We start from the raw sequence: 72,089 nt of genomic DNA on the forward strand, positions 1-72,089 counted from the left end.
GAACTGTGCCAAACTGTGTATTTATAAAAATACAAGTCATTCCTTAGTTTATAAATAGTCAAAGGACATAGACAGACAATTTTCAGATGATAAAATTAAAGCTACCTTTAATCATAAGAAAAACATGCTCTAAATCACTATTGATTAAAGAAATCCAAATTAAAACAATTCTGAGATACCATATTGCACCTCTCAGATTGGCTAAGATGACAGGAAAAGATAGTAACTGTTGGATGGGGATGTGAGGACACTCATGCATTGTTGGGGGAGTTGTGAAATGATACAACCATTCTGGAGAGCAATTTAGAACTATGCCCAAAAGGCCATAAAATTGCACATACCCTTTGATACTACAGTGCCACTACTGGATCTGTATCCCAAGGAAATCAGAAAGGAGAGAAAAGGACCTACATGTGCAAAAATATTTATAGCAGCTCTTTTTGTGTAGCAAAGAATTGGAAAATGAGTGGATGCCCATCAACTGGGAATGGCTAAATAAGTTGTGATATATGAAAGTAATGAAATACTACTGTTGTTTTGAAAATGATGACCAAGTTTTAAAAGGCCTGAAAAGATGAAGAAATATTGAACAAAACAAGCAGAATCGGGAATACATTGTATACAATAACAACAAGAATATGCAATGATCAACTATGAATGAGTTGGTTCTTCTCAGCAATTCAGTGATCCAAGACAATCTCAATAAACTTTGGATAGAAAACACCATCTGCATCCAGAGAGAAAACTAGGGAGACTGAATATAAATCAACACATACTATGTTTACTTTTTTCCTTTTAATTCTTTTTTTTCTCTTGTGATTTTTCCCTTTTGTCCTGATTTTTCTCTTCCAACATGGTTCATAAGAAAATATGTTTTAAAAAATGAATGTACATATGTAACCAAAAATAAAATAAAATAAAATGTGACAACCAGGACTGAAGAAAAGACTTGGGAACACTTGGACAGAGGGAAGCTAGGTGCTGCACTGAATATATTTCTGGGCTTTGAGTTAGAAAAATCTGAGTTGAAAATCTAGCATCAGTCATTTAGTAGTCATGTAAGACTGAGAAATTCACGTAAGTTCCATTTGCTTTAGCTCCTTATCTGTAAAATGTGAACATATTAGAAAGGAAAACGGAAAATTACTTCAGTATCTTTGCCAAGAAAACTTCATGAACAATGTCCATGGGTGTCACATACACTTGGACATAATTGACTGACTGAACAACAACAACTCTGAAAAAGGGGCAGGAGATAGCAGTATCATCACTTGCTTCATTTGCAACAAATGGTTTCTCAATGTGATTGTATAGGGTTAGGATTTTTACGTTCACATATACTATTGACAACACATACATATTATTCATTCTAATTAATATCTTATAAGATAAAAGATTGAAGTAAACTCTAAACCTTAGGAAACTTATATTAGGACTTGCCTAGGGCTATATAACATGAAAATATCTAAGACAATAAATTCAGGTCCCCCTGTCAATCCAAATCTATGATACTTTCTATTATTTAATGTATTCTTTGAAAAAGTTGGGATGACATATCTCTATGCATAAGTAGCTTAATTTTGAGGGCTGGATCCCAGAGACTGGTACTCACTGGGTTTTCTAAGACAAAAGCTGATCTAATTGAAGTTGTTGACCCTTCACAGCTTTCCTAAAAGAGTTCTTGATATCTTTGTTCCTCAGACTATAGACGAGAGGATTTAACATGGGGATAACCATGGTGTAGAACACTGACACCATTTTGTCTGAATCCATTGAGTGATTTGTGCTAGGTTGGAGGTACATGAAAATAATTGTCCCATAAAATATAGACACTGTTGTGAGATGGGAAGCGCAGGTGGAGAAGGCTTTCTGGCGGCCTTCAGCAGAATGTATCTGCAGGATGGCAATGAAAATTAGCAAATAAGAAGTAAAGATGGCAAGAATTGGGAAAAAAGCATTGAATGATGCTAAGATAAAGATTACTGACTCAATTATGTGAATATCAGAGCAAGAGAGAACTAGGAGAGGGGGAAGATCACAGAAAAAGTGATGGATTATGTTGGACCGACAAAATGATAGCTTAATTGTGTTTCCCATGACTATAGAGGAGGTCAGAAAACCATAAATATAAGCACCAGTGGCTAGATATGTACATATTGTTGAAGTCATTGTAGTGGTGTAATGTAGGGGCTTACATACAGCAACATGACGATCATAGGCCATGGAGGCTAACAGGTAACTTTCAATAGTAGCAAAAGCTCCAAAAAAGAATAACTGTGCTACACATCCATTATAGGAGATAACCTTGTTCCCTGTGAGGAGACCAGCCATCACCTTGGGGGTAACAGTCGAGGAGAATCCAAAATCTACCAGAGAAAGGTTACAGAGGAAAAAGTACATGGGGGTGTGGAGGTGAGAATCCCAGGAGACCAGAGTTACTATGCCAAGGTTCCCAACCAGGGTGATGAGATAGATAAAAGTGAATATGATGAAGAGAAGGACCTGAAGCTCTGGAACATCTGCTAATCCCATAAGGATGAACTCATTCACTTCAGTTCTGTTTTCCATAGATGTCATTTGAGCATGATGTCATTTATCTGCAACAAAAAAGTAATCCAGAAAAATCCACTTTACATGCTGGCTGATTCCAAGACATACAACATTGTCAGAGATCTATCATGTGAGTGCTAGAAATAAGCAATTAAGAGACCATGAACATTTAGGTAGTTGTCATAGCACAAACCCAGGTCCCCCAAATACACATTCATTTTCCTCATAAAAATAGAAAGTCCCACATGTATTACAACTCACTTTTAAAAATCTGTTACAGATTTAACAATCCCCAGAGTAGTATTTCATAATTCCTTGGCAAAATTTTGTATAAGACCGGGGATTGTTGTTGATTTTAAACTTTTCTAATGAATAGGTTTCACTCTGATAGAAAAAAGAGAAAAAAGGAATAAAGGGAATTTAACCAAATAAGGGGAAAGTTAAAAAACCAAGTGAAGGAAGGAGAGGATCAAAGAAGATTGGTCAAGAGTTCAATAGAATCCTCCTTAGTTTTGGATAAGTGTAGCTTTAAGATATATGCAATGGACATCAGTTGCATAGTTGTGGGAATATCTGTCAAAAAGGCCATTGGGAGATCACTTAACAATAAAGGAATGATTTCTAAATTTGTTTCCTTCACACAAAATGTCCCTTTGGAAACAGAAGGTGGCCTCAGACAAGAGTATTTTGTCCTTTCATTCATTATATGATTTTTTAGGTCTCAGAGAAATCATCAATTTGGGTGTTGGCCTCCTTAAAATCTGAACTAAAATCTCATTTATAGAAAGCTTTTCTGTAGTCAGTGATCTCAGTTTCAGTGCTTTCTCTGTTTTGATTATTTTAAAATTATCTTGAATATAGCTTGTTTGTAAACTGATATTTGCATGCTATTTGAATAGAAGTTATGGGCTCCGTGAGAGCAAGGACTACATTTTATCTATGTATTCTCAGTGCTTAGCACTTAATACTTAATAAATGTTTAGTTGCTCATTCATTAGCCACTGGTATGTTTCAATGTTTGAACTATGTTAAGATGGCCTTGGGGGATCAGACAAATATTTAGTCCATTAGCAGTCACCACTTTAAGCCTTTATAGCTTGAATGGACCAATCCTAATTGTGTGTTACTCCCTTAGTTTTAGAATACATATTTTTACCCCTAACATCATGGGATTAGAAATTTTCATAAAAATTATATTTCATAGAAATTATAAGGAATCTTTCACATGTTATCATTTCTAATGATAATTTTTCTGCTGACAAGATAGAATCTTGTCAGCATGGTTCTATATCTATCTATCTATCTATCTATCTATCTATCTATCGTTGTTTCTATCAAGGTGAATTAAAAACTTAAATGTATGATAACCAATTTAGTTATCAAGATACTATTTAGAGATGGAACTCATACTTTGAATGAACTATGGGAAGGTTTTTTTTTCCTTTATTTAAATGAAATAGGATATACCACAGCGTTTTATTATAATGTGTTTTAAACTTAGAATATATAACATAAAAGAATCCAGGAAGCATAATAGGCTAACAGGATAGAAAGTTTTTATAGTTCTGAAGAAAGACTTGATTTTTATGGGCTTCTGTCAGAATTTTCTTTCTTATTTTGTCTCTTATTCTGTTTCTCAATGCCTATCTCTGTCTCTGTGTTTCTATCTCTTTTCATTTTCACATATTTGTCTCCATCTCTCCCCTTCTGTTTTCCCTTTTTTTTCCTTTTTCCCTTTTGTGCCTGCTTCTTCTTGCGTGTCTGCTTTCTGCTTATCTATCTATCTTTCTATCTATCATTATTTCTCTACTCAAAAACAGCTAATAATGTATAAATGAAAATCATAGTTCCATCATAAAAATTAAAAGGTAGATGAACAAATATGAGAAATTTTAATTTCCATTTGATTCTCATAAAGCATGAAAGATTATTAAATATGATCAAAATAAATGGGAATTGTATAAATGTCAGGGAGAAATAACTAAATCACCCTAAAATTTGAGATAATTAAGGATAGAAAAACTAGAAATTATCAGTAATGCATGTTATGATTGGAGACAATCAATTACAGTCATTTTAGAGTAAGGACAAAGTAGGATCTTATGGATTGATTTTTAAGGTATTAAAATTGAACGACTAGAAGATTTAAAAATGATATTTTGAAGATACAGTAAGGAGCACTGAAAATTAGGCAGACAAATATGGGGAAAAATGCATAAAAGAAAAAAGAAAAAGATAATGAAGGATGAATGCAAAGGAAAATCCTATCTTAAAATAAGTTTGAGAAGTGTCAAGGCTCAGGAAGAACTGAAGGCAGCCCAGAAAATAAAGACTAAAAAATTGATATTTTTATTGAAAAATTGCCCATTTTGCAAAACAACCAAATAAAGAATTAGACTGATTCTCAAGGATAGTGAGGTAAAAAGAAATAATGAAAAGCAAAGGCAGAGCTGCTCAGTTTTCATTTTGTTTCTATTTTTTCTGACAAAGAGAATGGATTTAGAAGAATAGAACAAGAATTGATTCCAAAGGCAATATTAACAGAGAAAAAGGAAAAAGCATTTATATAGCTTTTATTATGTGCCAAACATTGTGCTGCAGTTCATAAATATTATCTTATTTGATTCTTACAACAAGCCTATGATGTTGGTACCCATTTTAAATTTGAGGACATTGAGATAATCAGTAGAGTGACTTATTTGGAGTTTAAATATCTGTGATTGGATTTGAATTGAGGGCTTTCTGATACCAGTCCCAACATTTTATCCACTTTAACAGAGCTGCTTCTTTAAAATTTGCAAAGCACTTTGCAAGTGCATTGGATCATTTGATTCCCACAACTTTATGACATACGTGGCAAACAAGAAAACCAATTTAACCTCACACTGCAGAAGGAGACAGAGCATCCAGGCACATAGAGGTGATCCTTTCTATTTACATTTGGAGCAACATGTTCAGTTGCAGATTCCACATTTTAGGAAGGACATTGATAAGCTAGAGATTTCTCAGAGAAGTTCAGCCAGGGTGGCGAAGGGCTTTGAAATCTTGCCAAACTGGAATTGGTAGAAGGAATTGAAAGCGTTTGGTATAGAGGAAATAAAAGATGGAAGTCAGAGGAGAGGTTGGGATTAAAGTTATCTTCAAATATTTGCAGGACTGCCCTATGGAGGAAGGATTTGATGTTTTATTTGTATTGAAAGGAAAGAAAGAGAAAGAAAAGTTAGAAGTTGAATAGAAATAAAAAATAACTAAGAAATAAAAAAGTTAAGCAGAAACAAACAGGTTTAATGTAAGAAAAATATTTTTAAATGTTGTTATTAAGAAGTGAAAGGGGCTATCATTTAAAATCTTGAAGGAAGAGCTTTTCAGCCTATCACACACATGTGTGTGTGTATATATATATATATATATATATATATATATATATATATATACACACAAATATAGATAGATGATAGATTGATATGGGTATACACATACACACACACACACATAGATGGATGTATTAGAGGAGTAGACACAGAAATAGAAAAGGTTTGTTTCTCATTTTATGAGAAAAGTTGACTATGGATAAGTCACTTCACCTCAGAGCCTCAGTTCAATCAAAAATCAAAAAAGGATAAAAAATAATGTTACCTGTATCATAGAGCTATTTGGAGTATAGAAAATTCTGCAAAATGCTTTGAAAACTTTAAAGCTCTATAAAAGAATTTTCTACTGTTATTTTAATCAACACTGCTGCTACTCTGTTATCGTTCACAAATTTCTCAGAGTATTTTACTCCTAAAATACTATGAATCTCACTTTGTTCATTATAAAGAAAAGATATTAGATGAGATGATGTTTGAGATTCTTTACAACTGAATGGATTATCCTATGACATTTTGAACCTGTATTATTAATTTTTGAAATATCCATTAGTCTTCATAATACTACAGTGAAAGAAGTTGGTTTTGTTTCCCTAATGTGGTCAATGTGAGACTGACAGATAAGGATGTGATAAATAAATAATCCTTTTTTCATAAACTATTAAAGGAAAAAAGTATGTTTATAACTAATGACAATAAAAGATTTTTTTTAACATAATAGGAACTACCAACTTGGGCTCAAGATTTATAATAATGTTTCTCTCTTACTTGGAGGTATGCCCCTTTTGTAATGATATTATTGAATCAGATATGTACAGATATGATCTACAACAGTCCTTTTCACTTATGTACTCAAGGTTGACTCTTCTTGAGTTCCTATGTCTAGAGAGAGCCCTTCTTATCTTTCTGGACTGATGAAGAGGTTTATTTTCTGCTCAGAAATACCTAGATGAATGGCCCTCTCTTAGAAAGATTATTGAATAGGATTCTGAAAACTTGGGTATTAATCTTGCTTTGATATTTACTAATTTAATCTGATTTTATGGAAGTCAATGAATCCTGTGCATCTCTGCTTATTTGAAAAATGGGAATAATATTTCTTGGGGTATGGAGGTCACACAGTGATTGTAAGGAAAGTATTTGTCAAGAATTAAATGCTATCGATATAAATAAGACCATAATTAACACAGGTTATTGGACTTTTACATGACAGTTGATAAACAGGTGTTCTCAGAAACACAATGACATAGAGAAAAGAGGCTAGAGGTGCTATTATACTGTTAAGTGCTAGTATGGCAATAAGATGAAGGGGAGAGAGCTTTGATCTTTAAGGCAAGAAGATGTGGGTTTAAATGCCATCTCAGATTCTTTTAATTATATATGTTTACACAAATCCCTTAAGCCAATCAGACTCAGGGTATTTACCTGTAAAAGTGGGAAGGACATGATAATAAATAATTTTGGGGAGATTCAAATGAGAATATGGAAACTCTTCCCAAATATTACAAAAAAGTGAGCTATTATCAATCAGAGTAAGATCTCTATCACCTAAATATTCTCATCAAATCCCTTCCTAAAGTTTTTAATGTAGTGCTTTGCACACATGATTAAATTAAATATTCATTTGGACTATGTGATCACCCATCCCTCAAATAACTCTTATTTACCAAGAAATAATAAGCTTGGAAAACTGCACAGAGGGGAAAATGACATTTTTGTAAAGACTTTGTATGTTTGTACACAATTGCCACATATGCTCTCATTTGAACCCTAAAATAGCCTACGAAATAAATACCACAAGTGTTATTATGATAAGTGTTATCAGTATATTGAAGGACAAGGAAATGAAAGTCAAAATACTTACCCAAAATGAAAGTTAGTCACTGTCTGACAGACAACAAGTTTTTATGCAGGTTTTTCTATCTCCATATCCATTGATGCTTCCATGTGCATGAGCTACATGAGCACTACAGTCTTGGGTTGGACATGCTGGAACCTAGCTGGCTTGATTATGCAGAAAGATGATCAGAACCTCAAAGAGGAGAAATGGCTAAGAATTTTATACTGAAGAATTAATCTAGAAGTCCCAAGTCTAGCAATTATGTGATCCTATTGGAGAAACTCTTCCCTAGTTAAAGGGGCAAAGAGTTCGAATGTTTCTAGTATTAGATTGGTCACTGTTGCTATTGTTTTGGTATAGGCAATAAGAGTTAGATTTATTGAATTCATCTAGAACAAACCAAGAAGGAACTAGATGAATAAATGAATGACTCATGGAATTTAGCTCTTAAGTTGATACCACAGCATTTAAACATATAATGGAATGTTTCAAAGTCAGTTCGTAGAATTCAACAATTATTAGGGGTGGACTTATGCAGATGTGGAAATTCCATAGCTCATGGGAGGTGGTAGTCCCTTGGGGAGAGCTGGCAGCTCTGCTGCCAACTCATGAACAAAACAAATCATTAAAATCTCTGACCATGGGGAAAAACCAATTTTTTTCTGGGTACTTTATCATTTTTAACTTATTGGTAGCAAAATGAGGTAAAAGGGGACCTGACCAAAGCCATACACAAAAGCTGGGTAATAATTCTGCTTATACCACCTCCTAGCTAGGTGACATTGGCCAAGTCACTGAATATCTCCAAGTTTCAATTTAATCTTTTATATCAGATAATTTGGGCCATTTCACCTATCTTTTTCTTCCTCTTTCAGAGGAATTCTTTTTCTCTTCCCTTAATATAAATTATCCCACCATATGTGTTCTCTGTCTTTATATATCCTGAGTTACACTAAGCATGAAACATATTTTAGGAATATCATTTTAAGAATATCATTTTTCAATGTAGAGATGGAAATAGTTTATCTTTATCAAAACCCTTATGATTTCTCTTTCCTACTAACTGTTTTATGTCTTTCTAAGTCTTGAATTTAAAATTTTAATTTTCTGTTTATCTCTGGTATTTTCATCAATAATGCTTGAAAGTCCTTAATTTCATGAAATATCCATTTCTTCTTCTGAAGCCTTTTACTCAGTTTTGCTAAGTGATTCTTGTCTTGCTTTTTTGCTGTCCAGAATATCAAATTCTAAGCTCTCTGACTTTTAAATGGAGAATGAAAAAAAAAAAAAAACTTGTGTTATCCTATGGCGATACAAAATTTGAATTGTTTATTTTCGACTGCTTGCAATGTTTTCTCTTTGATGTAATAGCTTTATGATTTGGTTATAATATTTCTGGGCATTTTAATTTGGGAATTTCTTTAAGGAGGTGATTAGTGAATTCTTTCATTTTCTATTTTGCCCTCTTATTTTTCAATATCAGGTCAGTGTTTCTGAAAGATGATGTCTAGACTTTTTTTTATTAAAACTTTCAGGTAGTACAATAATTTATAAATTATCTCTCTTGGATCTATTTTACTGATCAATTGCTTTGCTTTTCTTTTTAAAATTTATTTTATTTTTAATTATTAAGGTTTTTTTAATTTTCAAAACATATGCACAGATAATTTTTCAACATTGATCCTTGCATAGCCTTGTGTTCCAAATTTTTCCCTCATTCCCCCAACCCCCTCCCCTAGATGGCAAGTAATCCAATATATGTTATACATGTTAAAATACGTTATGTATATATGTAAACATTTCTACAATTATCTTGTTGCACAAGAAAGATCAGATCAAAAAGGAAAAACAATGAATAAGAAAACAAAATGCAAATGAACAACAACAAAAAGACTAAGAATGCTATGTTGTGATCCACACTTAGTTCCCACACTCCTGGCTGTAGATGGCTCTCTTCATCATGAGATCACTGGAACTGGCCTCAATCATCTCATTGTTGGGAAGAACCACTTCCATCAGAATTGATCATCATATAATATTGTTGATGTCATGTACAATGATCTCCTGGTTCTGCTCATTTCACTTAGCATCCATACTGATCATTTCTCATACAACAATAATATTCCATGACATTCATATACCTAATTTATTCAGCCATTCTCCATCTGAAGTTCGCTCAATTTTCAGTTTCTTGCCACTACAAAAAAGAGCTGCCACTAATTTTTTTTTGCACATCCTTTAAGATCTCTTTAGGATATAGGACCAGTAGAAACACTGCTGGATCAAAGAGTATGCACAGTTTGATAATTTTTTGAGCATAGTTCCAAATTGCTCTTTAAAATGGCTCAATCCATTCACAATTCCACCAACAATGTTCAATTGCTTTTCTAATAAGATTCTTTTTTAAATTCTTTTGATTTTGGTTGATTGTTTCTTGATGTCTCATAAAGTCATTAGCAGAATCCGCCTACTCAATTATAATTTTGAAGAAATCATTTACTTTAGCGGGCTTTTGTTCCTCTTATCCCATTTGGCCTATTTTATTTTATTTTATTATAGCTTTTTATTTACAAGATATATGCATGGGTAATTTTTCAGCATTGACAATTGCAAAACTTTTTGTTCCAACTTTTCCCCTCTTTCTCCCCACCCCTTCCTCCAGATGGCAGGTTGATCAATACATGTTAAGTATGTTAAATTATAAATTAAATACAATATATGTATACATGTCCACACAGCTATTTTGCTGTACAGAAAGAATTGGACTTTGAAATAGGGTACAATTAGCCTGTGAAGGAAATCAAAAATGCAGGTGGACAAAAATAGAGGGATTGGGAATTATATGTAGTGGTTCACAGTCATCTCCCAGAGTTCTTTTGCTGGGTGTACCTGGTTCAGATTATTATTGCTCTATTGGAACTGATTGGGTTCATCTCATTGTTGAAGAGGGCCACGTCCATCAGAATTGATCATCATATAGGATTATTGTTGAAGTATACAATGATCTTCTGGTCCTGCTCATTTCACTCAGCATCAGTTCATGTAAGTCTCTGCAGGCCTTTCTGAAATCATCCTGCTGGTCATTTATTACAGAACAATAAATTCCATAATATTCATATACCACAGTTTATTCAGCCATTTTCCAATTGATGGGCATCTACTCAGTTTTCAGTTTCTGGCCACTATAAAGAGGGCTGACACAAACATTCTGGAACATACAGGTCCCTTTCCTTTCTTTAGTATCTCTTTGGGGTATAATCCCAGTAGAAACACTGCTGGATCAAAGGGTATGCACATTTGATAGCTTTTTGAGCATAGTTCCAAATTGCTCTCCAGAATAACTGAATATAGTCACAATTCTACCAACAATGTATCAGTGTCCCAGTTGCCCCACATCCCCTCCAACATTTCGCATTATCTTTCCCTGTCATTCTAGCCAATCTGACAGGTGTGTAGTGGTATCTCAAAATTGTCTTAATTTGTATTTCTCTGATTAATAATGACTTGGAGCATCTTTTCATATGGCTAGAAATAGTTTCAATTTCTTCATCTGAGAATTATCTGTTCTTCCTTTGACCATTTATCAATTGGAGAATGGCTTGATTTCTTATTAGAGTCAATTCTCTACATATTTTGGAAATGAGGCCTTTATCAGAACCTTTGATTGTAAAAATGTTTTCCCAGTTTATTGCTTCCCTTCTAATCTTGTCTGCATTAGTTTTGTTTGTACAAAAACTTTTCAATTTGATATAATCAAAATTTTTTATTTTGTGATCAATAATGATCTCTAGTTCTTCTTTGGTCACAAATTCCTTCCTCTTCCACAAGTCTGAAAGGTAAACTGTTGTATGTTCTTCTAATGTAGTTATAATCTCATTCTTTATGCCTAAATCATGAACCCATTTTAACCTTATCTTGGTGTACAGTGTTAAATGTGGGTCAATGCCTAGTTTCTGCCATACTAATTTCCAATTTTCCCAGCAATTTTTGTCAAACAGTGAGTTCTTATCCCAAAAGCTGGGGTCTTTGGGTTTATCAAACACTAGATTATTAAAGTTATTGGCTGTTTTGTCCTTTGAACCGGAGGAAGTTCTATGGCCCCAGGCCAAGCTCCTACTGTGCAGATTAGAGGCTGGGCCCCCTGCTATGCAGATTTGTGACTGCCCCGGCCTGTGCTACAGAATGCACCTGCACAGCTCTGCTGTGGTCTGTGCTGAGTCACATTCAGTTTTGGGTGGGTATAGCCAGATCTTGTTAGGTTCTGGCATTTTTAAGAGTATCTTCTACCTTTGGCTTTAATTTCTCTGATGGTCTACTTCTTTGTAATCAAGGCAGAGCAGTCAGCCTATGGCAGAGTTGTCTCGGTAACTTTTCTAACCACAGAGGCCACCCCTGCCCATGGTCCACTCTGGACCTTAGCCTCTGGTTCTATCCCTGCTTGCACTGATCTGCTCCGGCCCCTCAGGACAAACATTTTCTGGTGATCTTCCAGATTATCTTCAGTTAGTAAGTTGTTGTATTTCTAATATTTGTGAATTTTATCAGACAAGCGCTATTTTTGAGGTTGAATTTAATAACTGGTCATGAGGGTATGAGAAAAGCTTAGAAAGTCATGTGTGCCTTCTCAGCCATCTTGGCTCCACCTTCTGGCCAATTTTATTTTTCAAGGAAGTTTTTTCTTCAGTTAAATTTTATATGTCTTTTTCAATAAGGAGTTATTTTCTTCTGTACATTTTTTTTTGAAATGTTGAATGGTTGTTCATGGTAGGCTACCAATTTTGAATGGGTCCTTTTGTTAGAAAAACTTTTTCTTGCTTCAAGTCCAAAAGTGCCTCTGACTATTCCTGCTAGTACTCCTTGTTCTGCTTTCTGGATCCCAGCAAAATGTGTTTAAAACTCTTCCACAAGACCCACCTTCAAATACTTCATCTATTTACACTAAAATTTTCATTCAACAAGATAATTGTTCTTTATATGATATTGTCTGTATTAAATGTTATTTTGGCATGCTCTAGGTATCAATATCCTTCCTAAAATGTGACAAGTAGTACTGAAAAAAAAAGTCAGATATACTTGGAAAGGGGGAAGTTACATGTTGCAGTTGATAAAATACTGGGCCTGGAGTCAGGAAAATCTGAGTTCAAATTCAGTCTCAGATATTTACCACTCAAGTAACAGTGGGCACTTCCCTTAACCTCCATTTGCCTTAGCTCTTCATCTGTTAAATGAAGGCACCCAGGAGAAAGAAATGGTAAATCACTTCATTATCTTTACCAAGAAAACCTCATGAATAATGTCCATATTCATGAATATTGTCTATGAATAATGTCTAAGCCTTACTGTCCATGGATTCATTAAGACCTGGAAACAATTGAATTACTGAACAACAAAAACTCTGAAAAGGTGAGGGTATGACCATCACCTCCTTCATTTGCAACAAATGGTTTTTCATTGCAGTCATATATGGCATTAGATTTTTCCTTCAAAATATACTATTGACTGATATTATACTAGTAGTCCACTAATACTCACTGTACTTTTATGACGTAGATGAACTATGAATTCCTTGTAGTGATCTAGGGCCAGTTGATTTGTGCCTTCTCCCCCTATCATTCCATTTACAAAAGGAGAGTATGTAGTATCAAAGTAAGGGAAGAAACACCAAAGATCTACTATATAATATGGTCTCAGTTACTTTCTTTATGAAATATACAATTGTTTTCAACCTAACATCTCACTGTAATCTTTTTAAAATCCCTCATAGCCCACCAAGTCTTCTAGGCTCACATGGACCATGTTTAATTCTGGAAAATAATCTACAAAAATGATTACTGTCTATCTTACTCTTATTAGTTTATTAATCCTGAAAAAATTCGTTCCTAAAAATTTAACTTACATGCTGATGGTACCTAAGTTTCTCCCAATGCAACTAAGATATGTCTCCAAGTCTTGCAAAATAATTTGAGTTACCAAATCTTGGCCAGCTTTATTTTAACACACAGAAAAATCAAATAATGTTTAAAAATCTCACAGGAATTCCTATTATGACACACAAACATATATAAAGCAACAAAATAATTTGTTAGCTAAAATTGAATTGATATTTATGGTAGCAAGAGAATATTACAACATTGCAATGGAATGCATCTCTCCCACAGGATCAAAGTCCTGCAAAGATTCTTGCAGGACTTTCAGGCCATCCTTTGGTTTATATTCTTTTCTATAGATAGCTATACTTCAGTGATATTCTGGATTTAACTCCAAGTGACACAAAAGAGATAATTATATTTTGAGTATGAGTATCTGAATAATAGAAATTAATGAATGCTATAAATCAGAACTTAATTTATTGTTGTTTTTTTCTTTAATGATCTAAATTTCAGAAATTGATGAATAAAATAAGTTAAATTTCAAAATGTGTCTTGTATACAATTTTTCTTGGAAAGTCGGTTTGTAATGAGCTGAAGCTTGAGTTGACTCCAGCTGATTTTAAAATATGTGGTCATCATACTGATTCTTATGCATGAATCAAGTCACCTCTGCTTTAGGGGCTGCTGAATAATCAGTACTATTTTCATCAGCTCTGTCTTCTAAATAACTTAGTGGCTTTACTCTTGAAATAATAGACTATTCAAAATTTCCCCTTTCTAGGAAAATGGCTACAATTGCTGACTTGCACTTAGGGATGTGTGTGTGTGTGTGTGTGTGTTTCACATGTGCATGTGCCTGTGCTCATCTAGATAAAGCAGTGGACAGAGCACTGGTTTTGGAATCAAGAGAATTTATCTTCATGAATTCAAATAAAGCCTCAGTCATGTCCTAGCTGTGTGATCTTGTGCAGAGCTCTTAGTCCTGTTTGCCTGGCTATGAATTGAGATGGAGAAGAAAATGGGAAATGTTCCCAGCATCTTTGCCAAGAAAAACTCAAAATGCAGTGATGAAGAGTCAGATATAATTGAATAATACACACAATAAGACACACAACACAAGAAAAAGACAACACATATTATTCACTCCATATTACAATCTTATAAGATTAGGGATACAATTAAGATCTTTAAGCATGAGGAAATTAAGATTAGAACTTGTCTGGGGAAATACAACATGAAAGTGTTCAAGACAATGTAAATTCAAGTCTCTCCTAACTCCAAAACTATGACACTTTCTATCACATAAAGTTGCCTTGGAAAAGTTTGGATTTCATTCCAGTGTACACAAGAAAAATAGCCTGATTTGAGGATCAAATCAAAGTATGTAAATTACAGAATGGATATTAAAAAAAAAAGGTGATCCTATTGATATTGTTTCCCCTTCATAGCTTTTCTGAAAGCATTCTTGATTTCTTTGTTCCTAAGACTATAGACCAAAGGGTTCAACATAGGAATGATCATGGTGTAGAACACTGATGCAACTTTGTCTGAGTCCATTGAATGGTTTGAGCTGGGCTGAAAGTACATGAAGATGATTGTTCCATAAAATATAGACACTGCTGTGAGATGGGAAGCACAGGTGGAGAAGGCTTTCTGGCGGCCTTCAGCAGAACGGATCTTCAGGATGGTGCTGAAGATTAATGAGTAAGAAGTAAAAATTACAAGAATTGGGAAACAAGAATTGAATAATCCTAAAATAAATATCAATGACTCAAAGATGTGAATATCAGAGCAAGAGATAACTAAGAGTGGGGGGATATCACAGAAAAAGTGATGGACTACATGGGATCTACAGAAGGAAAGGCTGAATGTGTTTCCTGTGAGAATAGAGGCTGTTGCAATGCCACATATGTAGACACACCTAGCCAGATGTGCACATAAATTTGATGTCATGATGGTGGTGTAATGTAGGGGTTTACATATAGCTGCATAGCGATCATAGGCCATGGAAGCTAAGAGAAAACATTCACTACTAGCAAAGACCGCAAAGAAGAATAATTGTACTGCACATCCATTATAGGAAATAATCTTGTTCCCTGTGAGGAGCCCAGCCATCACCTTGGGAGTAACAGCTGAGGAATAGCCAAAATCCACCAGAGAGAGGTTACTGAGGAAGAAGTACATGGGGGTGTGGAGATGAGAATCCCAGGAAGTTAGTGCTACTATACCCAGGTTTCCTACCAGGGTGATGAGATAGATGAAAGTGAACATGATGAAGAGAGGTATCTGAAGTTCTGGAACATCTGTTAATCCTGTAAGGATGAACTCATTCCCTCCAGATCTATTCTCCATCAAGATGATTTGGAAATAATGTCATTCACCTGTAACAAAAGAGTAACACAAATCCATTCTGCATAATGAAGGATTCCATAACACAAAATTTGGTCAGAGACCTATATCGTGTGATGACTTGAGATAAGCGATCAGTGGGATAAGAGTATTTAAGTAGTTATCATAGCAGTTATTCTAGGTCCCCCAAATTCACTCATTTCTTTTCTCACGGAGAATCCCACATGAATTATTTTCCATTCTGTAAAATCTATTAAAATTTAATAAACCCCAAAGTGACATTTCCCAGTTTTAGGAAAAGGAAGAGTTTTGTTCCTTGGCAAAACATCTGTTAGTCTGATTTAGAGAACTAGATATTTCTGATAATGAATATGCTTCACTCTGATGAAGAAGAGAGAAAAGAGAAATAATGCAAAAGAGGGATTAACCAAAAAAGAGGAAAGCTAAATAACTGAGAAGGGAGGTGAAGATTAAAAATGTTGACCAAGAATTCAATGAGATCCTGCTTAGATCTGGAATCATTGTAGATTTAAGGTTTATACAATGGATTTACTTGATAATTCCCCAGGTAGAAACAATTCTCAATGGACACCAGTTACAAAATTGTGGGAATCATCTGTCAAAAAGACCACCATTGGATCACTTCATAGCAAATGGATGGTTTTCAATTTTGTTAATTTCAGAAAACCTGTTCCTTATTCATTTCTCCACTACTGCCTCCATGAAAATAGAAGTCATACACAAACAGGGATATTTTCTCCTTTCATTCATGTTTTTTTGGGTCCCAAAGAAATGACCAATTTGGGGATTAGCCTCCTTTAAGTTTGAACTACAATTTCACTTACAGGAAGTCTTTCTTAATCCATTCAGATCAATTTCAATGTCTTTCCTTTTTTGATTTTCTCTAATTTATTCTGGATTTAACTTCTTTGTAAGCATATTTACATGTTGTTTGCATAGAGTTTATGGATACCTTGGCAGAGGGACTGCATTTTACCTTTCTTTGTATTCTCAATGCTTAATATATTAGACATATTCTAGGCCCTTAATAAATGTTTACTGGCTTATTGATTAATCAGTGGTACCTTCAATCTCTGAACTAAACTAAGTTGATCTTTATGCAGCAGAAAACTACCTTATCCATCCCCAGGCACCAATTTAAACATTTTCAGTTGTACATCTCTCTAGTATTAGAGTACTTGATTTCATCTCTATCACTACAAATTATTCAAAATCTTCATAGCAGTTATAAGTAGGCTGACACCTGATATATACAAGTGTGTGTGTGTGTGTGTGTGTGTGTGTGTGTGTGTGTGTATAGTAATCAGAAACAGGAAATCTTAGGTCAGAACTATTTCTCAGAGGTCATCTACTTCACACCTCTATCACCTCTATCAAACCTGTTCAAAAGGCATGAAAGATTTGAAAAGGAGAAAACCTGTTTGATGACAAAGAATGAAAGAGAAGAAATATTTAGCTCTATTATTACACTAATGATTCCAAGGAATTATGCTTCATATGCCAGATGAATTAGAAGCTCTAACACATTAAAACAAAACTGCCTGCCAAGATACCAAGGAAAGCATCAATATTGTTATCATTTTATTACTGATTTACTGAGTTTGCAATTAGCATGGCATCTGCCAGAATGTTCTTTCTTGTTCTGTTTGCTATCTCTCAATGTCTTTCTCTATCTCTATATCTCTCCATCTGTGAATATTTATTTCTGTCTCTCCATTTTTGTTTTTTCCCTTTTTTCTTTGTCTTTCTACTTTTTCCTCTGTTTACTGTCTGCATATATATATGTATATATACATATATATACATATTCATATATATATATATATATATATGTATATATATATATATAATCACATATATATGTCCATCTCTGTGTGCCTCTCTGTCTCTGTCTCTCTCTTATCTACCTACATCCTATCTATTTCTATATACCTATCCATATATCTATCTCTATCTCTTTTCCTGACAGAGCAACCAATAGATTATTTGATGAAAATTATATTTTTATATATGTCAAAAGTTCAAAATTAAGGAACAAATATGAGAAAAATGCAATCTTTCATTTGATTCTCATAAAGCATGATGGATTATTGAGATCAAAATAAGTGGTGAAATTAATAAGAGCAAGAGAAAAGTAAATAAATCATCCCAAAGGTTGAGATAGGTTAAAAAAAAGAAAACTAGCAATTGTCAGGAATATACTTGGAGAGAGTGAATTCTAAGCATTTCAGCAAAAGGATAAAATAGGATCCTATGGATTAATTTTATTTAGAAAGTTCACATTTAAAAGGATAGAAGATCTCAAGAACAAAATTTTGAAGATATAGGGATATTGACAATTAAGCAGACTTAGATGTGAAAAAAATTTGCAGAAAAATTAGGAATGGTAATCAAGGATAAATGCAAAAGCAAGTCCTATTTGATACTAATAGAGGCAGAGGAGTGTCTATTTGAACTGAGAAGAGCATAGAAAGCTAAGTAATACAAAGAGATAGGTGTTTTTCATGGAAAATTGACTATTTGGGGAAATAAAGATTAATTAAGGAACTAGACTGATTCTAAAGCTGATGAGACAACTACAATAAGTCGTAAGTAAAGTCAGAGCTTCTCAATTTGGATTTTGTTTCCATTTTCTCTGAGAAAGAGAATTTGTCTTTGGCAATAGAACAACTAATTGTTGGTACCCAAGACAATAGGAACTAGAACAAAATTAGTGGAAAGGAAAAATCACTCATATATCTTCTCTTATTGCCAACTAATCATAAATATAACCTTATTTGGTTCTTACAGCAACCCTGTGATGTAGGTACTTTCAGTATCCCCATTTTAAAACTGAAGAAACTTAGGTAAATAGGGGTTGAGTGACTTTTTCTGACTCCAGTTCTAGTGCTCTAATCATTCCACCAGAGTGGTTTCTGTAAAATCTGCAAATACTTTAAATACATTGGATCATTTGATGTCTACAACAACTTTCTGACAAGCATGACAAACAAGAAAGTCAATTTTACTTAGACTGAATATATAGGCACAATATCCAGGCCCACAGATATGAGCATCTTTACTCTACATTTGTACCAACACGTTCAGTTGTCAGTTCCACACCTTAAGAAGGACATTGGTAGACTAGAGCTTTTCAAAGAGTTCATCCAAATTAGAGAAGGACTTTGAAATCTTGTCATATTAGGATTTGTGGAAGTTACTGAAGGTGTCTGATATGAAGGAGATAAAATTTAAGAGTCAGGGCAGGAGTTGGGATTAGAGTTATCTTCATGTATCTGAAGAACTGATATATGGAGAAAGGATTTGCTTTGTTTTATTGGGACATAAATGGTAGAAGCAAAAAGAATGTGCAAAAGTTAAGAAGAAACAAGTTTAGATTTGATTTAGGAAAAGATTCCAAAAATGTAGCTATTTAGAAGTAGAAGAGATAGCCTTGATATGTAGTGGATTTTCCCTTTCTAAAAGTCTTAGTAAAGGGCTATTTGACCTCTTCTTTATTTTTTTTTAATATTTTTAAAATTTTCTTATTGACTTGACCTCTTCTTTAACAGGTCACACACACATATCCTCATTTCCATGTATGTATGCACCTATGAGTTTATATGCATATATATGTATGAGAGAATACAAACACACACACACGCATATATATATGTATATATATATATATATATATATATATAATGTAAATATACACATTATGTGTGTGTATTAGAGAGGTAGAGATAGAGGGGGAAAGGCTTATTTCTCATTTTGTGGAGAAATTTCACTCCTACCTCTTTTTATTATCACAATAACCATATCATATCACTTTCATATCACTGCAGAGTCTCAGCTCACTTAAAAAGCAAAAAAAGAATAGAAATAATGGCACCTGGATCATAGAGCTCTTCTGAATACAGAAAATGATTCTGTAAATGCTTAAATCTATAAAAGAATTTATCTACTGTTATCTTAATTAACACTACTACTTGTGTTATCTTTTACAAATCCCTTAGAGTCTTTTATTCCTGGGATATCATGGACTTCAGGTTGTTGATTGATTAGAAAAAGATATTAGATATTGGATTACTTGCTGTCTAGGGAAGGGAGATATGAGGAAGGTGGGGAGAAAAAATTTTGGAACAAAAGGTTTTGCAAGAGTGAATATTGAAAACTATGCATATATTTTGAAAATCAAAAGCTTTAAAAATAATAAATATACAAACAACAAATAAATAAATAAATAAATAAAAAGGAAAATATATTAGACTAGACCAAAGATTCTTAAATATTTTCCTCTTGTGACCCATTTTTCCCAAGAAATTTTTATGAGATCATGGGTACATAGACATTTATTAATAAAAAAAATCATACTTTCATAGCTCTCACATTTAGTTATGAAACCCCATATGAGGATGCAAACCTGGTTTAAGCATCTGGGTACTAGATGAACTATGATGTTCCTTCCCTTTCTCAATAATATTATGATACTTTTTGCCTGTATTCATTTTTAACAATTTCCTTCATCTTCATAATAGTTAATTTTTTTTCCTAATGTAGTTAATGTGAGATTGATAGGTAATGACAAAGTAATTAAACAAAACACTCTCATAAACTATTAGAGTAGTGGGAAAAGAAATCTACTTTTACAAGTAACAACAATGAATATAATAGTGAATATATTTAGTAGAAAACAATCTGCTAAGTCAAGATTTATAATAATACATAACTGATACTATTGAATCAAATATATACAGAGAGAGAGAGAAAGAAAAAGAGAGAGAGACAGAGACAGAAACAGAGACAGAAATAATATATGGCAATCTTTTTCACTGATGTATTTTTAAGCTGGGTCCTCTTGAGTTCCAATGGCTTCTTGTCTGCCAGGGTTTAAAAAGGTATTTTTTTTCTTTTGAGAAATGCCTAAGTATTTGTGAATAGTACTCTGTTGGAAAGATTATTGTTTAAGAATCTAAATTCTTACATTCTAATATTACTTGGATAATCGCATATTTCTTCTATGATTTCATGAAAGCTAATCAATCCTTCTGCACCTCTCTCTATTCATTTGGAAATGGGAATAATATTTCTTTGAGTATGGAGGTCACACAGTCATCGAAAGGAAAGTGTTGTCAAGCATTTAATGCTATAAATATGAGTCATCATGATTAGCACAGGTAATAGAGATTTTATATGATGATGGATAATCCGGTGTTCTGAGAAACACAAAGACCAGAGAAAAGGAAAGACTTACCCCCATGGAAAATGAATCAGTGCTTGAGATAGAGGAGATTTTTATACATGTCTTCTAGCCTTTGTGTCTAGCAACATTTCCATGATACTAATTTGGTGTTTACATTAAAATTGCAGTCTTGAGAGTGGATATTCTAGAATTTAGCTGGCTTCATAAAGAGAAAAATGTCCAAAGCTTCAAAAAAGAGAACTTAGCCAAGAACTTTATACTCAAGGTTTGATCTCGAAATTCCAATTCTAGGAAATATAATCATACTGGAAATTTTTTCACTAGTACCTTTGGAGTTCAATTCAGAGTTGCCTAGTGGCAGAGAGGTCACTCATTACCACTGTTGTGACATGGTTGGCAGTAGGTTTAGTAATACCTATTCTGACCCTGCTTTCAGTTTAGCCTCAGGAAGCACAAAAGAAACTATGTGATTTCATTAATGACTCAAGGAATTGGACTCTCTGACTGGTTCCCCAACACCGAGCCCTATAATGTAATATTTCAGTGTCAGTGGCTGAGGTTATGGAAGAGACATGAACTTTATGCAGATCAGGGAGCCCTGGATTATTGGAAAATAGTACTCCCTTAGAGAAACCTAGCAGCTTAGCTGCCAACTAGAACAAAACAAGTCATTAAAGTCTGCTCTGACCATGGGGAAAACCTATTTTCTCATGGGTACTTTGTCGATATTAGCTTGTTAACAAAGCCTTAATAAGGCCATTGTCCAAAGCTGAATGCTAGTCCTGCTTTTACCATTTACCTACTAAGTAACATTGACCAATTCACTGAATATCACCAAGTGTCAATTTGTTCTTCTTGAAAATGGGTGTAATAATCTTGGACCTGAAAACAATCAAAAGGTTTTTGATGAAGATCAAATGTGAAACTGAACATGAAAAAAAAGTAGAGTTTTGAAAAGATCTCTTCAAAATGAGGCAGTGAAAAAATAATAAGTGAATTTTAGTGTTAAAAGATGTGGGATGTATTAGGAGGTCACTGAAATTTTAGGCAAGTCATTTGTTCTGAATGAACCTTATTTCCTCTTTTGTAATATGCAAATTAAGCATATTTGCATTCTCTTATGCTCTTGACCGTTATCAGAAGAGTAATTTATAAATTATATTCTTATTATCCTGAATATTATTGTTATTCTTTTTTAAAATTTACTCATGCTACCTAACATACCTGTTTTCCCAAACTCCATCTCCTCCTGTCTCAATATGCTTCTTATCTCTGAGGACAGAAGTCCTTAAGATTCTATTTCACTGGTAAATAAAAGGAATGCTGCAATAATCATTTGTTAAGATCTGGATAGAGCCTTTGATAACCCCCTTCCTTCTATTCTTGAGTGCAAGATACAGAAAAGACAGTAAAGAACACATTGTGGCAGATGCAGAAATTTTGAATTTCTTAGATTCAAGAAAAATGCAATACTGACACATCATCAACTTGGAAGGTGGTCTATTTTTCTAAGTTGTTGCCTGCTAGTTTCTTCTCCACACAAACTTATTGGCTTTCTATATATAATTTCTCCTCCACACAAAATCAGCTTTTATTTGCTGTCTCTATATTTTATTTACATGTGTATATTCATTTTCACTCAATAAAATTTGTTTCCTTAAAAATGGATATATTCACAGTACCTTTACTAAGTCTTAAATAAATTAGTGGACTAACAAATTGTTATGGAATTCAGTTGTTCTGTCACTTACTTGATTAAAATAATATTGGCATTAAATTCCCAGATAACAAAAATCTAGAAGAGCTAACTATAAAAGTGAGAGACAGTTAAGATTCTAAAATATCTTGGCAAGTCAAAATTTTCAGTTAAATCTAATAAGATTAAATCTTGAAAGTTAACTCGCAAAATTTATACTTATATTACTTTCAATCCGATTGAGCATGTGTGTGTACTCATGTATTCTTCTAATAACTGTAATGATAACTTTTGTTCAGAAATATAAGAAAATGCATGTATTCAATTAAAATTTTAAAATACATAATTTTATCCTATCTATGCTTTTAAATACAATGTTTAAATTTTAAATACAAGTTTATACAATGCCATATACTTTTTGCAAATATTTTATGTGGCACATTATGGAAGCATTAAAAAAGTAATCCAGGAAGAATTAAAATACTTTTATCTGTCACATTTCCTGATAAATTTATTTGTTCTATTCATTATGTTAAATGGAAGTAGTATTTTCTTAAGTTAATTGACAGAATATTTTATCATGATATATGTGTATATTTATATATGCTGGGATTTTTTAATGTGAACAAAACATTACAATATTAGACTTAAAAGCAGCCATAGTCATAAACCTGGTTCCATATAATGTGTATATCTGCATTTTGATTTAAAACAAGAAAAAGAACAAAACAAAACAAAAAAAAAAGAAAAGAAAAGAAAAACAAGAACAAAAGAACCATAAAAATAATCTGGAGAAGTTAAATTTTTTTTCTGGAGGGATTTTTTTTTGTTTTAAATTTGTCATTCTAACATTGAAAATAACCATTTATGATATAAATTATTTGCTAAATATTCTGCTTAAAAATTAGTTAAGTCAAGAAATACTTATAAATCACCCTTTAGTTACCAGATGCCATTCTGAATGTTGGGTATACAAAACGGGGCAAAAGACAGTCCCTGGTTTAAAGAAGAATATTGAATAATAAATGCACTGCTTTGTGTATGTATATGTGTGTATGTGTATATATATATATATATATATACACACACACACACAAATATATATATACATATATAATATGTATCTTTATATATGTGTGTAGAAAGATAGATTGATAGATAAATAGATATAAACTAACATTGGTAGAGAAATAATTTCTTCACATCTTTATTCTCCTAGGGGCTGCTATTTGGCACATTGGAGGAGCATTGTGCCTGCTGTCAGGAATATGAGTTCAAATCTATTCTCAGACCTAGGTATATAACCTTTAGAAAGTCATGGCATTGTTCTTATAGCAATATTTTTAAAGCACTTAGCCCAGTACTTGGCATATGATCATTTTTATAAAACTGTTAACCATTACCATTGTCATGATCATTTTCATCATCATCATCATCATCATCATCATCATCACTATCTGAAAATCATTGTATTAGAAATTCCATTGCAGAAACTCTATTGCGTGACTGCCCAGTGTTTCCAACATGGTCTTTGGAAATTTACCAAGTAGGAGAACAATAATTTTAAATTTTAAATTTGAAACCTTGAGTCTGAATACTGTATTGAGAGGCAATATAAGGTTTGTTTCTGCACAACATCTTTCTTTTTTTTAAAATTCAATGCTCTTTTTTTTTTTAAGAGAAACAAAAAAAAAAAAAAAACCTAAATAATTTCTTGACTCAGAATTTTGGAATGGCTGGTATACCTCACTTTACCTTACTTTTTAATTGGTTGCTTGTGTGTTGATGCTCATGGAGCTGAGTTGTTTGTGCTATTGCTTCTGCTGCTATCACCATTTGATGCTGTACGAATCACAACAGCAGCTGCCTAGGATGACATAAAGCTCCCAACTCCAATCAGGTCAATAATAGCAGCTTGCTTAGCAGACAAAGTCTGGTTTGACTGACTATACCTGGTTCTGAACTCTGTTCTCCTAGCTACTAAAGACTAGAAGTTGTAGGGGGCTGAGGTTCTTGCTGTGAAGAGAAGGGAGAGAGCTCTTATTGCTGCTATCAAGAGTAGATTGAAAAGGAGTGAACCACCTGGAAGCTGAAGGAGATTTAAGGACCTGGGACCTGAAGTATTTTTAAAACCAAAGGAGACACCTGAGTGAGAGGCTGACTGCATTGCAGCTGGCAATGCAACTCAAACCAGACCTCCTGAGGGTGAAATGCCATTAAGATTTAAATGTGGGAGTAATGGTATCAGTATGAGATGTGAGCAGGGAATTTGAACTGTTTGTCAATGCTTGTGCACAACATTTTTCATGGTCCATGATGGTTTAAAAAAGTACTATAATGAAAATGTCTAGTGAACCTGCTTTCCAAACTGTCTGATTGATGATTTGACTTCAAGAGTTTATAAGACCTTCATAATTTCACAGAATTTCACAGTTAATGCAGTATAATTACATGAGGAGAGAAGGAAGCAACTTCCTTCAAAGCTACTCTGGGGCAGTGGATAGAATGAAAAGGAGGGAATACATGTGAGATGTGTGACATTATTGGGAGCTATGCTATGACCATGCATTGAGAATCAATTTGCAGTCAAACTTAGAACTTTTGTAGTATTTTAAAAACAATTTGAGAAATTGAAAAATTCAAAAGCCACTTATACTTACCAGCTGTCCAAGAATTTGAAATAATACTTGTATATGCTCACAAATTGTTATTTATTTATGTGATCCTAACAGCTTCAAATTGCTTCAAAAACAAACCTAAAATGCTTCAAACATTCACATGCATGTCAAAGAGGCAAACGATTTGTAACAGAATTGAGCAATTATTTACTGCTTATGGTACCTATAAAATTTGGCAAACTCCAAGTCCTTGAATAGTCATTCCAAAAACCTTAATTGTTCTGGCAGCTACTAAATAGAAAACAATTTTCTATTTAGTAACCATTTGACCTCTAATCTGTGAAACCATTCTAAGGATTAATCCAGCTTTTCACAAATTAGATGTTTAGCATATATTTGTTGAACTTCATTGAGAAAAGCAAATAAAATCTTAAGTCTGGCCCAAATATGTGAAGGGGAATATTGATATCTACAAAATATACATTTTTCAAAGGTTTTGACAATAAAAACTGTGTTTTTCCTGGTCAGTAAAGCCTCTTGTGTTTGCTGAAACAAATCATGTAGCTACCTTGTATGCTGTACTGGTAACAACAAAATGTAGCAATGAATAAAAGATGAAAAAGTATTAAGTATTTCCTGTACAAAGTACTATGCCAAGTGCTGGGGATACATATTGAAAAGTTAAATAGTCTCTGCTCTGAAGGGTTCACATACTTAAAAAGGGAGATGATACATTTAGAACATTTGAGATACAAGTGTCATATAAAGAACGAAGCTATATTGACAGAGCAAATGATAAAACATCTCCCACAATATCATTTTCATTGATATTATTATCTATTTACCATTTCATTGATAACAACTATATTAAAATCTAATGGTTAACTATTTAGGGACACCAATATTATTGGTAGCAAGAATATTTTCCTCACTATGTTAATCATTTAGGGGCACCAATATTATTGGAAGAATATTTTCCTTCCTATGTCTTTAGTAGCACTGGCTATAGAGTGGGCGGAGAGTATAGAACTGGAGAAACAATCTGATGCATCAGAGAATCAGATAGAAGGGAAGAGAGAACAGGTAGAATTTGGAAATATTATGTGCCCCTTTCTCTCAGGTATCTGTTCCAAGTGATATCCATAATCAGAAACCCATTCTGAATACAGATTATGAATATTTTTAGATAGATATACATATGTATATCTATGTATATGTATGTATGGCAAAAATGAAATCTGTCCTTAAGAACTCAGGAAGAGAATGTTTGACTTGAAAGGGAACATAAATAATGAAGATTCCTTGTGAGCAACTATTCCATTTTATAAAGTTATCTTTGGATTTGTTTGTTTGTTTTTTGTCTTCATCAAATTAACTTTGTGAAATCTCCAAATATGCTTTGAATACAACTTATGTTTAGGTTTCCCCAAATATAAATAGTAGGGGACCTGATTCCAATGTATGCACTCAATATAGGCATAATATTTGATGGAGGATAGCATTTTTCTTTCCCAAAAAATGTAAAAGATGCAATGGGTATATGGAATTCACCAACAAAATATAAAAAACACAAAACAATATTTACAATCATTCATAAACAACATGATGTTCTTCCTTCTTGTGCTGTTGTTGTTCCATCATTTAAGTCTCACTCTACATTTCCAATTTGGGACTTTCCTGGCAAAGATAATGGAATGGTTTGCCTTTTACTTCTTTGGTACATTGTGCAAATGAACAATTGAGATCAATAAGGTTCATTCATAGGCTAATTTTGCCAGAATTATCCACATTACTTAATGTCCTCTCTGAGATCTTCCTCAGGGAAGTAATTTGAATTTTTTTAGAAGTTCACCCCCATTGATTACTAGCTTGAAATTGAGAAAAACATTTTTGAGTTGAAGACAGCTAAGGCAAGGTCAGATTCTGCCACATATACCAGTTAAATGCTAATTAGAACTCACAGCTTGTACATGAAACCCTGGAGACAGATTCTCATTTCCCTTCCCCTGTTATCAGAGACTTAACTTGTGTTTTAGAAAATGTTAGCCATGGAAAATGGTGATATTGCCCTTTTATAGCCACACAAGCTTCTTGGAAGACTTGTGTTACAGTGAAAAGAGAGCTTTAGGTTCTAGTCCTAGCTGAGCCACAAGACTGTGACCTGGTAATAAAAACTCAGATTTTTTGGTGGAGTTCATCTGGAGTAGAAACCTTGTATTGGGACTTCCCTTAGTATGTCAAGCAAGACCAAAGCTACTATGAACTCCAAGAGAAATACAACCTCACCTAGATTCCTGTCATTTTCTGCCCTGCCACTGCTTCTAGTGCTTCTGTAGCCACAACATAATACAAACACATCTACACACACACACCCAAAACACATACCCAATGAGAATCTTCCTTCAACCTTGTAATTGGATAGCCACTATTTCTGAAAAGTCAATGGATGCCTCAATGATTTCACTCATTATTTCTATGACTTCTTAGAACAAATTATTCCCTGGCCATCACATTCCTGATGACGTTTTATGCCCTGCAATTACATTTACATAGCATTTTGAGACTTCTGAAGCACTCTACATAGGCCATCTTGTTTGATCATAACAACAACTTTATAAGACACAAATTATTGTTTTTTCCATTTTATAGATGAAGAAACTGAGTCTGGGAAAAGTTTAGGGACTTGGCTATGGTCAAACTCCTAGTAAATGACTGGTAGCATTCAAACCCAATTCTTCTTGACTTCAGTCCCATATCTCTACACTCTATATGACCAAGCTGCCCACTGAATCAAAAATTCTTTGAAATTAGGAATTGTCTTGCTTTATAAATTTGTTTTCCTATTTCTAAGCAGAGTGCTTGATACATAATAAATATTTAATGAATGGGATTTTATTCATTCATCTTCTATAAATTTGTTAATGGCTGGGAAATCAAAGATGAAAGTCATAGATCATGCCCTTCAGTTAGGTTAAAAAGTGAAAAGACTAAGAAATTATTTGACTCAGATTAATACAGGAGGATATGAATTTTGTTGAAGCTGCCTGAATAACCTTGTCATTTCATATTCCATTTAAAATTTATTGGGGGAATGGTAGTGTTGAATCTTTTCATGCTTTACAATTCACTTTCATGATGGTGTGTGGAGATTTAGAGACATGAAGCAAAAATTTATACATTTGCTATGTCCCTGATATAAGGTACCTGATATATGAATATTGCATTAGGGACTAAAAGTCCTGGGGCAATTATTGAGAGAAATAGAGAGAGGGAATCACTGAATCTTAGAGTCAGATGCTTCTCAGAGGTCATCCAATGTAATTCATGCCAGAAAAGGAATTTTCTTTCTAATATATCCAGTGAGTTGATAACCCAATGAAGCCCTACAATGAAGGAAAACTCTTCTGCAAATGGTGAATTGCTTCATTTTTTTCAGGAAACATTTTCTTGTAATCAAGCCAAAATCTGCCTCTATACATTCCAGTCACTGAATATTCCTCTTCTGTCTTCTAGGATCCATAAGAATGTATCTACTCCTCTTTTCAACCAAACACATCTTCAAATACTCCAACCAACCCCAACACACTTACATTTTTATTCTTGAAAATGAATATACTTTATTTCTTATCTGTTTTTCAGGAAACAATTTCTAAGCATGTTCCTGGTACTAATGTTTTGTCCCCACAAATGTGATTCCCAAGAAAGAAAAAATATTAAGATGTACTCTTCCAAAGGCAAAAGATAGAAGTACCATCATCTCTTTGATATGGGGCTACTAGTTTCTCAAGGTAGTCATATATGCCATTGGTATTAACATTTTTGCTTCCAAGTCCTACTATTGACTCACATTATACTAGTACACCATTAAAACCCACTGAACTTTTTCAGATGAACCATGCCTTCTTTATAGTACTCACTGCCAGTTGATTTGAGTCACAAATAATTCAGATTTCAAAGGGAGAGGTTGACAGTCAAAGTAAAGGGAGAAATCCCAAATGCTTTACAGAGACTCTTGCAAGAAACCAAGATTTCTTGCCTCACATGGACCACATTTAATATTGGAAAATGGCTTAACAAAAGTTTTCTCTCTCATTATCTCATTATTGTCACAATAAAAATCTATGATAAAGAGAAATTGAGTCCAAAGTGTCTAAACACAACCAATTTATTAGCAAGATTAGTAATTACCAATAAAGGAGATCCAAGGCTTTCAATTAAACTAAGAACTCATCTTAAAGTCACAACATCTTTTTATAGTGTTGATTACATAAAGGAACCATAGTTCTGTGATGCAAACTAAACTAAAACTGTGATAAGTCACACACACAGAAGGAAGAGGACTTTGCATTGCTTGACTCAAATCAGGAACTTTCACAACTGAGGGTAATAGGAAAAACACAGAATTAATTAACATCCTCTGGAAATGCTCATGGTGGTCACACATCCTAGGAAAAGCATGAGTCATTTATATCAATATTAAACAAAAGACGAGAAATTTGTGGCTTTGTGACTGGCCCATATAAATAGGGAAGTTAAAATCATAAATTTTACCAATGAAATCTATAAAGTTCATCCTACATTTGATCCAAAAATATTGATTCTACTGACAAGATACAATTATAAATCCAGAATTAAGAAATAATCCAAATTAAAGTGGGACATCAATTTTTAATTCCCTATTATCCTTTGAATGGAGTTGTTCCTGGAAAATCAACTCACATGTTGATAGTATATCTTCATAAGTCTCTGCCAATAAGACAAAAATGTATCTCTAATTTGTATAAAATAGTTTAAATTAATAAATGCTGGGATGACACTTTTATTTCAATCACTCACAACATTCAAAATATTGCTTAAAATAGAGAAAAAGAAGATCAACGAATTATGCTTGCAACTAAAAAAGCTTTTTAAAAAGAGCAAATTTAAAACCCTCAATTAAATACCAAATTTAAAATTCTGAAAATAAAAGGGGAGATTAATAAAATTGAAAGCAAGAAAACTATTGATTTAAGGCTTGGTTTTATGAAAAAAAAAAAACACAAAATAGACAAACTTTTAGTTAATTTGATTAAAAAAAGGAAAGAAGAAAATCAAATTTCTAATCTCAAAAATGAGAAGGAAGAATTTTCAATCAATGAAGAGGAAATTAGAGCAATAATTAGGAGTTATTTTGCCCAATTATATGTCAATAAATTTGATAATCTAATTATAATGGAGGAATACCTACAAAAATATAGATTGCCCAGGTTAACAGAAAAGGAAATAAATTAAATAATCCCATTTTAGAAAAAGAAATAGAATAAGATAATAACCAACTTCCTAAGGAAAAAAATCTCCAGACCCAGATGGATTTATAAGTGAGTTCTAACAAACATTGAAAGAAGGATTACTACCAAATTCCTTTTATGACACAGATACAGTGCTGATACACTGGATAAAAACAGAAAGAAAATTATAGACCAATTTCCCTATTGAATATTGATGCAAAAATCTTAAATAAAATTAGCAAAGAGATTACAGAAAGTCATCTCCAGGATAATTCACTATGATCGAGTGGGATTTATAACAGGGATTCAGGGCTGATTCAATATTAGAAAAACTATTAGCATAATTGACTATATCAATAGTCAAACTAACAAAAATCATATAATTATCTCAATAGATGCAGAAAAAAGCATTTGATAGAATCCAACACCCATTCCTATTAAAAAAAAAAAACACTAAAGAGTATAGGAATAAATGGGCTTTTCCTTAAAATGATCAGTAGCATCTGTTTAAAAACCATCACAAGCATCATATCTAGTGGGGACAAATTAGAACCATTCCCAATAAAATCAGGAATGAAACAAAGTTGCCCTTTATCACCGTTACTATTCAATATTGTATTAGAAATGTTAGCTTTGGCAATGAGAAGGAAAAGAGATTAAAGTGATTGGAGTACATAATGAGGAAACTAAATTATCACTCTTTGTAGATGATATGATGGTATTCTTAGAAAACCCTAGCAAATCAACTAAAAAACTACTAGAAACAATTCACAATTTTAGCAAAGTTGCAGGATACAAAATAAATTCACAAAAATCATCAGCATTTTTATATATTAACAACAAAGTCCAGTAGCAAGAGATACAAAAAGAAATTCCATTCAAAATAATTATCAATAGTATAAAATGTTTGGGAATCTCTCTGCCAAGGGAAAGTCAGAAACTATATGAACACAAGTACAAAAAACTTTCCAAACAAATGAAGCCAAATGTAATCATTGGAAAAATATCAAGTGCTGATGTGTAGGTCAAAGTAATATAATAAAAATGACAAATACTACCTAAGTTAATCTACTTATATAGCACCATACCAATCAAACTTCCAAGAAATTATTTTACAGATCTAGAAAAAATAATAACAAAGTTCATCTGGAAGAACAAAAGGTCAAGATTTTCCAGGGAATTAATGAAAAAATGCCAATGAAGCTGGTCTAGCTGTTTCAGACCTAAAAACTGTATTATAAAGCAGTGGTCATCAAAACCATTTGGTACTGACTAAGAAATAGAGTTGTTGATCCATGGAATAAATTAGCTACATAGGACAAAATAGTCAATGACTATAGCAATGTATTGTTCAACAAACCCCAAGACTCCATCTTTTGGGATAAGAACTCACTATTTGACCAAAAAAAAAAAAACCACTGGGAAAATCGCATACTAGTATGGCAGAAACTAGTCATTGACCCACACCTAACACCATATACCAAGATAACGTGGAAATGGGTTCATGAAATAGAAATAAAAAGCGATATTATAAACAAATTAGAAGAACATAGGATAGTTTACCTCTCAAATCTGTGGAGAAGGAAGGAATTTGTGACCAAAGAAGAACTGGAACTCATTTTTGAACACCAAAAAATAATTTTGATTATATTATGTTAAAAAGGTTTTGTACAAACAAAACTAATGCAGACAAGATTAGAAGGGAAACAATAAACCAGGAAAACATTTTTACATTTAAGAGTTCTAATAAATGCCTCATTTTAAAAATATAGAGAGAATTGATTCAAATTTATAAGAATTCAAGCCATTCTCCAATTGATAAATGGTCAAAGGATATGGACAATTTTCAAATAAAGAAATTGAAACCATTTCTAATCATATGAAAAGGTGCTCTAATTCATTATTGATTAGAGAAATACAAATTAAGACAATCTGCAGTACCACTACACACCTCTCAGATTGGCTAAGATTATAGGAAAAGATATGCCAAATATTAGCGAGAATGTGGGGAAACTAGGACACTAATACATTGCTGGTGGAATTGTGAATGGATCCAATCATTCTGGTGAGCAATTTGAAACTATGCCCAAAGAGTTATCAAACTGTGCATATATCCTTTGACCCAGCAGTGTTTCTACTGGGTTTATATCCCAGAGAGATCTTAAAGGAGGGGAAAAGACCTACATGTGCAAAAATGTTTTTGCAGCCCTCTGTTAGTGGCAAGAAACTGGAAACTGAGTGGATTCCCATCAGCTGGTAAATGGCTGAATAAGTAATGGCATATAAATGTTATGGAATATTATTGTTCTGTAAAAACAATCAGATTTCAAATGATTTCAGAGAGGCCTGATGAAGCTTACATGAACTGTTGCTAAGTGAAATGAGAACCAGAAGATCATTGTAGATGGCAACAACAAGATTATACAATGATCAATTCTGATGGATGTGGCTCTCTTCAACAATGAGATGATTCAGACCAGTTCTAATGATCTTGTCATGAAGAGAGCCTACACCCAGAGAGGGAGCTGAGTGTGGTTCACAACATAGCATTTTGATGTTGTTTGCTTGGATTTTATTTTTTTTCTCATTTTTTTCTGTGGATTTGATTTTTCTTTTGCAGCAAGATATTTATATAAATATGTATGCATATATTGACTACAACATATATTTCTACCAAGTTTAACATATATTGGGCTACTTGCCATCTAGGGAAGGGAATGGGGAAGGGAAGGGAAAATTAAAGCACAAGGTTTTGCAAAGGTTAATGTTGAAAAATTATCCATGCATACATTTTGAAAATAAAAGGCTTAAATAAAAATAGTTTAACCTTAAAAAAAACAAAATTCAAAATATTTTATTAAAAATCACACGAATCCCTATTCAAAGAAACACATAAAGCACCCAAAGAATCTTTTATTTAGGAAGGAATTGATTGGCATCAGAATGTTATCCTATCCTGACATTTCTTTGAAGTACCTCTCTCCTATGGGATCATTCAAAATTCTTTCCAGGCCTTTATGATGTCCCTCCCCCCACCCAGTGTTTTATATTCCTTCCTAAAGACTACTATACTGCAATGGTGTGCTGATGTAACTTATAACTGATGTAAAAAGGGATGATTAAAATTTGAGTATAAGCATTTAGTATGTTGAAATCAGTAAATGCTATAAATCAAACTTTAATTTATTATTTTGTTGAGGACCTAGATTTCATAAATTGAGGAGAAAATAAAATTTCAAATTAAATTTTAAAGTGTGTGACAAGTAAAGGGTTTTAGTTTTAGCTTTTTGGTTTTTGGTTTTTTATCTTAGTGACTCAGTAAAACTCTATTTTTGGGGCTACCAAATAAAGAATGTTAGTGCCTTCAAAGGTACAATTTTTAAGCAATTCAGTGACTTTGCTCTCCAAGAGTTGTTCAAAAATTGTTGATCTCATTTTCCTTTTTCTAGAAGAAGTTAGCAAGAATGTCTACATAGTGCATTTGTGTATCATTCATTCCACACAATAATCTTAAAAGATAATGGACACTCTTAAAGCTCTTAATACATGAGGAAACTGAGACAGATTTCAAGTGACTCATCAAAAGCTAAACAATAAAAATTTGTCTGGGACAAAATGTAAATTTGGGGCTTTGTTAACTCCAAAGATATATTCTCTAAGTGATGTGGCTTCTGAAAATGTTTGAATTACACTTTCAATCTCTCTTTCTCTCTCTCTCTCTCTCTCTCTCTCTCTCTCTCTCTCTCTCTCTCTCTCTCTCTTTCTCTCTCTAAATCTCTCTGTGTGTGTGTGTGTGTGTGTGTGTGTGTGTATAGTTAAAGTCGTATTCCTCTTACAGCTTTCATAAAAGCATTCTTGACATCTTTGTTCCTCACACTATAGAGCAGAGGGTTCAACATGGGGATGATCATGGTGTAGAATACAGATACCATTTTATCTATGTCCATTGAATGGCTTGAGCTAGGTTGAAGGTACATGAAGATGATTGTCCCATAAAATATAGACACCGCTGTGAGATGGGAAGCACAGGTGGAAAAGGCTTTTTGCCGGCCTTCTGCAGAATGGATCTTCAGGATTGTGATGAAGATTAAGAAATATGAAGCAAAAATAACAAAAAATGGGAAAAAAATAGTGAATACCCCTAAGATAAAAAGTACTGATTCAATATTGTGAATATCAGAGCAAGAGAGAACTAGGAGAGGAGGTATATCACAGAAAAAGTGATTCACTATGTTTGACTTACAAAAGGAAAGGCTAAAGGTATTTCCTATGATTATGGAGGAATTTAGAAAGCCACAGATGTAAGCACCACTGGCCAGTAATGCACATACTGTTGAAGTCATGGTAGTGGTATAATGTAGGGGCTTGCATACAGCTGCATGGCGATCATAGGCCATGGAGGCTAAGAGGAAACTTTCAGTAGTAGCAAAGACCCCAAAGAAGAAAAATTGTGCTGCACATTCATTATAGGAAATAATCTTGTCCCCTGTGAGGAGCCCAGCCATCACTTTGGGAGTAACAGCTGAGGAGTAACCAAAATCCACCAAAGATAGATTAGTGAGGAAAAAGTACATGGGGGTATGGAGGCGAGAATCCCAGGAGATCAGAGCTACTATCCCCAGGTTCCCTACCAGGGTAATGAGATAGATAAGTGTGAACATTAGGAAGAGAGGCATCTGAAGCTCTGGAACATCTGTTATTCCTACAAAAATGAACTCTCCCACTTTTGATCTGTTCTCCATAGATGTCATTTGAGAGTAATATCCTTCACCTGAAAGAAAAGAGCAATCATCAAAAAATCTATTCTGCATGATAAATGACTCCAAGACATAAATCGTGGTGAGAGGCTTATTTTATGTGAGGCATAGAAATAAGGAATTAAGAGATGAAGAGCATCAAGATGCTTGTCATAACTAGGCCCCAAAATTCATTGATCTACTTTCTCATAGAAAGTCCTTCATGCATAATTTCTCACCTTTTCTCATCTATTCCATATTGATCAATCATTAAAATGCTATTTTCCTCTTCAATCAAGGGAAGTGCTTTATTTTTCTGGCAAAAATCTGCATGTCAAAAGGAATTATTGTTTGTCAGAATTTCTCAAGAGTGCAATTTTTTTCCTGTGAATGTTTACTCCCCCCAAAAAAAGAGAAAAAAGAGGAATAAAAAAGAAAGGAGAAATAAAACAAGAAAAATAGTTATCATATAGATAAGAAAGAAGAGAATCAAAGAAAATTGACTAAGATTTTGCTGAGATCCTGCTTACTCCTAGAATCATAGTGGCTCCAAGGTCTATACAATGGACTGAAGTCACAGTACCGCAAAAAGAATAGGTCATAGTTGACACCAATTGCATAGTTGTGGCAGTTACTCATTAAAATGCCAATGGTATATCATCTAGTAATAAATATTTGATTTCTAGATTCATTTCCTTAGCACAGTAATTCCCTTTTTTATTTCTCCATCCATGATATTTTGGAAGAAAATAGTCACCCACAGGGATATTTTGTCTTTTCATTCACTCTATCATTTTCTGGCTCCCATAGATATCATCAATCTTTGATTTAACTTCCATGAAGTTTCAGCTAAAATCCCATCTACAGGATGGTTTTCCTGATCCATATCAATTCCAGTACTCTACTCTTGATTATCTCTAATTTATCATAGATATAGATCATTAGTGCTCAGTTATTTTCATTTTATCTAGAGATTATGCATTCCTTGATGGCAGGGACTGTATTTCTCTTTCTTTGTACTCTCAGTGCTTAGCATGATTCTGGACACATAGCAGACACTTAACTTGAGAGCCAGTGGTAATCCTCGCTGTGTGAACTAAGTAAACGTGGTCTTTGGCCATTAGACTAAACAGTATAAATCCAAACACCACTATAAGCCTGCCACAGTTATGCATTGTGCACTTACTCTTAGACTACTTAGTTTCATCTCTACCACCATGAATCATTAGAAGAAGTTTTCAAAGAAATCATAAATGGGCTGCCACGTTCTGTCTATTACAGACTATATCTTCAAAATATCTATCTATCTATCTATCTATCTGTCATCTATCCAACAGAATCAGAGAATCGCTACCACCATGAATCATTAGAAGAAGTTTTCAAAGAAATCATAAATGGACTGCCACGTTCTATTACAGACTATATCTTCAAAATATCTATCTATCTATCTATCTATCTATCTATCTATCTATCTATCTATCTATCTATCTATCTGTCATCTATCCAACAGAATCAGAAAATCTCTACCACCATGAATCATTTGAAGAAGTTTTCAAAGAAATCATAAATGGACTGCCACGTTCTATTACAGACTTTATCTTCAAAATATCTATCTATCTATCTATCTATCTGTCATCTATCCAACAGAATCAGAGAATCTCTACCACCATGAATCATTTGAAGAAGTTTTCAAAGAAATCATAAATGGGCTGCCACATTCTATTATAGACTATATCTTCAAAATATCTATCTATCTATCTATTTATTTATCTATCCACCATTTATCCAACAAAATCAGAGAATTTCAACTCAGGATAGTTAATTCTTCAGACATCATCTGCCTCAGCTTACATGTGACCAGAACTTATTTTTAGAAAAGCCTGCCAGCACACATGTAATATTGGAAAGACAATAAGTGGTTAATTATGGAGTATGAAAGAGAAGAGTTAAATAAATTTAGTCTTTTCCCCAATGAATTATGCCTAATAAGGAGGATGAACTAGAATTTCTAATGCATGAAAACAAATCTGGCTGACAAAGTAACATTTTGATGTGGGAAACAAAACTCATAACTGAAAAGGTGTTCTGGAAAAGTTTCTCCTTTATTTCAGTGATAAAGGGTAGGCTATTTTAATTGTATTTAAACTGAGAAAATATACTTAGATAAAGAAATCCAGGAACCAGAGGAGAAAAACATAGTGGGAAGCATGTATATTATTATTAGTACTGATGGAGTTTTCAATTATCTGAGCATCTATCAGAATGTTATCTCTTATTCTGCCTTTTTCATTCTCTCTCTCTGCCTCTCAATGCTGTTCTTTGTCTCTTTGTATCTTTAAAATTTTGTCTCTGTCATTATCCCTCTCTTTGTCTCTGTTTGCCCTTTATTCTTTGTCTGCTTAGTTCTCTGTATGCATGTCTTTCCTTCTATCTTTCTACATGTATTTCTCTCTGTCTCTCATCAAAGAAAAGATTGATTTCTTGATAAAATTTCTCTTTTTATCCATCTCTGAATGCAAAAGTGAAGGAATATATACGGGGAAATACTATTCTGCATTTGCTTCTCATAAAGGGTGTGGAATTGTTATGCAGGATCAAAATTAATGAGAATGTTATGAGTAGAATGAAATGAATTAAATTATCCTAAAACTTGAGATAGACAAAGAAAACTAGCAATCATCAGAAATGCACATTAAGCTTAGGGACAGCCAATTTCAGGCATTTCAGCAGAAGGATAAAAAGGATCTTATGGATTAATTTACAGGTTACTCAAACTTGACTGAATCGATAGATTTAGAGAATAAAATCCTGAAGGTACAGAAATAAAAATTGATAAGTAGGAAGATTTAGATGTGGAAAAAATTCAGAAAATAAACAAAGAATAGGTAATTAAAGATTAATGCAAAAGCAGGTGCTAGTTATAGTAATAGAACAGAGGAGTGCCAAGCTCAGTTTGAAGTGGGAGAAACACGATAATCTAAAGACTACAAAAGGTGGATGTTTTATTGGAAAAACTAAACAATTAGAAAAACAAGAGATAATCAAATAAGGAATTGCACTGATTTTTAAGACATTAAATGAGTACTATGAATGACAAGCAAATTCAGAACTGCTCAATTTATATTTTGCTTCAGTTTTCCCCGACAAGTAGAATGATCTTTGAATTTATAAAAACAGAACAACGATGGCTCATAGGGAGCTGATACCAAAAATAAAGCTTATACCTATATTAGTAGAGAAAAGGGGAAAGGCATTTATATACCATCTATCATATGCAAAGCACTGTGCTACACCACATAAATATTATGTTATTCAATTTTTACAACAAGCATATGAGGAAGGTATTGTTATTATCCCCATTTTAAAATTGAAGAAACTGAGACAAATAAAGGTTATGATTTGCCCAGTATCACCATTAAAGGTGTAAGGCTGGATTGGAACTGAAGACTTCCTGACATTATTCCCAGTGCTCCATTCCCTCTCCCAGAGTTACTTCTTTAAAGATAGCATAGTATTGTAAATATATTAGATGATTCGAACTCTACAATTTTGGGACATACATGACAAACAAGAAAACCAATTTAACCATAGCCTGTATGTAAAGGCACCTAGAGGAGGTCCTCTATACTCTGCCTTTGTAGTAATGTGTTCAATTATGGGTCATATTTTGGAAGGAATGATAGAATAGATATCTTCTGGAGAAGTTCAGTTAGCTCAGAGAAGTACTTTGAAATGTTGCCATATTGGAAATGGTGGAAGAAACCCAGCAAAGGTAAATTATAGATGCCAGGAGAAAGGACAGGATTAAAGTTATTTTCAGGTGTCTGAAGGTGTGACATGTGGGGAAACATTTGATTTGTCTTCTTTATACTGAAAGAAAGAAGTTTATACTGTAAGAAAAAAGTATAAAAATTAAAAAGAAACAAACTTAGGTGTAATATATGGAAAACATTCCCAAAACATTGCATTGAAGTGGAAACAAGATGCCTTAGCATTAACTGGATTTCTTATTACTTGAAATTTTAATGGAAGTTCTTGACATTTCAATGGAAGTTACCATGCACCGTTTTCTTGGCCTTGAACATGATCATGAATAGATGAGTATTCTAAGAGATAGTGCTATAGAGAAAAGAGAATAGAGGTGAGACTATACTTCAAAGTTCCAGAATAACTTCTTATTTAACACATCACATACATACATACACACATGCTCAGAATACATGTGCATTTATATGCGTGTATATATTTCTAATGGGGGAAAGATACATGTAAAAAATGTGAGAGACAAAGACAGAGATAGAGAAAGGCAAAGAAAAACAGGCAGAAGCAGACAGAGACCGAAAGAGACAAAAACAAAGACAGAGAAGCAGACAGACAGATAGAATGACATGGACAATCAGTCAGAGAGAGTTTATCATTCATTTTCTAGGAAGATTTTATTGCTAGTGCTTCTTAATATCATTGTGATCATGGACAAAACACTTCAACTCAAAGCCTTACTTCCTTCTTATGTCAAAAGAGGATGAATGGTTTCTACGTTATATGGCTATTCTGAGTATACAAATAGATAATTCTATAAAGTACTTTGCAAACCTTGAAACTCTAGTTACTTATTATTTTAATTATTAACACTATTGCCACTACTTATGTTATTTATTTTAAAATCCCTTAAGATTTTTTTGACTCCTATGATACTATAGGCCTTTCCTCATTAATAAAGAAAAAGAGATTAGACTAGATAACTTCTGAGATTTTTTCACCTTAAAATTAATGATCTTATGACACCTTTATCCCAGCTTAATTTAAAGATACTTATTAGTCTTCATAGTCTACAATAAAACCCTTTTTTCTTTCTATGCAGTTAATATTGGATTACTGGGTCATTAGAAAGTAAATAATTAAAAATTTGTTTCATAGGCAATTAGAATAGAAAATTTTATTTTTATAATGAATACGATCAAGTATTTTCCTTGAACCAAACAAGAATGGTATTAAATATAATACAAACAGCGATGTTAGAATTTAGAGATGTATAATCTGTGCTACTAGAGCTACTTCCATAACTGTAATGAATCAACTATATGTAGACAAATAGTATATGATAACTATTCTTATAGATGTTTTCAAGGTAGGGTCCTCTTGAGTTTTCATGTCTTGAAAGAGCCCTTCTTGGCCATTAGGGTTGACAAGGTGATTTGATTTCTGCTCACAAATGCCCAAGTGTTTTGATGGAAAGAGCTACTTTGAAAAGAATACTTAATTAGAAGCATGAACACTTGGGTTCTGATCTTGCTTTGTTATTCAGTAATTTCTTCTGTGACTTCACACAAATTAATCAAGCCTCCTTTTACCTTTTTCTGCTCATTTGGAAAATGGGGATTTTTTTTTTAGGTATAGAAATCACACAGTGCATGTGAGGAAAGTGTTTGCTATAGAAATGAGTTACTATGCACACTTTCTTGGCCTTGAACATGATCATGGATGAATAGGTGTTCTTAATAATAGAGATATAGAGATGAAACTATACTGCAAAGTTCCAGAATAACAATATGGTATCACAGAGAGAATTTGGGTCAAGAGAATGGACTTATATGTCACCTCAGATCTCTATTAGATTTAAATGTTTGGACAAATTGTTTAAATCACTTAGCTTCATGTTACATATCTGCAAAAGTCAAAGAGGCAATAATAATAGATTTCATCTCATACAATTATTGGGAGATTCATATGAAAAAATGATGTAGGGATTTTGCAAATGTTGAAGTGCTATATTTTTTGTTAAGTTGTTCCATTCCTGTCCAATCATTCTTGACCCCATTTGTACATAAATGTGAGTTTTATTATTGTGGGCATAGACTGTATTCATCTGAACTTTGTAACTGAGTAACTCCATTGAGAACTTAATGCAATATTATGTACACAGTATACCCTTAATCAATATTATTTAATTAGGTGTCCATTAGATCAAGATACTTACCAACTCTCGGATTGTTGCTTCACTTACTGAAGGATGATGAGCATCATAAGTAACATGTAATAAACAATAGCTAGTGTGTATACAGCCCTTGGATATCCGAACACAATTTCAATACATGGATTCATGTGAATCTGGAGACAATGCTATGAAATAAGTATCACAAATGCAATTATACATAGTTCGCGAATAAGGACATGGAAGTCAAATGACTTACCCATCGTGATAGTGAGTTAGTCTCAGAGATATGAAGGTATTTATCCAGGTCTTCCTACTTATGGGTCTAGCAAAGTTTCCTTGATAGAATATTACTACTACCTAAGCATTACAGTCATGGATTGGACATTCTAGAACACAGCTAGCTTAATGATGGAGAAAGATGCCCAGGAATCCCAAGAAGAGTTAAGCAAGAATTTTAAATTCAAGGGTGGACCTTGAAGTCCCAAGCCTAGAAACCATGTGATCCTATTGGAGAAACTTTTCAGTAATCACTGGGGTAGAGTTCAAAAGTTGCAAAGTAGCCATTCCTGCCCACTGCTTTGGCAGGGATAACATAAAAGTTAGTAAGGTCCATCCCCACCCTTCCTTCAGCTCAGCTTCAGCAAACAGAAAAGGAACTAGATGAATAAATAAATTATTCAGGAAATTTGACGCACAAACTGGCACCACACTGAATCTTACCATGGATTGTTACATCGTCAGTAACATATCAGGGAAGAGACATACACTTTATGCAGACTGGGGAGCTCTAGAACTCTTGGGAATTGATAATCCCTTAGAGATACCTAGAAGCTCTGTTGCCAGCTCATAAACAAAACAAGCCATTAAATTCTATTTTCACCATTGGGGAAAAAATATGACTTCTTTATCATTCTTAGATTTTTTGTTAGAAACTGAAGTACAAAGATCCTAGAGAAGGCCATTATCAAAAATTAGATTCTAGTCTTGTTTCTATTACCTGCTAGTTAGGTAACTTGACCAAGTCACTGAACATCTCCATTTCTCAATTTATTTATCCTTGAAATAAGTATAATAATCAAAATCCTAATATAATCAGGTTTTAATGAAGATCAAATTGTGTATATATATACATATATGTATATAGTGCCATATATGTATCCCTTGAGCAATCTCTCACCTCTATTTAATGGAAAATGCATTCCTATGCAGACCATAATTTTCGATTAAAACTAATGAGATAATAGTTTGGAAGGAAATATACAAACTTTTATGTTTATGTTATCTGAAACCCAATATGTTTGTAACGCATTTTCTTGATTCATATGACCAAGTTCAGGGTAAACATGTATGTGTGTATTTATACTTTTGTCTGATATATTTTCATATTTTTCTAATAACTTAGGGAGAATTTTGCTCAAAGAATGTTACAAGAAAAATGAATATTATTCATTTATGATTATAAAATTTATTAAATTATTCTACTTTTTGATTTTATATAAAGCTCTAAATATAAATTTATACAGTTTCAATGAATTATTACAAATGCTTTAATCATTTTGGAAACATTAAAAATTAATTTAGGAATAACTTAAATACTAATTCTTACCTGTCAGATGTCTTGATAATTTCCCCTGTTTTATTCATTTTTGAGTAGAAATTAAATATATGAAGGATTATCTTGTGCAAGGATAACTAGGTTTGGATTTTATTTAATAATTGTTTATTATTTTTTCTTTTTAAATCTCCAAGTGCTTTCATTTATAAAAAATTCTGAATCCAATAAATGCCACTCAATACAAACATTAACAAACTGAAGCATGTATAACTTGCTTGTCCCTGCAAGTATAAAACAATTTGCTTGCAAAACTGTCTTGCTTGTCTCTTTCCTATTGGTGTTTCTTCTATTCTCATTTAGGAACTTTTACAAATGTTTCAGTGATCCTATTATGTTAGAGTAGAATTAGAGTAGAATTAGTTGTAGGGATATTACTGAGTCAAATGGTACTCATGTATATACAGAATAAGGACTTTCCAGGATCACTCAATCAATTCATAACTCCACCAAGAGTGTGCTTCTTTTTCCATAAAATCTATGTCAAGTTCATGTTTCCTTTTTTCCTGATGAATATGAAGCAGAAACTCAGAATTGTTTTGATGTACATTACACTCAATATTAGTTATTTAGAATATCTTTATATGCCTGTTATAAACTTAGATTTCTTTTACAAGTCAATTGTCTATCAGGGGATAACTTTTATCCTTATATGTTTAAATCAGTTCTTCATATCTGAAACATGGGACCTTTATCAGAGAAATTCATTACCAAAATATTTCCCCCATTTAACAATTCCCTTTGCAATATTAACTGTTAATTTTATTTCTGTAAAAACTCCAATTTTATTCAAACAAAATTTGTCCAACTTCTCTTATTTGGTAATGAACTCTTCCTCTGTCTATAACAGTGAGATTTTCTTTCTGATTTATTTATGGCAAGGGCATTAATATCACAATCATGTATCCTTTAAAAATTCATCCTGTTACATGACACGATATTTTGGCCTAACGATCATTTCTGCCAAAATAATTTTTTTCCAAGCAAATGTTGTCAAATAGTGTATTATTTTCCCAGGAATTGTAGGACTTTGGGCTTATTGAATATTATATTTCTACATCATTTTGCTTTTATGTTAACTATTCTACTGCTTCACTTATATTAACCAGTAGCAATCATTTTTACACTTATACTTTTATAAAATAATTCAGATACACAGTACTTCTAATCAATTTTTTCAACATGTTTTATTAGTTATCTTGAGATTATTGACTACTTGTTCCTCAAAAAGAGTGTTATCATAATTTTCAAACTTCAAACTTTAGTAATTTTATTATTAAATAACAAGTAAATAAATCAAGTAGTATAAGGTTAGGCATGGACCATTTAATTAACCAATTAATGCCTCTGCAGGTATTCATGCCTGAAATTATGAATGTAATTGCATTCTGTAATTTTATTCCAATATTGTAAGTGGGTCTTAGTAAGTATATCCCCAAATATTTTATAGATTCTCTAGCTGTTTTTTAACAGTCTTTAAACTGGATTCATTGATACTGGATTTCATTGATAATATACAAAAAGATTGATAATTTATGTTTTTAATATCTTACTACTTTGATGATGATTTCTATGATTCCTTGAATAGACAGCCAATAAACTTTATTAAGTTTTTATTATGAAAAGTCCCATCTGTGACTATGTGATCATATGTAATTAATTCAAACACTCAGTTCTACCACACATCTCTCTAAAAATGAATGTTAGGTGGACATCAGTAGAGGGAGTTGCTATCCTGGGAATTTTATACACATCTACCTCTCTCCCCATTTGGCACTATCCTTCAAATGCAAAAGCTTGGGGAAATTAATAGCTCACTTTTTTACTGGACTTTTCAGCAAAACATTGAGATCAATAATACAGTGAAAGTCACCCCAAGGCACCTCCCCCCATTTAATTAGCAGTAGCTTATCCAGGAACAAATGGAAAGTGAATGGCAGCTCTATTAAAGCTGATATGTTGAAAACATCACTTTTTTTTGCTGTTTAGGAAGGTTTTAAAAACTATTGTAGAAAAATGAATTGACACAAATTCAGAAGTATATTCAAACTAGACTTGAGGTGTAAAACATTCAGATTCCCTAAATTTCTAAAACTAATATAGATCATAGTATATGATACTAAAAGCCAATAAGGGGAAATGTTTTCCAGTGATCCAGGGATAATAAAAAGTTTGTCAACCAAGGAAAGAAGGTACATTAAATATCATAGAGTGGAAGGAAAAGCTTGAGTAGTTTTCTCTTTATTTAAAAAGAAATACCTAATGAAGGCTTTGTCTTGTCAATGATTTTCCTTAAAGCACTGCTGACTTCCTTATTTCTCAGACTATAGACCAGAGGATTCAACATGGGGATGACCATGGTGTAGAACACTGAAGCCATTTTGTCGATGTCCAGGGAATGCTTGGAACTAGGTTGTAAGTACATGAACATCACTGTCCCATAGAATATAGACACAGCTGTGAGATGGGAAGCACAGGTAGAGAATGCTTTCTGGCGTCCTTCAGCTGAACGCATCCTCAAAATGGCAATGAAAATGAAAAAGTAAGATTTCAGAATGAAAAAAAGGTCAAAGGATACAGTGAATCCTACAGCAAAGAAGATGACTACTTCATGGATATAGGACATAGAGCGGGAAAGGACCAAAAGGGCTGGAATATCACAGAAAAAGTGATGGATTATGTTAGAATCACAAAAGTAGAGGCTGAAGGTATTTCCTGTGTGAATGGAAGAAAAAATAAAACCACAGATATGGCAGCTAATGGCCAGGCTAGCACACACACAGGATGTCATAGTGGTGGTATAATGGAGGGGCTTACATACAGCCACCTGGCGATCATAGGCCATAACAGCCAGGAGATAACTTTCAATTGTGGCAAAGTATGCAAAGAAGTACATCTGTGTAGCACACCCACTATAGGAGATAGTTTTGTCCCCTGGGAGGAATCCAGCCATCACTTTAGGAGTAATAGTTGAAGAGTAACCCAAATCTACCAGAGAGAGATTGCTGAGGAAAAAGTACATGGGTGTGTGAAGACGAGAGTCCCCCAATATCAGAATTATTAATCCCAGGTTCCCCACCACAGTGATGAGGTAGATGATAGTGAATATTATGAAGAGGGGAACCTGAAGCTCTGGGGTATCTGTTAATCCCACAAGGATGAACTCCTTCACTTCTGAACAATTCTCCATAAATGTCTTCAAGAGATTTGGAGGATTAACCTGGAACAAGAAAAACAAAAAAACACAAAATGTATCATGATATCGATCATTCTTTTATGAGAATTATAGAATCACATTTTGTGTAATATTAAACTTCAATATTGTGTCACAAAAAAGATATTTCTTAATGTCTGATAAATTAACATCATACTAATGTTACAATTATAATTTTTTCAACCCACATAAGTTCCCTTATACTCATTAAGATCATTACTGGGAAGGGAGCAGAGCCAAGATTGCAGAGAGGACACACACTTTTTTTTTTTTATCTTCTCCCGTGACCTTCAGTTAATTACCAAATGCAGCCTCTGAATTAGTCCTGGACTGGCAGAATCCTACCAGCAGAAAATAATTTTAAAGATAGCCAGAAAGGATCTGTTTCAATTGGGCATGGAGGGAGGAGGCCAGGCACAAACAAGTTGAGCATGGAAGCCAAAGCACACTTTGCAGACCTGGGGTGGGTGTGGACTTTGTGGGATGGTGTAGAATCTACCTGCAGAGAATATAGGGGGAGGATTCTGCAGCAGTGTTGGTTACTCTTCCCTGGTTGCAAGCTAGTACATGAGCAGAGAAGTTATAAAACAACCAACACAAACACAAAAGGTAAAAAGTGAGCCCCAAAATGCCGAAGTCTCACAGGACCTGGCCATGCCCACCCAACACTGGGAGTGAGTCAGCAGAGGCTCAACACAGCCGCTGCTGCTGTCACTTGTAGAGGAAGCTCAGAAAACTTCCCTTGCCCTGAAAGCAGACCCAAACCTTTTTTTTTTTTAATGAGTAAAAAGGGGAAAAGAACCCTGAAGATAGTTTTTATGGTGAAAAGGAAGAAGAGATTTCAAACTCTAAGGAGACTAAAAGCAGATTGTCTCCAGATAAAGCCACCAAGGGTGATATAAATTAGTCCCCACACAAAGCTCTCTTAGAAGAAAATTTAAAAGATCTTAAAGGAGAGCTAGAAGGAAAATGGGGAAAGGAAATGAAAACTTTGCAAGAAGGTTTGGAAAAGGCATACAACTGATTAAAAATAGATTTGACAAAATGGAAAAAGAAAACAACTCCATGAAAAACACAATTTGTGAAATGGAAAAAGTAAATAACTCCCAGGAAAAAGAATTTGGGAACCACAAAAAGAAAATAACTCCTTAAAAAACATCATTTGTGAAATGGAAAAAAATTCCATAGAACAAAATAACTCATTTGAAAACTCATTTGGACAAACAAAAAAGAAGTAAAAAAATGAAGAAAATAATTCACTAAAAATCAGAACTGAACAAATGGAAATGAATGACTCGATGAGACATCAAGAATCAGTCAAGCAAAACCAAAAAAAAAAAAAAAAAAAAAAAAAAAGAAAGAAAGAAAGAAAGAAAGAAAGAAAGAAAAAAAAAAGAACAAGAACAAGAAAAAAATAGAAAAAATGTAAAATCCCTAATTGGGAAAACAAGTGGCCTGGAAAATAGATCTAGGAGAGGTAATTTAAGGATTATTGGACTCTCTGAAAACCATGATGAAAAAAAGAGCCTAGACATTATTTTTCAGGAAATTATCAAAAAGAAATGCCCTGATATCATAAAAACAGAAGGTAAAATAGCCATTAAAAGCATTGACCAAACACCTCTGAAAGAGACTCCAAAATTAAAACTCCAAGGACTATTGTGGCTAAATTTCAGAACAATTGGACCAAAGAAAAAAAAAATTACAAGCAGCTAGGAAAAAAAAAAATTCAAATCCTGAGGAGCCACAATCACCCAGGATCTAGCCGTTTACACCTTAAAGGATCAGAGGGTCTGGAATCTGATATTCCTAAAGGCAAAGGAATTTGGAATGTAGCCAATAATAAACTACTCTGCTAAACTAAAAATTTTCTTCCAGGGAAGACAATGGGCATTCAATGAAACAGGTGAATTCCATATATTTCTGATGAAAAGACCAGAACTAAAAAAAAAAAATTGACCTCCAAATATTGGACTCAAGAGGCAAAAAGGCAAAAAGAACTCTTGAGAACTGTAATTCTGTTATATGTATACCCATTTCTTTGAGTATACATAGAGAGTGCATGTATAATTTGATTTTGCTATTATAAAAAAGAACTAAAGGTGAAAAGGAGATTGTACCAGAAAAGGGGAAAAGTGGAGGGAAAATGAGGGAAATTACAGCTCACAAAGAGACAAAGGAAGCCTATTATATTTGAGAGAAAGTTGGAAGGGGAATGAACATTGTGTGAATCTTACTCTCAACAGATTTGGCTCAAAGAGAAAGTATTAGACATATTTGGTTTTCAAAGAACCTTCTCTCACCTTACTGAAAAATGGGAGGAGAAAAGTGAAAAGAGAAGGGGTAGGCTAAATAGAAGGGTAAACAGAAATAGAAGGGGAAAGGTATAAGAAATGGGGAGGAATTCTAAAGGGGGAAGGATTCTAAAAGGAGAGGGCTGCTTGAGGCAAGTGGTGCTCATAAGTTAAATATTGTGGAGGAGAGAAAGGGGAAAAGGAAAGAGAAAAATATAATCTGAGCATAATAAAATCACAGAAAATACTGAATTAGTAATTTTGACCATAAATGAGAATGGGATGAACTCTGCCATAAAGCAGAAGTGGATAGCAGACTCGATTAAAAGCCAGAATCCTACAATATGTTGTTTACAAGAAGCACATTTAAAAGTGATACATACAGAGTAAAGGTAAAAGGCTGGAGCAGAATCTATTATGCTTCAGGTGAAGTAAAAAAAAAACAAAACAAAATCAGGGGTAGCCATCCTGATCTCAGATCAAGCAAAAGCAAAATTTGATATAATTAAAAAAGATAAGGAAAGAAACTATCTTCCTAAAGGGTCCCATGGATAATGAAGCACTATCAGTACTAAATATATATGCACCATTAGGAAATTCCTAAATGAGAAGTTAAGAGATCTGCAAGAAGAAATAGACAGCAAAACTATAATAGTGGGAGATTTCAACTTTGATCTCTCAGAAACAGATAAATCAAACCACAAAATAAATAAGAAAGAAGTCAAAGAGATAAACAGAATACTAGAAAAGTTAGATATGATAGATCTTTGGCGAAAACTGAATGGAGACAGAAAAGAGTATATTTTCTTCTCAGCAGTTCATGGAACCTATACAAAAATTGACTATATGTTAGGACATAAAGACCTCAAAATTAAATGCAGAAAGGCAGAAATAGTAAATCCATTTTTTCAGATCATGATGCAATAAAAAGGATATTCAATAAAAAGCCAGAGGGAAATAAAATAAAAAGTAATTGGAAACTAAATAATCTCATTGTAAAGAACGAATGGATAAAACAGCAAATCATAGACACAATTAATAATTTCATCCAAGAGAATGACAATACTGAGACACCATAGCAAAATATGTGGGATGTGGTAATAAGGGGAAATTTTATGTCTCTAGATGCTTACTTGGATAAAATAGAGAAAGAGAAGGTCAATAAATTGGGCTTCCAATTTAAAAATCTAGAAAACGACCAAATTAAAAACACCTAATTAAATACCAAACTTGAAATTCTAAAAATAATAAGAGAGATTAATAAAATTGAAAGTTAAAAAAAACTATTGCATTAATAAATAAAACCAAGAGTTGGTTTTATGAAACAAAAAACAACAAAATAGATAAACCTTTATTAAATTTGATTAGAAAAAGGAAAGAGGAAAATCAAATTGTTAGTCTTAAAAATGAAAAGGGAGAACTTTCCACCAAGGAAGAGGAAATTAAAGCAATAATTAGGAATTAATTTGCCCAAGATCATTACTGGGAGGCAGAACCAAGATTATGAATTAAAGGTGGGGACTCTAATTTTTCCACCAAACCATTCTAAATTCATTTAAATATTGATTCTAAACAAATTTTAGAGTGGGAACACACAAAAAGATGGACTAGAACATTTTCCAGTCAAAAACAACTTATTAGTTTAACAGGAAAAGTCTGTGGCACCAGAGTGGGAGTCCAGCAGAGTCCTGGCACAGGCCCATACCAGCACAGCCCTGGCCCCAGCTCCAGGTCTGGCCCCAGGCCTAGCAAAGCAGGAATGGGTTATGGGTCTCTGAATCAGTGACAATGCTGGTGATTACTAGATATTTCCACCCAGGGACACCAAAGATGACTTCGAAGGTTGACAGGAAAGGTTTGTTAGCAGGGTGAAAGGCTCTTAGAAAACCAGGAAAGCTGGACTGGGCATGAGTGGCAGTTTCCAGAAGTCTTAGGTCACAGAAAGTCTCTTTACTAGTACTGATGAAGGACTCTGCTGCTTTACCATACTAGACCTTACAGCCACAAAGGAGTGGGTACACTCCTCACAATTCCACAGCAGAAAAGAATTGTGGTGGTCAAGTCCCTAGAAGAATCTCTGTAAACAGTCTAGGACAGTGCACCCTCCACCCTAGAAACAAAATCATACTTTAACAAAGAGTTAAAAGTTACTGTGGTGACAAGGAAGATCAAAACACATATCTCAGAATAAGATAACAAAATCAAAGTTCCTGCATTCAAAACCTTATAAGAATTAATCTCAGGCCATGCAAGAGCTCAAACGAGATTTGAGAATCAAGAGAAAAATAGAGGAAAAATTGAAAAAAAGTATTGAGATGGTGCCAAATAAAATATAAAAAACTACTGAGAAGAATGTCTTAAAAAGCAAGATTGGCCAAATGGGAAAGGAGGTACAAAACTCACTGAGGAAAGAAGGATCTTAAAAATTACAATCGATCAAATGGAAGCTAAAGACATTATGAGAAATCAAGACACAATAAAACAAAACCAAAAGAATGGAAAGATAGATAACAATGTGAAAGATCTCATGGGAAAAACAAGTGATCTAGAAAATACATCCAGGAGAAATAATTTAAATATTTTTGGTCTACATGGAAACCATAATAAAAAAGAACCAAGACATTGTCTTTTAAGAAATTATCAAGGAAAATTGTCCTGGTATTCAAGAACCAGAGGGCTAAATAGAAACTGAAAGAATACACTGATTATCTCCTGAAAAAAAATTCCAACATAAAAACTTCCAGGAATATATGCCCAAATTCTGCAATGCCCAGTTCAAGGAAAAAAAGTATTGCAAGCATCCAAAAATAAACAATTGAAGTATAGTGGAGCCACATCAGGATAACACAAGATTTAGCAGCTTCCACAATAAAGGATTAGAAGGCTTGGAATATGACATTCTGCTAAGCAGTACAAATAATATTACAACCAAGAATCACCTCCCCAGAAAAATTAAGCACAATCCTTCAGAGGAAAAGAGGACTTTTAAGTATTTATGATGAAAAGATCAGAGATTAAAAAGAAATTGAATTTCAAATACAGGCCTCAGGAGAAACATAAACAAGTAATCAGGAAAGGGATGTTAAGAGACTTAATAAATTTTTTCTGTTAACATTCCTACATAGGAAGATGATATTTGTAATTCATTAGAACTTTTTCATTATTATGGAAGTTAGGGGAGTACATATAGACTGAAGGCTCAGGTATGAGTTGAATATGAAAAGGTAATATCTAGAAAAATATAATTAAGGGGTGAAAGAAAAATGTACTAGGAGAATGGGAAAGGGAAATGTGCGATGATATGAATGAACTGTCTTAAAAGAGCCAAGGAAAAGATTTTACAATAAAGGGGATAAGGAGAAAGGGAAGGGAAGGGCATGAATCTCACTCTCCTAAGAATTAGGCAAAGAGGTCATAATAGAGATCTATTTTATCCTGCAGAAAAATAGGAAGGGAAGGAGATATGGGAAAGGAAAGGGAATATTGGAGCATGGGGTGGTCAGGAGTAAAACACTTTTGATAAGGATCAGGATAAAAAGAAAAAGAGAATAAAATAAATGGGAGGGGATAATACAGTTAGCAATATTAACTGGGATAAGAAATTTGAAGCAAGTTTCTATGACAAAGGCTTCATGTATAAGGAACTAAGGAAAAATGTATTTCAAAAAATGAGTCATTTGATTGATTGATGATCAAAAGATCTAAACTATATCTAAAGGATTATATAATCATGCATATCCATTGACCTAAGAACACCACTATGTGTATGAATCCCAAAAGAGATTAAAAAAAATAAAGGACTTATATGTACAAAAACATTTATAGTAGCTCTTTTCTTAGGGCAAAGAATAGGACATTGAGGCTATGTCTATCAACTGGGGAATGACTGGATAAATTGTACTTTGATTGTGATGGAATACTATTGCTCTATAAGAAATTTTGAACAGGATGCTCTCAGAAAATCTTGTAGGTCATCCATAACCTCAAGCTAAATGAAATATGCTTTGTACAAAGTAATAGGAATGTTATGGGATGATCAGCTGTAAATGACTTTGCTATTCTAAGCAATACAATGATCCCCAATTACTGTGATGGACTTAGGATGAAAAATGCTATTTAAGCCCAGAGAAAGAAATGATTGTTTCTGAATACAAATCAAAGCATACTTTTAATTTTATTTTTCTTGAAGGATTTTTTTTTTGGGTAAATCTATGTTTTCTTTCACAAAATGACTTCTATGTAAATATTTTGCATTCTTAAAAGGGTAGACATTTGGAGGAAGAAAGAGAATCTGGAGCTCAAAATTTTAAAAGCAAATGTAACAAATGTTTTATGTGTAGATAAAGAAAGTAAAAACCTTAAAGGGAGGGAAAATCATTATTTAAAAAAATCCCAGCCTCCACAACTTCCAGGACCTCATTTTTTTTCTTTTCTTTACTTCTCATCAGTAGTAGTATTGAATTGATCATTCTTACAACTTCATGACCCAGAACTCTGAAATTTCTATCTTTCCATTACATATTATGCTCCACTTGTCCTCTTCCCAGATATACCTTTTATCATAAATATTCGTTTCTGCACCCTTACCACTTTTTCCAAGTTTATTTCCTTTACTTTGGCCTCTTTTTTTCCCTTCACAGGAATCACCTGGGAGTGATTACTTCAATGAGGCTCCCTCAGCTGCCCAAGAAATCCTAGTTCCCTTGGCCTTTTACCAGGTAGTCTAAACCAGTATTATGCTTACCACATAACTTTAATGGATCCACGATGTATGGGGATTCCCAAGGCCCATAATGCTGCTGATAGTTTTTTTTTTTTATTTTAAAAAATTCTTGTTATCTTATTATTTGCAGCCACTCTGAGTCAAAGGAATAAATTTATTCTTCTACAAGTAACTCTATCACAATTTCCTGTACCACTCTTTTTCCCTTGAATCAACAGAAAGAAATGTCATCTCTCAGATACCTTCTTTTCTCTACAACACACACCAAACCCCTTTTAATTATTCCCTCTTCCCTCCTTCTTTGTCTCTATTTTAGAGAAAGTGGTAGGTCTTCTTAATGCCAAGGTTTAATCTCTCTGTGTATGCTCTCATCTTTCTCATCCTATCTCCTCTAAAAGTATAAAGAGATAGCATTTAGGGAAGTTAGGGAATTGATTTACTAATATTACCACATTTGAAACTTACTACAAACATGTGGTATAAGTGCTATACTCATTTTATGAATGAGAAAACAGAAATAAAGATAACAGACTTCTCATGGATCACCTAGTGAGTATCTGAGGCCCAATTTGAACTCGTCCCTCTAACTCAATGTCCTATATATCTCCACTTGAAAGCCTATAAGAACTTATTCCATTCAGCATTGTTTTAGTTCATGTTTCCCTCATATATAATTTCTCACTCTATGTTTTCTAAAATAATGCCCTGATTGTGCCAGCTTAAAAAAAAGAATCACCATTTTAAAAATTTGTCTCCCACAAAATTACAACTTGATAACCTTAAAATATCCATTTACTAGAACTTTCTGATGTTCAGTGATGTTCATGGGATTTCTATTTCTAAGATAAAATATGAATTCTTTCTGTTTTACATTTAAAAACTTCCAAAAGCTCTCTCCATCTTATCTTTCCAGAATAATTTCACATTGCTCCTTCTCTCCTGTGTGCCACAAATCAGGATAATAGATCTATATCCATTTCTCTATCCTTCTCCTATCTATGTCCTTTTATATGTATCTGTAGATAAGTAGTCAGGAAGAAAGGAAGGCAGGCGAAAGGGAAGCAGGAAAGCCAGAAAGAAGGTAGGAAGAAAGATATCTTGAGATTTACTGATTAGATTTCTTTCTTAATGACCATGCCTTAAATCCCAAATACTCTCTGTTTCTCATTGATTGGCTATGAAGATTTCTTAGACTAAGCTCCATTTAGTCATTGTTTGAGTCCAAATGGACTTGGATTGAATATAAATAGCAGATCACATTTTCTTTGGCCAGAAACCCAAGGGTCTTCTCCCATATTCATCCACTCATCTATTTGTTCAGATGTTTTTACTTAGATGAAAGAGGAGATTTTTTGCTTTGATTACTACCTATCCTTAATAACTGAATGGCAGCCTCAGTCTCACTAAGACTTGTTGGAGACCTTAGCTTTCAAAAAACAAGGTTTCCCATTGCATTGGGGGCCATCTGCAATTGGTCACTAGAGCCAGATGATTCTGGAGGGGAAAATGAGGTAGTTGACCTTGCAAAGCCCCTTCTCACTTAAATCCAATTCATTTACATGTAATGGCATCATCTCCTGATATCATGATCCTCTTCAAGAGTGAGAATAAACATGTGCCTTTATACAGCCTGTTCTCCATGCCTCTGTAGCTCTGTCTATTCAATACTTTTTTTTTTTTTAGAAGATTTGGTTACCAGAAATGTGCAGCTCAACTGCCAAGTGAAATAGTATTCAGACCCTCAGCTATTCTTGTTGTGCCTTGCACTACTGCTCCTTTTAAATAGTGTATATTTCTTTGGTTTATATTTTCTATTGATCCAAATGACAAATATTGTTTTCTTCCAGTAGAATATAAAATCTTCGAGGGTGGGAAGTGTGTGTTTGTGTGTGAGAGACAGAGACAAAGACAGAGACAGAGAGAGATAGAGATAAAGCAAGACAGAGAGACAGAGATACAGAAAGAGACACAGAGAAACAGACATGGGGGAGGGAAGGAAGGCAAGATATTCTTAAAGATTAGCAATACCTGATAAAGTATCAACAATAAATATATGCCTGTTGTATGTAACCAATTGCTTGAATAAAGTTGAACCCATAAAAACTACAATAAAATGGAAAACTTAACAAATTTAAGTTCAAGAATTTCTCCAAAAGGAGATAGATTCAGTCATTTAAAATTGGGAGTGAACTTAAAGGTCAACTAGTTTAGTCCTTTCATCTATTAGTGATTTGCCCATAGCCTATGTATTTGAGCCAGGATTTGAATCATGGGACTGACTCTCTATGAAGTCCTTGGTAACTCAGTGCAGTTCACAGAGAGAGGTTGGAGCGTTAATGGAACTGTTCCCTAGCATAGGCAGGAAAGAGCTCTCATAGAAATCAGGTCAGCCTTGTGGTCCAATCTTCTGTGGAGGTCATCCATTCTTAAATCCCCATTATTCAAACTGAGGACCACCCTCTGGGGAGGTCGTGGGCAGCCCCACCTTACTTTACCTTACAGTCAAAAACTCTTAGTCATGGTCCTGAGGATAAATTTCCTCTATAAATCTATATATGGCCCATGGCATCTTTTGCTGAATCCCCTTTATTCAGTCCACTATTACATTCTGCCTCATGGTATCTTTCCCTTTATCCCTCCCCCATGTCATGTGCTGTTTGTCCTCTCAGCCCTAATATGGCTTATAATGTCTTTCTCCTTCTTATAGCTAACTAGCTAACTTAGCTATAACTAAGATATTAAATCCTTTTTAGGATTTAGCCTGACAGCTAAGGGCATCCCTCAATCCCATGTGATGTTCTTTTTCTCCTGGTTAATTGAGTTCCACTAAGGAACTTGTCTTTTTCATCATTAATTATTCAAACCTTTTTCCTTGCTCTAAGCTCCCCTGATTCTATTTCACATTTACCATTCCTGGTGTCTTTTGAATCTCTTCAGATTGTCTATAACCTCTTTTAAGTAAAGCTACCATTTGTCAGAGAATGACCATTGTGAATTCTTCACATGAATGACTGATCCCCAACACTTGTTGCACTCCCAAATCCCATCATCTAGTGCCTAGAAACTCCATTATTTATTAATAATCTCATTATGCTAGTATCACATTCTTTCCTCTTTAGAAAAGACTGTTGTGATGGAAAGACTAGAGAGCACTGGGTTTAGACAAGTGAGCCTTCTGGTATCATTCAATTATTCTGAAACTTTAAGTGCCATTTCCCAAACTTGGGTCTCATAGACATTGCCTGCAGGCTGAAGGAATAAAATCAAATGACCTTTCCAATATCCAAAATTTCCACTGGGATCTGGACAATTTGAACTCTAAATTGTGAAGTAATCAGAGGAGAGGATTTTTACACAAAAACAAAAATATCTTGCAAAAGTTGGAAAAGATAACTTTTAAATTCTGAGCTCACAGATTTTAATAATAATTTTTGAAATACATGGGAAATCAAAACATAAGTATAAAAAATGACAGTTGGTTACATGGCAAAACTCTTCAATTTAGGTGGAGATACCCTGCATCTGAGTTCTAGTTCTGCTTTTTATAACATGTGTCACTTCAGGGAAGACCCACATAGAGTTTCATTTTGCTCATCTATGAAAATGGATGATCCATAAAGTCTTTACCTTTTCAGTCTTAAAAGGCAGATAGAGAATAGAAGGAGGCTATGGAATCTGCATGAAGTGAGTTCCAACTCTTAAGACATGTCATCTGAATGAGTCAAGAAAAATCACATCTCTCAGCCTCATTTCCTTACCTCTGAAATGGGGTCAATAATAGCACATATCTCATAGAGCTGTGGGGAGAATCAAGTTATATATTTTAGAGTGCAGAGTGAGGATTTTGAAAATCCCATTAAATGCTAGTGACCATTTACATCTATTAGAATAGAATAATATGAAAAATTATGAAAATGGCAGTTCCAACTCTGTGACTATGAAACTCTATCTCCTCATATCTTGCAGAAAAACATTTTCCTTTATGTAGCTCTCATGTTGTAGGACTCAGTAGGACCGTCATTCATGTTCTAATAGCTAAGCCCTACCTGGTCCTTTAGGATGATGATGAAAATCCAAAGGGAAGGCGCCTATGTCTTCACTCAGAAGCTTAATCCAAAGACTAGACAAGAGGATTTGTAGAAATGGTTCCTGGCATTTGGTGCTAAAAGCTCAGAGCTTCCCATGTCATGGTCTACTATCCTCATTTACTCTGGCTCCTTGTTTCCTGGTAACAGGAGGGTCACTAGATGAACAAAGGCAAGGAGAATGCTTTCTAAGATTCTTAATAAATGAAGGATGTCAACAACCAAAATCAGGTTTGTCCAGGGGACAATGGTCCAAATTGAGACAAAAAAGACTTTCTGTAGTTTGGGTGAATTAGGGTTTTGCAAAACTGAGCCTGTTGGTGCTCTTAAGGTACCAACCCTCCTCTGAGGATCCCAGAGCTCCTTAGAATGGTCTCTGTAAAACACATAATAGCATACCCAGATCTGTTGGGACCCAATCACAATTAGTAAGTGAAGTCATGATGTTGTTATAAGGACTTCTCCACAGTAGACAACATGGCTATTCTCAGAGGACACAAGAAATCAGGACCATGAGATTAGTTGTCTTAGACAAGATGGAGCCATCACATGGTCAACAGGAAAACAGGCAGAGGATGAGACTAGTCCCTTAGGCCTCAGGAAGGGTACCCCTAATAATACTGTTTCCATTCATTTGCTTCTGAAGAAAAATGTCTGATGGGGAGAGATTTGGGCCATTAATAAATAATGACAGAGATGCAAGGAAAAAGAAAAGAAATTTAAGAACAAGCACTGCATCATTTTAAAAATACACAGAAAATCACAGAAGGGAATTGCAAATGATGATATCAACCAGTCATATAGACTGATTGTTGATTGTATATAATAAAAACTTAAAACTATAACATAATGAAAATTAACATCTTTGTGTGATACTGTTTTTTAATATTTATGTTTTAATTATCATATCTGTTAAAACTTATTGAGTTCATTACAAAAACAAAAATCAAATTGAAAAAATATATATTTACCTGCATGTGCTTGAAGTAGTCAATTCCCAAATAAGTAACTTATGTGCCAGGTAGAAAATGATGACATATGACAACTTACTTCAATTCACTGCATTTTTCTAGTAGCTTTACTAATCTAACCAATCAAAGCTCAGAGAATGCCTCTGCTCTTATTTTTAACAGACTTCCTCTATCACTTCCTACTGGGTTTCATTGATAATATATAAAAAAGTTGATAAAATTATGATTTCAAATATCCTACTACTTTACTGGTGTAGTTATTCAATTATTCAATTCAATTTCAGTTATGATTCCTTGATTTCTTGAGTATATTACCAAATCATCTTCAAAATGTTAATTGTTTCATTTTTATTTATACTTATTATTTCCATTTTTCTTGGCACATGGCTTCAGTTAGCATTTCATGCATCATATAAAGTAACAATCAAGATAATTGACAATCTTGCTTCAATCATGATCTTATTGGAAAGGCATTGAATATATCCATATAACATATAATACAGAGGGTCAAAATCAGGATAGAGGAAGTAGTAGGGTGAAATTTAGAACAGATCCTAAGTAAAACCCTTTTACAAATATCTAAAAAACACCTAAAAGCCCTGATCAAAAAAGTCAAAGGAAAAAAAAAACATACTAATTCCTTTTATATCATAGAATAGGGCAAGAAGATAGTTAGAAAAGAGAAGTGTGTGGACACTGCTGATGTCCACACACCTACTGATGGGCTTTAACTAGGAATGTACCATGTAGAATGTTTTAGCATCCCAAGAACTGAAACAGGACCAGAGTTTTGAACCAGGAACAGAAAAATCAGTGAGAAGACTTCCCAAGGGTTCTTCAAATTAGTACATGTTGCAGGAAAATGAGCTATCTGGCAGTTCTGGTCTTTAGCATCTACTTCTGGGACACCTATTCCAGTGGACTAAAGAAGGGACTTCTATAAATGGTGATGAAGTGTAGAGTCATGGACCCAGGCTGTTTACTGAGCAGGGAACATATTCAGAAGCAAATAATGATGTTGTGGCTCCTCATGCAGGAGAATGACAGGGACTCATTTTTTAGCTTCTAGCCCATTATGAAGCCTAGAATCAAATAATCAAGGTAGACATCTCAAATCAAGGCTGACTCAGCAGTTACATAGTTCTAAATGTGCAAAGCCTCCTAGCTGTCTAATGGATGCTCAGTCTAGTAGCAGTGTATTAGAATTTCTGATCAGCAATAAATCCACAGGTATATGGACCAAAACTACACCAAACATTTGCAGATGTCAGAATATGTGAACAGTAATCATATTGAATCACATCACCCTTAAGAGCACTAAAAACATCCAAATTTCCAACCTGAGATGTTTCTAACATTTTGAAATAATACAATATTCAATGCTCAAGGAAATAAGACTCAAGAGCCCAAACCTCACATGTAACCTATAGAAATGGGTAAGTCCTCGTCCTAATATAATCTCCAAAGTCAGAGAGCAGTTTGAAGCAATGAGCAAACAAATAATAATATCCCCAAAAGAGGTCCAGTAGCTACAAGAAAATTCAAAACACAAACCCAGAAGAATGTCTCCAAAATATTTACATGCAAAGCAAAGTTTTAGAGAAAAATATAGCTTGAGCGCACATTTAATTGGAATTCCTGCAAGAGATAAAACATAATTTTCAAAAGCTAAAATCATCTTAAAAATCCAACTAAAGTATTAAAAAATTTAAAAGACTGGAGTATTATTTTTAAATATAGAAAGAGTAAAAAGCTAAAAAAGAAGTATAAAACTTTATCCAATAAAATAATACCCTGAAAAACTGACAAAATATCATAACTATATGAGATATTGAGAATGAAAATGCTAAAAAGAAAAAAAAAAAGAAAATATATTATATCAAAAACTAATGACTTGGAGAATATTGAGGAGAAAAAAACTGTGAGTAATAACTGAACTACTTGAAAACTATAACTGAAAAAATAGCCTATATAAAATATTTCAAGAAATCATAAAAATAAGAACCACAATCTTTTAGATTCAGGGAGCAAAGTAAAAATAGAAAGAATGTATTGGTCAGAATGAAAAATCCTAGAAATATTATAGTCAAATTCCAGAGCTTTCATATCAAATTAAATATAATAAAAGCAGACAGAAAGAAAAAAATTAAGAATGAAGAGTTCACATAATATGTTCTCAAGATCAGGATCACACAAGATTTTTCAGTTACCACCACAAAGGAAAAAAGAGCTTGGAATCCAATGCTCCAAAAGACCCCCAAAAAATAAAAAAATGAAGGCTTACAGCATAATAAATTGTTGAGAGCCACAGACAGTAGAAGGATCCCTAGCAAGGTATAAAACCCTATTGTCCTTCAAGAACTCTGCTAATAAGTCTAGCTCAGCTCCCCATCCCCACTACAGGTGGTAAGTCTCTTGAGAAGTCAGGGAATCAGATCTTGCTGATTCCTGATACCAAGTATCTTGAAGGAATGGATGATTATTTTCTTCTAAGAAACATGTCTGGAAGAATTCTGCCAGACATCCTATTATCTTTATTTGAATATTTTTGTGTATGATGTATTGACTATTGATAGAATACAAATGTAGTAGTAATCGAACTGAGCATTTAAGGCATTTGTAACTGATCCCATAAAGGATAGGTACATATTATATATATATATACATATATATATATGTATATATATATATATATACATATATATATATATATATATTACTGTTGTAATCTGAATAAATGGACTCCTGTTTCACCACCCTCCTGAGTCTCTCCTCTTTATTCCTTGTCCAGAATTAGGGCACAAGCTGGCCCGTAGCTCTTCCATGAGGGCATCTGGAAAACAGATGATAATCTGCCCCACAAAACTGAGTATAATGCAACAGGAAAATACAGAATTTTAATGAAGTAGAAGACTTCTAAGCATGTCTGATAAAAAAAAATCAAAATTTTGATATAAACACAAGAAACAAATGAAGTATAAAAAGAAAAACTTGTGTGAGAAATGACAAGGGACCAAAGAAGGTTAAATGTTTATAGCTTAACATAGAAACATGATATGTGTATCCCTTGAACATTCTATCACCTTTATTTAATGAAAATGCATTCCTATGAAGACCATAATTTTCAATTAAAGTTAATGAGAGAATATTTTGGAAGGAAATATGCAAATTTTTATGCTTTGTAAAGGGCTGAAACTCTGAGCAGATGCACTTAAGACTAATTATTTATTGGACAATATTCTATTAGCATATACTTGGAAAATGGCCCGCCCCACTATTCTGTCTTGACTCAATCTGTTGGTGTTTACAGAGAATTGTAGGAGGGATTAGAGGGTGGAGTAAAACAAGCCAGATTTACTTTTCGGGGGGAGAAGAAGAGAAAGAAGGTGTGGAGATCGCTGTGCCCATTCCCTTCAATTCTACCTCTAAGACCAAGAATAAAGACCAAGTCCTTGGTCTTTTGCTTATCCTGACTCCAACTGATTCTAAGGCATCAGGGTGCCAACTCAGCCTTCACAATGCTTATGTTATCTGAAACCTGCTATGTTTCCTTATAGAAATTGTAACCATTTTCTGGATTTGTATCACCAACTTCAGGGGAAACATGAATGTGTATGTATTTATACTTTTGTCTGATACATTTTCATGTTTTTCTAATAACAATGAGAATTTTGTTCAAAGAATGTCACTAGAAAAATGCATATTATTCATTTATGATTATAAAAATTATAAAATTATTCTACTTTTTGATTTTATATAAAGTTCTAAATATAAATTTATATAACTTCAATGAATTATTACAAATTCTTTAACCATTTTGGAAACATTAAAAATTAACTTAGGAACAAGTTAAATACTCATTCTTACCTGTCATATGTCTTGATAATTTTCACTGTTTTATTCATTTTTGAGTAGAAATTAAATATATAAAGGGTTATCTTGTGCAAGGGTGCAAGGCTGACTAGATTTGGATTTTCTTTAATAATTGTTTATTATTTTTTTTCTTTTTAAAACTCCAAGTACTTTCATTTAAAAAGAATTCTGAACTCTGCCACTCAATACAAATATCAACAAACTGAAGCATGTGTAAATTGCTTGTCCCTCCAAGTATAAAACAATTTGCTTACAAAACTGTCTTGCTTGTCTCTTTCCTGCTGGTGTTTCTTCTATTCTCATTTAGGAACTTTTACAAATGTTTCAGTAATCCTGTTATAGTAGAGTAGAATTAGTAGGGATATTACTGAGTCAAATGGTACTCATGTATTTACAGAATAAGGACTTTCCAGGACAGCTCCAATCAATTCATAACCAAGAGTGTACTTCTTTTTCCATAAAATCTATGTCAATTTCATGTTTCCTTTTTTCCTGATGAATATGAAGCAGAAACTCAGAATTGTTTTGATGTACATTTCACTCAATATTAGTTATTTAAATATCTTTATATGCCTGTTATAAACTTAGATTTCTTTTACAAGTCAGTTGTCTATTGGGGGATAACTTTTATCCTTATATATCAGTTCCTCATATCTGAAACATGGGACCTTTATCAGAGAAATTTATTACCAAAATATTTCCCCCATTTAACTATTTCCTTTGCAATATTAACTGTTGATTTTATTTCTGTAAAAACTCCAATTTCATTCAAACAAAATTTGTCCAACTTCTCTTTTGGGATCCTCCCTATCCCTTGTTCAGTAATGAACTCTTCCTCTGTATATAGCAGTGAGAAGATTTGCTTTCTGATTCCTTTATTTATGGCTAGGGCATTAATATCAAAATCATGTATCCATTTAAAATTCATCCTGTTGTATGACATGATATCTTGGCCTAAAGTTCATCTATGCCAAAATAATTGTTTTCCAAGCAGATGTTGTCAAATAGTGTATTCTTTTCCCAGAAGTTGTAGGACTTTGGGCTTATTAAACATTATGAATCTACATAATTTTGCTTGTGTTATGTTAACTCTTTTACTGCTTCACTTATATTAATCAGTAGCAATCATTTTTACAATTATACCTTTATAATACAATTCAGGTATGGTACTTCTGGTCTATTTTTCTACATGTTTTTATTAGTTATCTTGAGATTATCTTGAGATTATTGTCTACTTGTTCTTCAAAAAGAGTGGTATCATTATTTTTCAAACTCCAAACTTTAGTAATTTTTTTGTTATAATAATGAATAAATAAATCAAGTAGTATAAGGTTGGGCATGGACCAATTAATTAAGCAATTAATACCTCTGCAGGTATTCATGCCTGAAATTATGAATGTAATTTGCATTCTGTAATTTTATTCCAATATTGTAAATGGGTTTTAGTAAGTATATCCCCAAATATTTTATAGATTCTCTAGCTAATTTAATAGTCTTTATCTATCCATTCATACTGGATACTATACAAATTATTTTGATAAAATACAAAAAGATTGATAATTTATTTTTTAATATCTTATTACTTTGATGATGACTTCTATGATTCCTTAAATAGGCAGACAATAAACTTTATTAAGTTCTTATTATGAAAGGTCCCATCTGTGACTATGTGATCATATGTAATTAATTCAAACACTCAGGTCTACCACACAGCTCTCTAAAAATGAATGTTAGGTGGACATCAGTAGAGGGAGTTGCTATCCTGGGAGTTTTATACACATCCACTTCTCTCCCCATTTGGCACTATCCTTCAAATGCAAATGCTTGGGGAAATTAATAGCTCACTTTTTTACTGGACTTTTCAGCAAAACATTGAGATCAATAATACAGTGAAAGTCACCCCAAGGCACCCCCCCAATTTAATTAGTAGCTTATGCAGGTACAAATAGAAAGTGAATGGAAGTTCTATTAAAGCTGATGTGTTGAAAACATCACTTTTTTGCTATTTAGGAAGGTTATAAAAAACGATTGTGAAAAAATGAATTGATACAAGGTCAAAAGTATGCACAAACTAGAGTTGAGGTGTAAAACATTCAGATTCCACAAATTTCTAAAAATAATATAGGTCATAGTAACTGATACTAGAAGCCAATAAGGGGAGATGTTTTCCAGATTTTGAATAAAAAAGGATCCAGGGATAATAAAGGGTTTGTCAACCAAGGAGAGAAGGTACATTAAATATCATAGAGTGGAAGAAAAAGCTTGAGTAGTTTTCTCCTTATTTAAAAGGAAATACCTAATGAAGACTTTGTCTTGTCAATGATTTTCCTTAAAGCACTGCTGACTTCCTTATTCCTCAGACTATAGACCAGAGGATTCAACATGGGGATGACCATAGTGTAGAACACTGAAGCCATTTTGTCTATGTCCATGGAATGCCTGGAGCTGGGTTGTAAGTACATGAAGATCACTGTCCCATAGAATATGGACACAGCTGTGAGATGAGAAGCACAGGTGGAGAATGCTTTCTGGCGTCCTTCAGCTGAACGCATCCTCAAAATGGCAATGAAAATGAAAAAGTAAGATTTCAGAATGAAAAAAAGGGCAAAGAATACATTGAATCCTACAGCAAAGAAGATAACTACTTCATGGATATAGGACACAGAGCGGGAAAGGACCAAAAGGGCTGGAATATCACAGAAAAAGTGATGGATTGTGTTAGAATTACAAAAGTAGAGGCTGAAGGTATTTCCTGTGTGAATGGAAGAAAAAATAAAACCACAGATATGGGAGCTAATGGCCAGACTAGCACATACACAGGATGTCATAGTGGTGGTATAATGGAGGGGCTTACATACAGCCACCTGGCGATCATAGGCCATAGCAGCCAGGAGATAACTTTCAATTGTGGCAAAGTACACAAAGAAATACATCTGTGTAGCACATCCACTATAGGAGATCGTTTTGTCCCCTGGGAGGAATCCAGCCATTACTTTAGGAGTAATAGTTGAAGAGTAACCCAAATCTACCAGAGAGAGATTGCTGAGGAAAAAGTACATGGGTGTGTGAAGACGAGAGTCCCCCAATATCAGAATTATTAGTCCCAAGTTCCCCACCACAGTGATGAGGTAGATGATAGTGAATATTATGAAGAGGGGAACCTGAAGCTCTGGGGTATCTGTTAATCCCACAAGGATGAACTCTTTCACTTCTGAACAATTCTCCATAAATGTTTTCTAGAGATTTGGAGGATTATCCTGGAAAAAGAGAAACAGAAAAACACAAAATATATCATGATATTAATTATTCTTTTATGAGGATTATGTAGAATCACATTTTGTGTAATATTAACCTTCAATATTTTGTCACAAAAAAAGAGATTTCTTGATGTCTGATAAATTAACATCATACTAAAGTTACAATTATAATTTTTTTCAACCCACATAAGTTCCCTTACACCCATTAAGATCATTATTGGGAAGGGAGCAGAGCCAAGATGGCAGAGAGGACACACACTTCTTTTTGATCTTCTTCCATGACCTTCAGTTAATTACCAAATACAGCCTCTGAATCAGTTCTGGACTGGCAGAATCCTACCAGCAGAAAATAATTTCGAAGATAGCAAAATAGAGTCTGTTTCAATTCAAGGGCATTGAGCGAGGAGGCCAGACACAAACAGGCCAAGCATGGAAGCCAGAGCACACTGTGCAGACCTGGGGTGCAGTGTGGACTTTGTGGGGTGGTGCAGACTCTGCCTGGCAGAGAAGATATGGGGAGGATTCTACAGCAGTTGGTTACTCTTTCCTGGTTGCAAGCTAGTATATGAGCAGAGAAGTTATAAAACATCCAACACAAACACAAAAGGTAAAAAGTGAGCCCCAAAATGCCAAAGTCTCATAGGACCTGGCCATGCTCACCCAACACTGGGAGTGAGTCAGCAGAGGCTCAACACAGCCGCTACTGCTACCACTTGTAGAGGAAGCTTAGAAAACTTCCCTTGCCCTGAAAGCAGACCCCAACTTTTTTTTTCAAATGAGTAAAAAGGCAAAGCGAATTCGGAAGATAGTTTTTATGGTAAAAGGGAAGAACAGATTTCAAACTCTGAGGAGACTAAAAGCAGATTTTCTCCAGATGAAGCCACCAAGGGTGATATAAATTGGTCCCCACACAAAGCTCTCCTAGAAGAAATTTTAAAAGATCTTAAAGGAGAGCTAGAAGGAAAATGGGGAAAGGAAATGAAAACTTTGCAAGAAGGTTTGGAAAAGGCATACAACTGATTAAAAATAGATTTGACAAAATGAAAAAAGAAAACAACTCCATGAAAAACAGAATTTGTGAAATGGAAAAGGTAAATAACTCCCAGAAAAAAGAATTTGGGAACCACAAAAAGAAAATAACTCCTTAAAAAACATCATTTGTGAAATGGAAAAAAAATTCCATACAACAAAATAACTCATTTGAAAACTCATTTGGACAAACAAAAAAGAAGTAAAAGCAATGAAGAAAATAATTCACTAAAAATCAGAACTGAACAAATGGAAATGAATGACTCAACGAGACATCAAGAATCAGTAAAGCAAAACCAAAAAAAGAAAAAAAAATAGAAAAAATGCAAAATACCTAATTGGGAAAACAGGTGACCTGGAAAATAGATCTAGGAGAGGTGATTTAAGGATTATTGGACTCCCTGAAAACCATGATGGGAAAAAAAGAGCCTAGACAGTATTTTTCAGGAAATCATCAAAAAGAAATGCCCTGATATCATAGAAGCAGAAGATAAAATAGCCATTGAAAGCATTGACTAACACCTCTGAAAAAGACTCCAAAATTAAAACTCTAAGGAATATTGTAGCTAAATTTCAGAACTATTGGACCAAAGGAAAAAAAAATATTACAACCAGTCAGAAAAAAAAATGAAATCCCAAGGAGCCACAATAAGGATCACCCAGGATCTAGCAGTTTTCACCTTACAGGATCAGAGGGCCTGGAATCTGATATTCTGAAAGGCAAAGGAACTTGGAATGTAACCAATAATAAACTACTCTGCTAAACTAAGAATTTTCTTCCAGGGAAGACAGTGGGCATTCAATGAAACAGGTGAATTCCATATATTTCTGATGAAAAGACCAGAACTAAAAAAAAAAAAAAATTGACCTCCAAATATTGGACTCAAGAGGCAAAAAGAACTCTTGAGAACTGTATTTCTGTTATATGTATACCCATTTCTTTGAGTATACATAGAGAGTGCATATATAATTTGATTTTGCTGTAATAAAAAGGAACTAGAGGTAAAAAGGGGCTTGTACCAGAAAAAGGGAAAAGTGGAGGTAAAATGAGGGAAATTACAGCTCACCAAGAGGCAAAGGAAGCCTATTATATTTGAGGGAAAGTCAGGAGGGGAATGAACATTGTGTGAATCTTACTCTCATCAGATTTGGCTCAAAGAGAAAGTATTAGACATATTTGCTTTTCAAAGAAACTTCTCTCACCTTATTGAAAAGGGAGAGGAGAAAAGTGAAAAGAGAAGGGGTAGGCTAAATAGAAGGGAAAACAGAAATATTAGGGGAAAGGTATAAGAAAAGGGGAAAAATTCTAAAGGGGGAAGGATTCTAAAAGGGGAAGGCTGCTTGAGGTAAGTGGTACTCATAAGTTAAATGCTGTGGAGGAGAGAAAGGGGAAAAGGAAAGAGAAAAATATAATCTGGGGATAATAAGATCACAGAAAATACAGAATTAGTAATTTTGACCATAAATGTGAATGGGATGAACTCTGCCATAAAGCAGAAGTGGAAAGCCAGAATCCTTCAATATGTTGTTTACAAGAAACACATTTAAAATAGAGTGATACATACAGAGTAAAGGTAAAAGGCTGGAGCAGAATCTATTATGCTTCAGGTGAAGTAAAAAAAAAAAAAAAAGCAGGGTAGCCATCCTGATCTCAGATCAAGCAAAAGCAAAAATTGATATAATTAAAAAAGAAAAGGAAAGAAACTATCTTCCTAAAGGGTACCATGGATAATGAAGCACTGACAGTACTAAATATGCATGTACCAAGTGGTATAACATGGAAATCCCTAAATGAGAAGTTAAGAGAGCTGCAAGAAGAAATAAACAGCAAAACTATAATAGTGGGAGATTTCAACCTTGCTCTCTCAGAAATAGATAACTCAAACCACAAAATAAATAAGAAAGAAGTTAAAGAGGTAAATAGAATACTAGAAAAGTTAGGTATGATACATCTTTGGAGAACATTGAATGGAGACAGAAAGGAGTTCACTTTCTTCTCAGCAGTTCATGGAACCTATACAAAAATTGACTATATGTTAAGACATAAAGACCTCAAAATTAAATGCAAAAAGGCAAAAAGAGTAAATGCATTTTTTCAGATCGTGATGCAACAAAACATACATTCAATAAAAAGCCAGAGGGAAATAAAATAAAAAGTAACTGGAAACTAAATAATCTCATCGTAAAGAATGAATGGATAAAACAGCAAATCATAGACACAATTAATAATTTCATCCAAGAGAATGACAATGGTGAGACACTATAGCAAAATATGTGGGATGCGGTAATAAGGGGAAATTTTATATTTCAAGATGCTTACTTGGATAAAATATAGAAAGAGAAGATCAATGAATTGGGCCTGCAAGTAAAAAAACTAGAAAAAGAGCAAATTAAAAACACCCAATTAAATACCAAACTTGAAATTCTAAAAATAACAGGAGAGATTAATAAAATTGAAAGTACAAAAAAACTATTGCATTAATAAATAAAACCAAGAGATGGTTTTATGGGAAAAAAATAGATAAACCTTTATTAAATTTGATTAGAAAAATGAACAAGGAAAATCAAATTATTAGTCTTAAAAATGAAAAGGGAGAACTTTCCACCAATGAAGAGGAAATTAAAGCAATAATTAGGAATTAGTTTGCCCAACGTCATTAATGGAAGGCAAAACCAAGATTATGAATTAAAGGCAGGTACTCTAATCTCTCCATCAAACCACTCTAAATTCCTTTAAATATTGAGTCTAAACAAATATCAGAGTGTGGAGTCTAGTCCACAAAAAGATGGACTAGAACATTTTCCAGGCAAAAACAATTTATTAGTTTAACAAGAAAAGTCTGTGGCACCAGAATGGGAATCCAGCAGAGTTCTGGCACAGGCCCATACCAGCACAGCCCTGGCCTCAGCCCCAGCTTTGGCCCCAGGCCTAGCAAAGCAGGAATGGGTTATGGGTCTCTGAATCAGTGACAATATTGGTGATTACTAGACATTTCCACCCAGGGACACCAAAGATGACGTCGAAGGTTGACAGGAAAGATTTCTCAGCAGGGTGAAAGGCTCTTAGAAAACCAGGAAAGCTGGACTGGGCATGAGTGGCAGTTTCCAAAAGTCTTAGGTCACAGAAAGTCTCTTTACTAGTACTGATGAAGGACTTTACTGCTTTAGCATACTAGACCTTACAGCCACAAAGAAGTGGGTACACTCCTCACAATTCCACAGCAGAAAAGAGTTGTGGTGATCAAATCCCTAGAAGAATCTCTGAAAACAGTCTAGGACAGTGCACTCTCCACCCTAGAAACAAAGTCATACTTTAACAAAGAGTTAAAAGTTACTGTGGTGACAAGGAAGATCAAAACACATATCTCAGAAGAAGATAACAAAATCAAAGTTCCTGCATTCAAAACCTTATAAGGCTTCTCAGGCCATGCAAGAACTCAAAAGAGATTTGAGAGTCAAGAGAGAAATAGAGGAAAAATTGAAAAAAAGTATTGATATGGTGCCAAATAAAATACAAAAAACTACTGAGAAGAATGTCTTAAAAAGCAAGATTGGCCAAATGGGAAAGGAGGTACAAAACTCACTGAGGAAAGGAGGTTCTTGAAAATTACAATTGATCAAATGGAAGCTAAAGACATTATAAGAAATCAAGACACAATAAAACAAAACACAAAGAATGGAAAGATAGATAACAATGTGAAAGATTTCATGGGAAAAACAAGTGATCTACAAAATACATCCACAAGAAATAATTTAAACATTTTTGGTCTACCTGGAAACCATAATAAAAAAGAACCTAAACATTGTCTTTCAAGAAATTATCAAGGAAAATTGTCCTGGTATTTAAGAACCAGAGGGCTAAATAGAAACTGAAAGAAGACACTGATTATCTCCTGAAAGAAATTCCAAGATGAAAACTTCCAGGAATATATGCCCAAATTCTGCAATGCCCAGTTCAAGGAAAAAAAAAATATTGCAAGCATCCAAAAATAAACAATTGAAGTATAGTGGAGCCACATCAGAATAAGACAAGATTTAGCAGTTTCCACAATCAACAATTGGAAGGCTTGGAATATGACATTCCACAAAGCAGTACACCTCCTCAGAAAAATTAAGCACAATTCTTCAGAGCAAAAGGTTTATATCCAATGAAACAGAGGGCTTTTAAGCATTTATGCTGAAAAGACCACAGCTTAAAAAGAAATTGAATTTCAAATACAGGTCATAACATAAACATAAACAAGTAATCAGGAAAGGATATCATAAGAGACTTAATGAAATTTTTCTGTTAACCTTCCTACATAAGAAAACAATATTTGTAACTCAGAACTTTTTTCATTATTATGGAAGTTAGGGGAGCACATAGAGACAGAAGGCTCAGGCATGAGTTAAATATGAAAAGGTAATATGTAGAAAAATAAAATTAAGGGGTGAAAGAGAAATATACTAGGAAAATGTGAAAGGGAAATGTGGAATGATATAAATTAACTGTCTTAAAAGAGCCAAAGAAAAGCTTTTACAGTAAAGGGGATAAGGAGAAGGGGAAAGGAATTGCATGAATCTCACTCTTCTAAAAATTAGGCAAAGGGGTCATAACAGAGACATTCAATCTGAGTATAGAAATCCATCTTACCCTGCAGAAAAATAGGAAGGGAAGGAAATATGGGAAAAGAAAGGGAATATTGGAGGATAGGGTGGTCAGGAGCAAAAACACTTTTAATAAGGATCAGAATAAAAAGAAAGAGAGAATAAAATAAATGAGAGGATATAATACAGTTAACAATATTAACTAGGATAAGAATTTTGAAGCAAGTTTCTATGACAAAGGTTTCATTTCTCAAATGTATAAAGAATTAAGCAAAATTTATTTTTTTAAAATGAGTCCTTTGATTGATTGATGATCAAAAGATATAAACCATGCCTAAAGGGCTATATAATCATGCATATCCATTGACCTAGGAATATCACTACGTGTATGAATCCCAAAAGGGATTTTTTTTTTAAATAAAGGATTTATATGTACAAAAATATTTATAGTAGCTCTCTTATTGGGGAATGACTGGATAAATTGTGCTTTGTGATTGTGATGGAATATTATTGCTCTATGGGAAATTTTGGGCAGGATGCTCTCAGAAAAACTTGGAAGGTCATCCATGACCTCAAGATAAGTGAAATGCACTTTGTACAAAGTAATAGGAATGTTGTGGGACGCAGCTGTAAATGACTTTGCTATTCTAAACAATATAATGAAGCCCAATTACTGTGAAGGACTTATGATGAAAAATGCTATTTATGCCCAGAGAAAGAAATGATTGTTTCTGAATACAAATTGAAGCATACTTTTAATTTTATTTTTCTTGAAAGGTATTTTTGGGGAAATCTATATTTTCTCTCACAACATGACTTCTATGCAAATGTTTTGCATTCTTAAAAGGGTAGAAGTTTGCAGGAAGAAAGAATCTGGAGCTCAAAATTTAAAAAAAAAATGTAAAAAAATGTTTTATGTATAGCTAAAAAAAGTAAAAATCTTTAAGGGAGGGAAGAGCATTATTTTAAAAAAATCTCAGCCTCCACAAATTCCAGGACCTCATTTTTT

General features: G+C 33.7%; 5 protein-coding genes across 5 annotated transcripts; all 5 read right to left on the bottom strand.

The window, feature by feature from the left end:
- Positions 1-1,620: 1,620 nt before the first annotated feature.
- LOC127540209 (olfactory receptor 5B2-like) lies at positions 1,621-2,577 on the bottom strand. The gene has a single exon (XM_051964816.1). It carries the CDS (start codon positions 2,575-2,577, stop codon positions 1,621-1,623), a length of 957 nt encoding a protein of 318 aa, XP_051820776.1.
- Positions 2,578-15,050: 12,473 nt separating this feature from the next.
- On the bottom strand, positions 15,051-15,983 carry LOC127541630 (olfactory receptor 5B12-like). Its single transcript, XM_051966850.1, has one exon. It carries the CDS (start codon positions 15,978-15,980, stop codon positions 15,051-15,053), a length of 930 nt encoding a protein of 309 aa, XP_051822810.1. The 5' UTR covers positions 15,981-15,983.
- An 18,596-nt stretch (positions 15,984-34,579) lies between these two features.
- On the bottom strand, positions 34,580-35,515 carry LOC127540215 (olfactory receptor 5B2-like). The gene has a single exon (XM_051964824.1). The coding sequence runs from the start codon at positions 35,513-35,515 to the stop codon at positions 34,580-34,582; it is 936 nt and encodes a 311-aa protein (XP_051820784.1).
- A 9,777-nt stretch (positions 35,516-45,292) lies between these two features.
- On the bottom strand, positions 45,293-46,237 carry LOC127540212 (olfactory receptor 5B12-like). Its single transcript, XM_051964820.1, has one exon. It carries the CDS (start codon positions 46,235-46,237, stop codon positions 45,293-45,295), a length of 945 nt encoding a protein of 314 aa, XP_051820780.1.
- Positions 46,238-64,489: 18,252 nt separating this feature from the next.
- Positions 64,490-65,434, bottom strand: LOC127540211 (olfactory receptor 5B12-like). Its single transcript, XM_051964819.1, has one exon. The coding sequence runs from the start codon at positions 65,432-65,434 to the stop codon at positions 64,490-64,492; it is 945 nt and encodes a 314-aa protein (XP_051820779.1).
- Positions 65,435-72,089: the final 6,655 nt, after the last annotated feature.

This window comes from Antechinus flavipes, chromosome 6 (assembly GCF_016432865.1).
Source record: "Antechinus flavipes isolate AdamAnt ecotype Samford, QLD, Australia chromosome 6, AdamAnt_v2, whole genome shotgun sequence".
Lineage (NCBI taxonomy): Eukaryota > Metazoa > Chordata > Mammalia > Dasyuromorphia > Dasyuridae > Antechinus > Antechinus flavipes.

Bases quoted from the DNA above. Each gene is read 5' to 3' on its own strand.
- LOC127540211 (XM_051964819.1), bottom strand. From the start codon at position 65,434: ATGGAGAATTGTTCAGAAGTGAAAGAGTTCATCCTTGTGGGATTAACA.
- LOC127540212 (XM_051964820.1), bottom strand. From the start codon at position 46,237: ATGGAGAATTGTTCAGAAGTGAAGGAGTTCATCCTTGTGGGATTAACA.
- LOC127540215 (XM_051964824.1), bottom strand. From the start codon at position 35,515: ATGACATCTATGGAGAACAGATCAAAAGTGGGAGAGTTCATTTTTGTA.
- LOC127541630 (XM_051966850.1), bottom strand. From the start codon at position 15,980: ATGGAGAATAGATCTGGAGGGAATGAGTTCATCCTTACAGGATTAACA.
- LOC127540209 (XM_051964816.1), bottom strand. From the start codon at position 2,577: ATGACATCTATGGAAAACAGAACTGAAGTGAATGAGTTCATCCTTATG.